This window comes from Cryptomeria japonica, chromosome 4 (genome assembly GCF_030272615.1).
Source record: "Cryptomeria japonica chromosome 4, Sugi_1.0, whole genome shotgun sequence".
Taxonomy (NCBI): Eukaryota; Viridiplantae; Streptophyta; class Pinopsida; order Cupressales; family Cupressaceae; genus Cryptomeria; species Cryptomeria japonica.
This window is the reverse complement of record NC_081408.1, coordinates 669,725,047-669,797,135: the sequence shown is the minus strand read 5'-3', so window position 1 is coordinate 669,797,135 and position 72,089 is coordinate 669,725,047. Positions and strand designations below refer to the sequence as shown.

The following is a 72,089-nucleotide window of genomic DNA, read 5'->3' as shown; positions in this document are numbered from 1 at the left end:
TTGTGTACTGATTTTGCTTATGATCAACGATTGCTTGCAAAATTGTTTACAAGAACACTAAGAGATAAGGCCTTACAATGGTATTTCTCTTTGCCTTCTTATTCTATTACTTCTTTTCAACAACTAGCAAATGCTTTCATCCAACAATTTCAAAACAACATTGGTCCTAAAATCACTTTGACTGATTTAATGCATTGTAAACAAGGTGTTAAATAAAAAGTGATTGATTTCATTGGTAGATATAAGCATTTGTGTGCTCAAATTTCTTTTCATGTACCTGATAATGATATTCAAATAATTTTCATTTCTAATTTGCAAAAAGATATCAGGGAAAAGCTTCTTCTATTTGAGTTTACTTCCTTTCTGTAGTTGTGCGCAACACTCCACAGTTATCAACTGGTTGTGAGTCAAATGGAGCAATCCACTCCTATGGCTCCGAGTGATAAGGGGGAGAGTGTTCAAAAACTGTTTGTGAAGTTCAAACCAACAAAAATCTTCATAAAATTTAATGATCCAATCAATAACAACCTGTTGTGACGTTTTCACACATCGCCCCATTGCAAATGGGGACCCATGTTTTTTGCTCGTTTTGTTCGTTTTCGCTTTGCTTTTTTTTAGGGTTTTGTTAGTTTGTTAGTTGTCTGGATTTAGGGTCAAGCCTTAGGGTTTTAATTACCGTCTTTTCGGACCAGAATCCAGTCGCTTTTGAGAGCTTTTGAGTTTCCTTTTCTAGAATGCAAATTTTGAATGAAATGAATTCGCCAGAATGGTCTAATTTTCAATTGGAATGTTGACGCAGAGTCTAAATTCGTCTAAGTGTTGATGATGAAACATGAATTTTGTCCAATTGAGTAATTTTGACCAAATTTTGACTTTTTTGATTTTTGATCCTAGGCATTTCAAATGATTTGTTTTCGCCTTGTGAAGTGATAAAATGTGTAAAATCATGATATTTTGGCCTGTAGGAGCAAAATCGCTCCTGTCCCTCAGTGAAGGACGGGAGCTCGTTTTCAAATATCTCATCATTCTTGCAGAGTCCAGACAAATTTTACGTTTGAAGTGATGGAGAACGGCGAGATCTTTCCATTGAATATAAATTGAAGATTTTCATGAGCACAGAAATGCCTCCAGGGGGAAGATCGCTCCTGTCCCTCAGTGAAGGACCGGAGCTACAAATTCAATTTCGCCTTGTCCTTGCAAGATTTTGAAAGTTTAATGATTTGAGGACGTCCGAAGGAAGATACTTTGCCAAATGAATATAATTTGATATGCAAAAACGAAGGAGAATGACCTATATTGACCATATCGCTCCTGTCCCTCTCCAAGGGACCAGGGCGAGGTACCTTGTAGCTCTCGTCCCTCTCCCAGGGACCAGAGCGATTTCCTTCATTATGCAAAATCCAGACAAAGGTCAAGGCAAGTTTACGTTCAAAAACAAGGAAAAACATGAGATAAATGCGTTGAATATAAATTGAAGATTTTTGGGACGTCCATAACAGTGCTAATTGCCTAAATCGCTCCTGTCCCTCAGTGAAGGACCGGAGCTACAAATCCAATTTTGCTTTGTCCTTGCAAGATTTTAACGTCTTGACGATGTGAGAAGGTCCAAAGAGGTACATTTTATCAAATGAATATAACTTGAAGTGCTGTCGGGGAGATCAACAGGGTAGCAAGTCCGGCTTGAGTGAGGTCCTGATCCTGAAATTTGGCTAAGTCTGGAATGCCCTGATCCTGAATTTGACTAAGTCTGGAAACTGAAAAAACCTCCAAAAACTAGATTTTGCAATATAACTCCTGGAGGTCTGAAACCACTCTCAAACATCCTGAAAGTATATATGGAATATAACTTAAAGTATAAGAAAGAAGAAACATAGAAGGAAATGTCACTTATACTTAAATGTTATATTCCATTAAAATTGTCCTGATCGAGAGTGCGACAAGTCAAATTTCGCTCGTGTCCCTCACCAAGGGACCAGAGCGAAAATGCTTAGTTGAGCCATTCCTGACCTTGTTTGGACGAATCGAGACATCAAAGGCATGGTGAAGGACGAAATGAGCATGATAGAGCATCCAGACTTGATCAAAAACAATGAGATGATGAAGTTTTGCCTAGAGGGTCAAATTCGCTCCTGTCCCTCACTGAAGGACCAGAGCGAAATTCTTCATAAGGTACGATCTAGGCAAAGATCAAGCAAATTTTATGTTCGAAGGCAAGAAAGGAGGTCAATCGAACCCGTTGAAGACAAATTGAAGATTATCAAACGTCAACAAAGGACCAAAATGCTTAAGTTCGCTCCTGTCCCTCAGGAAGGGACCAGAGCGATTTTTGTTGTGGATGACTTTCTTGCACAGTTTGAACCGATCTCAAGGCATGGATGAATAGAAGAGCACATTACGAACCCGTTGAATATAAGTTTTGAAGGTGACAAAGTGAAATAAGGCCCATAGAGCTAAAATCGCTCCTGTCCCTCTCCAAGGGACCAGAGCGAAATTCTTATGAAGGCTTAAAATTTGAAAGTTTATCAAGCATCAAGTGATCACGAAGGATCAAGGAACTTTATTTTGCACGATGATGGTGATTGCAAGTTGGAGAACGCAAGCATGAACCCAAAGACTTGAAGTTCGCTCCTGTCCCTCAGGAAGGGACCAGAGCGATATTGATTATAGTTGCTAATTCCTTCAAAAATCACGTTAAGTCAAGGTTTTGCAAAGGGGTAAAAGGTACAAGGTGTCTTTTGAAGATGATATGCAAGAGTTTTGAACGTAAAAGTGTTATCAATTAAGTTAAAGGACTCATATCGCTCCTGTCCTTTGGACAAGGACCAAGGCGATTTTTACTAAAACACTCATGTTCCGACAAAATCAAGACAATGCAAGGATAGCTAAGGTCAAGGACGTCCTTTAAGAGGCAATGAACGAGGAACCAAGGATGAAAGATGACACGTTTTGGCTAGAGCTTCAGGATCGCTCCTGTCCCTCTTCAAGGGACCAGGGCGATATCACATCTAAGGGACATTTATTTGCAAGACAAGTCACTCAAGTTTGAAAATCCTAGCGAAAATGCCAATTCCAACGTGAGGTTAAAGGCTTTGAACGTCAAAAGTGCAAAAAATCAAGACCAAGTGATGGATCGCTCCTGTCCCTTAGTCAGGGACCAGGGCGATGAGGTACATATTTTCCATGTTTTTTAAAAATTTTGGCGCTCAAACGCATTTTTGAATTTATTTAAATGCTAGGAAAATCGATATTTAATTAATGGCATTTAAATTTAGCGCTTGGTATTAATTGATTATTTTTGCCTTGTAAGAAAATCGAATTTATTAATTAAAAATGAAGGCATTTAATAATTGATTATTAATTCATTAAAAAATTAAATGGAGCGCTTGGTATTTATTTGTTTTATGGAGGTCGGCCCTTGTTATTCATTTAAAAATCATTTAAATTGCTTTATTTTTACAAAGTCGGCCTAAATGGTGGTGAGAGGTGTGAGCGCTATAAAGGGAGGGGTAGTTTATTTCATTTTCACATCATCATTTATCATCTCTCATATGCGACTTGGAGAAGGCAAAGGAGGAACGAATTTCATTTCAAGCTAGAAGGCACTAGTAACTATCCAAAGGAGAGGCGAACTTGAAGTTTCTATTTGAGCGAAGTTGCCTAGGACGTCAAAGACATATCAAAGATGGCGAAATTGCTAACTTGAAGAAAAGATCACGTCCAAGGCTTGAAGGGTGGCGAAGTTGATAAGAGGAACGTTCTTTTGAAGATCACATCAAGACTATCGAATTTCAAATTTTGCCTAGGCGAATTCCTTTATTTTGCATTTTAGAGTTAAGCTCTCAAGTAAGGTATGGCAAGATCTCTTGTTTTAATTTCAAATTTTGATCGTCATTGCCTTAATTTTGAATTTTGAAATTTTGTTTTGCCTTAGCTCAGTTGTTTTTAGGAAATGATTAATAAAGGACTTATCATTAAGTTTCCTAAAATTTGCTCTCTAATTTATGTTATGTATTGCAAAATCATGTTACTAATTTTGAAATGTTGTGTAGGCGTCAAATGGAGGTCTCTTCAAGGAAAATCAAGCCGGATCAAGGACGGTCTTCGCCAGGACGATCAAGCCAAGACATGGGCGACCTCTTCCAATCCAGCGTTCCAAGGCGAGGTACATCATCCTGCACATCAAGGACAAAAGGAGTTAGAACAAGAGTTAATCAAAGATAGCCTCTCAACGACATCAAATTAAATATCTAGCAAGCTTCAAGTGTCAGATGAGGTGGCGTCCTAGTCATCATTTCTCCAATCAGAGAAGTCCATCTCAGCATGTCCAGATTCAATGTACTTAACTCATGGAAGGTGGCACAAACTCCGATGTACCTACCCCGGCTATCCATTGGTCGATTTTTCTAGAAGGGACATGTGTCCAAGCAATACAATTTTATCATTGGTCAAGCATTAAATGTTATGTAATGGTTGTAACAAACCCTAATTAGGGTTTTCATTGTAAAATCTTGGCCATTGATCTTGAATTGATCTAAGCCATCAAATTGTATTGTGGGCACTATATAAGCCCAAACATTTCATTTGTAAAAGGAGAATTAGAGTGAAAGAGATTTTTAGATAGAATTAGAGAGATTTGTAAATAGTTGAAAGTAGTTAGAGAGTAGAATAGGAGGACAAGGCAAGAAATTGTTGCCATTGATTGTAAACAAACTCCATTTTCATTGAAGTAATGGTGAAATATGTCGTTTTTCTTGCAATTTGCATGGTTTCTTGTTGAGTCTTCAATCTTAGATGGTAGATAATTAGATGAATGGAGGAAATGTGATTGATTGATGGTGGAATTCGTACATCCATACTACTAGCAGTTTGTTGATTGCAGACTTGCCTTGCGTAGTCAACTGGAATCATTCAGCCTAAGCTCAATTTCAATTTGTTGCCTCTTCATTGATATGCATCAACTTGGATGGTATCTATGCCTGCGGTGATAACTTGAACATCATAAAGCTCCCCTTAGAAGATTGCACTAGTCTTGTGTAGATGTTCCATTGATGTCAAAACAAGACCTAGTTAGAGTTTCATCAAAAGGTCAAGTCATTGCTCCTACATTCTTAGTATTAGGATTAGATCCTCTCTTCGCCCTTATCCTTTTTCTATTTTTTTTAATCTAAGTTAGTAAGAGCCTGTGTCCAGCAAAGCAGATCGGAAGTTCAATGTAAGTCCCCTTGTGATTCCAGCAAATCACATCATACCACTGGAGCTTGTCCACACGTGGAGACCCCACTAAAAGAACCTTGGAGTCTACCTAACTGATCCTTTACGCGAATCTTCAGCAGTTAGAGACTATTTTCTCAAGAGAGGATAAGATGCCTTTAGGTATTTTATTCTGTGTATGATTGTGTACAAAATACACGTCAACAGAATTGGCGCTAGAAGGAGGGCTGAGCATTTGAAAGATCGATCTTGTCAAGTCACATTTGAAGAAATTTTCAAGACAGAATTGAATTAGGAGCGCTTGACAGTGAACACGAACTCTTGAATCCAAGGAAGATCAGTGGAAAGTTTTTTCTCAAACAAAGAAGGAAGGTGACTGCTGGATCGTTAGTTGGACTTACGCAAGAAGGAATCAAGCTGGAACTAGTTGAACGTTCAAGTTGAATCCGAGATATTCAAGATCTCTCTTATTCCAAAAAATCCAAAAAAAAGTGAAAAATAGAAAATCCAAAAAAAAGTGAAAAATTGAAAATCCAAAAAAAATCAAAAAATCAAAAATCAAAAAGGAAAAGAATTCTCAATGGAGCAACAACAGTTTCACGAGGAGCAACAAGTTGATTTTCCTGAACTTTGGTGGAGGTTAGATACACAACTTTATCCACGCAGATTGTCCGAGTTTGCAAGACAAGGGCAGTGTCGAGTTCATGAGACAGAGGAACATGATGAGATGCATTGCTTGAAGTACTTATCAAGGATGGAATCGGCAGCACAGGGAAAAATCTTCTTTTGGGATGTCCCAAGGCCAGAAACGGAAGAAGGCAACTTCAGTGTCCCAGAGACTAAAGATCCTCTTCTAAGCTTCATGTGGATGATCGAGAGTCAACTCGTTTTGGATGGTGAAATGCGTCTGGAAAACATATTGCTACCATTGTGGTGTAGAATTCACAACTCACCTCACTCGGAATTTACTTGCTTAGTATGTGAAATGGCTATCAATCAAGTCATAAACCAGTTTGGAATGCCAACTTTGTCCGAGGAAGAATGTATCATGAATGGATCTTGGGGTGCACATCTCGCAGCCGAATTTAGGAGAACCTATGAACAGGACATTGCTCCAACATCTGAATGTGAGAAGGATCAAGTGTACGTTGACAATACCAATGCACCTGATGATCAATGTATTACAATGGATAGCCTGCCATGCCTTGCACCTGAAAAGGAATACTATGAAACAAAAGTTGAAGAATCAGTTGAGAATATTCAAGCAATAATAAAGGAAGATCCAGGAGTTGAACAAGCAACTAAAGGAAAGGACGACTCATTCCTTGAAGAATTCTCACTTATGCTACAAAAGGAGATCCTTGAAATTGAATTGCAAGAGTTTTCGAATGGCCTCATTGAAGAAGACAATCAAGTTGAGATATTGAGTGAAGAGCTACAAATTATCATAAGTGAGCCCAGATATGAAGAACAATTCAAAGGGGCGCTTGAAGATTTCATCACTCTTATGCTATTTGAGGAAACATTGAAGGATCTTGTAGAGGAAACACAAATGGAATTACTGCCAAATTTTTTTCTAGATAAGCAAGTTACTGGGAGTGATATGATCCACCATCAGCTCCGACCTCCCGAGACTATACTTGAAGAAGAAAGGCCACTTGAGATTATCTTTGATCCACTAGAGGAGATGTTTGAAGATCAGTCCATCAAGGAGACTCTCATTTTTGAAGATATGCTAACAAAATTTCATGAAGATGCCTGGTTTATGCAAGATATCTCAGTAAAAACAAAGAATCTTGAGCTATTCGAGGGGGCGCTGAGCTTGTTTCAAGAGGAACTTCCTAATCAAGATCAACATGTTGTGGACGCCCGTGGAATGATTCATCATCAATGGCGACCTCCTGAAGCAGCTGGTGACCTCGCTTTCGACAATACAATTCCGTCTGAGCTTGAAACATGCCAGGTTGTCTCTTTCCTTAATCCTAGCTTTGAAAGTTATTATGATTTTGATTATGGGGATTTTGGGAAAACAACTTGCATCTGGATTGATCATGGTCCTAATGAATTACCTCAATTGATCATTTTGAGTGAAAATTTGCTTGAGTATGAGATGTGCATGGTGAGAGTTTGCCTTTCTGTGTTTAAGGATGAATTTGCCCGACTGAGAACCATCACGTTCACCATGCTCCTGTTGCACAACCTGAGAAATCATGTAAAGTTATGTATATATTTTGCTTCTTTGAGTCGTGTCGAGTCTAGGACTCTTGTATATAGGTTTAGAGTAGGTTTTCTTTTTTTAGGTTAGAGGTCTTTGAGCCTTGTTCTTAATTTGCCTTGAGTCATTTGACTCATGATCTAGTGTGGCTCAGGTAGTTTAGTTGTTTGCTTTTGGTGTGCGTTTTAGTTTAGTTTGCTTTGAGTCGGTTTGTCGGTCGGTTTGCTTTAGTTTAGGTGTCCTGAGTGGGAGTCTCCATCTTGTGAGAGGGGTGTTTGTGTTGTTGCCCGCACACTGGCAATATCTTGGATCTTATGTTAGACTCATTTCTTAGATATCTATTCATGAAGTGTTTGGAATCCGAGGTTGTTCCTCTCCAGCTTTATCATCTGATCAGGACCTGTATTTGACTTGGAAGGGAATCATTTTCTGTGTCTTGATGCCGACATCTGTTGATTACTATATCTTCACACATTAATAGACTCCGAGTCATTATGGTTTTCAGGCAAAGCTGTGATTGGTGAAAAATCTAAAATCTAGCTTCAGCGCCATCGCAATCCTCAAACCCTAGTAAGCTTCACTGCTTACGAGCCAAAAGGAATTGACGAAGAGAAAAGCAATATCAAAAGGAAAAAATGAGAAAAAAGAGAAAATGAAAAAGAAAAATTAGGAGAAAAATGAAATGAAATGAAATATCAAAATTGGCTAAAGGGAATATGCGAGTAACTCCATCGGGGCTATAGACGCCTGGCTGGCAATGGAGCAATGTTCGTGAGCTTGCGGCGATAACCTCGTCGGGACTATGGACGTCTGGCTGGCAGCGAGGCTCTATCCAGGATGCTTTTGAAGTTCAGATAAACTACGTAGCTAATCACAGGGGAACCTGAAAGTTATAGTTGTCTTGTCGAGAGGAATAAATACACTTGCACACACCTGGGTAATCAAAGACTAAGTGTCTAGATATGGTTAAGGATTCTCCTTCTACTTTGAGTACATTTTCTAATCTCTTGATGAGCTAGGTTGAATTTTCCAGAGGTTCTAGGTGTCGATTGAGTCTTTATCTCTGAAATGTTTTTCAACATTTATTCAAGGTGGCGCTAGATGTTGTGACGTTTTCACACATCGCCCCATTGCAAATGGGGACCCATGTTTTTTGCTCGTTTTGTTCGTTTTCGCTTTGCTTTTTTTTAGGGTTTTGTTAGTTTGTTAGTTGTCTGGATTTAGGGTCAAGCCTTAGGGTTTTAATTACCGTCTTTTCGGACCAGAATCCAGTCGCTTTTGAGAGCTTTTGAGTTTCCTTTTCTAGAATGCAAATTTTGAATGAAATGAATTCGCCAGAATGGTCTAATTTTCAATTGGAATGTTGACGCAGAGTCTAAATTCGTCTAAGTGTTGATGATGAAACATGAATTTTGTCCAATTGAGTAATTTTGACCAAATTTTGACTTTTTTGATTTTTGATCCTAGGCATTTCAAATGATTTGTTTTCGCCTTGTGAAGTGATAAAATGTGTAAAATCATGATATTTTGGCCTGTAGGAGCAAAATCGCTCCTGTCCCTCAGTGAAGGACGGGAGCTCGTTTTCAAATATCTCATCATTCTTGCAGAGTCCAGACAAATTTTACGTTTGAAGTGATGGAGAACGGCGAGATCTTTCCATTGAATATAAATTGAAGATTTTCATGAGCACAGAAATGCCTCCAGGGGGAAGATCGCTCCTGTCCCTCAGTGAAGGACCGGAGCTACAAATTCAATTTCGCCTTGTCCTTGCAAGATTTTGAAAGTTTAATGATTTGAGGACGTCCGAAGGAAGATACTTTGCCAAATGAATATAATTTGATATGCAAAAACGAAGGAGAATGACCTATATTGACCATATCGCTCCTGTCCCTCTCCAAGGGACCAGGGCGAGGTACCTTGTAGCTCTCGTCCCTCTCCCAGGGACCAGAGCGATTTCCTTCATTATGCAAAATCCAGACAAAGGTCAAGGCAAGTTTACGTTCAAAAACAAGGAAAAACATGAGATAAATGCGTTGAATATAAATTGAAGATTTTTGGGACGTCCATAACAGTGCTAATTGCCTAAATCGCTCCTGTCCCTCAGTGAAGGACCGGAGCTACAAATCCAATTTTGCTTTGTCCTTGCAAGATTTTAACGTCTTGACGATGTGAGAAGGTCCAAAGAGGTACATTTTATCAAATGAATATAACTTGAAGTGCTGTCGGGGAGATCAACAGGGTAGCAAGTCCGGCTTGAGTGAGGTCCTGATCCTGAAATTTGGCTAAGTCTGGAATGCCCTGATCCTGAATTTGACTAAGTCTGGAAACTGAAAAAACCTCCAAAAACTAGATTTTGCAATATAACTCCTGGAGGTCTGAAACCACTCTCAAACATCCTGAAAGTATATATGGAATATAACTTAAAGTATAAGAAAGAAGAAACATAGAAGGAAATGTCACTTATACTTAAATGTTATATTCCATTAAAATTGTCCTGATCGAGAGTGCGACAAGTCAAATTTCGCTCGTGTCCCTCACCAAGGGACCAGAGCGAAAATGCTTAGTTGAGCCATTCCTGACCTTGTTTGGACGAATCGAGACATCAAAGGCATGGTGAAGGACGAAATGAGCATGATAGAGCATCCAGACTTGATCAAAAACAATGAGATGATGAAGTTTTGCCTAGAGGGTCAAATTCGCTCCTGTCCCTCACTGAAGGACCAGAGCGAAATTCTTCATAAGGTACGATCTAGGCAAAGATCAAGCAAATTTTATGTTCGAAGGCAAGAAAGGAGGTCAATCGAACCCGTTGAAGACAAATTGAAGATTATCAAACGTCAACAAAGGACCAAAATGCTTAAGTTCGCTCCTGTCCCTCAGGAAGGGACCAGAGCGATTTTTGTTGTGGATGACTTTCTTGCACAGTTTGAACCGATCTCAAGGCATGGATGAATAGAAGAGCACATTACGAACCCGTTGAATATAAGTTTTGAAGGTGACAAAGTGAAATAAGGCCCATAGAGCTAAAATCGCTCCTGTCCCTCTCCAAGGGACCAGAGCGAAATTCTTATGAAGGCTTAAAATTTGAAAGTTTATCAAGCATCAAGTGATCACGAAGGATCAAGGAACTTTATTTTGCACGATGATGGTGATTGCAAGTTGGAGAACGCAAGCATGAACCCAAAGACTTGAAGTTCGCTCCTGTCCCTCAGGAAGGGACCAGAGCGATATTGATTATAGTTGCTAATTCCTTCAAAAATCACGTTAAGTCAAGGTTTTGCAAAGGGGTAAAAGGTACAAGGTGTCTTTTGAAGATGATATGCAAGAGTTTTGAACGTAAAAGTGTTATCAATTAAGTTAAAGGACTCATATCGCTCCTGTCCTTTGGACAAGGACCAAGGCGATTTTTACTAAAACACTCATGTTCCGACAAAATCAAGACAATGCAAGGATAGCTAAGGTCAAGGACGTCCTTTAAGAGGCAATGAACGAGGAACCAAGGATGAAAGATGACACGTTTTGGCTAGAGCTTCAGGATCGCTCCTGTCCCTCTTCAAGGGACCAGGGCGATATCACATCTAAGGGACATTTATTTGCAAGACAAGTCACTCAAGTTTGAAAATCCTAGCGAAAATGCCAATTCCAACGTGAGGTTAAAGGCTTTGAACGTCAAAAGTGCAAAAAATCAAGACCAAGTGATGGATCGCTCCTGTCCCTTAGTCAGGGACCAGGGCGATGAGGTACATATTTTCCATGTTTTTTAAAAATTTTGGCGCTCAAACGCATTTTTGAATTTATTTAAATGCTAGGAAAATCGATATTTAATTAATGGCATTTAAATTTAGCGCTTGGTATTAATTGATTATTTTTGCCTTGTAAGAAAATCGAATTTATTAATTAAAAATGAAGGCATTTAATAATTGATTATTAATTCATTAAAAAATTAAATGGAGCGCTTGGTATTTATTTGTTTTATGGAGGTCGGCCCTTGTTATTCATTTAAAAATCATTTAAATTGCTTTATTTTTACAAAGTCGGCCTAAATGGTGGTGAGAGGTGTGAGCGCTATAAAGGGAGGGGTAGTTTATTTCATTTTCACATCATCATTTATCATCTCTCATATGCGACTTGGAGAAGGCAAAGGAGGAACGAATTTCATTTCAAGCTAGAAGGCACTAGTAACTATCCAAAGGAGAGGCGAACTTGAAGTTTCTATTTGAGCGAAGTTGCCTAGGACGTCAAAGACATATCAAAGATGGCGAAATTGCTAACTTGAAGAAAAGATCACGTCCAAGGCTTGAAGGGTGGCGAAGTTGATAAGAGGAACGTTCTTTTGAAGATCACATCAAGACTATCGAATTTCAAATTTTGCCTAGGCGAATTCCTTTATTTTGCATTTTAGAGTTAAGCTCTCAAGTAAGGTATGGCAAGATCTCTTGTTTTAATTTCAAATTTTGATCGTCATTGCCTTAATTTTGAATTTTGAAATTTTGTTTTGCCTTAGCTCAGTTGTTTTTAGGAAATGATTAATAAAGGACTTATCATTAAGTTTCCTAAAATTTGCTCTCTAATTTATGTTATGTATTGCAAAATCATGTTACTAATTTTGAAATGTTGTGTAGGCGTCAAATGGAGGTCTCTTCAAGGAAAATCAAGCCGGATCAAGGACGGTCTTCGCCAGGACGATCAAGCCAAGACATGGGCGACCTCTTCCAATCCAGCGTTCCAAGGCGAGGTACATCATCCTGCACATCAAGGACAAAAGGAGTTAGAACAAGAGTTAATCAAAGATAGCCTCTCAACGACATCAAATTAAATATCTAGCAAGCTTCAAGTGTCAGATGAGGTGGCGTCCTAGTCATCATTTCTCCAATCAGAGAAGTCCATCTCAGCATGTCCAGATTCAATGTACTTAACTCATGGAAGGTGGCACAAACTCCGATGTACCTACCCCGGCTATCCATTGGTCGATTTTTCTAGAAGGGACATGTGTCCAAGCAATACAATTTTATCATTGGTCAAGCATTAAATGTTATGTAATGGTTGTAACAAACCCTAATTAGGGTTTTCATTGTAAAATCTTGGCCATTGATCTTGAATTGATCTAAGCCATCAAATTGTATTGTGGGCACTATATAAGCCCAAACATTTCATTTGTAAAAGGAGAATTAGAGTGAAAGAGATTTTTAGATAGAATTAGAGAGATTTGTAAATAGTTGAAAGTAGTTAGAGAGTAGAATAGGAGGACAAGGCAAGAAATTGTTGCCATTGATTGTAAACAAACTCCATTTTCATTGAAGTAATGGTGAAATATGTCGTTTTTCTTGCAATTTGCATGGTTTCTTGTTGAGTCTTCAATCTTAGATGGTAGATAATTAGATGAATGGAGGAAATGTGATTGATTGATGGTGGAATTCGTACATCCATACTACTAGCAGTTTGTTGATTGCAGACTTGCCTTGCGTAGTCAACTGGAATCATTCAGCCTAAGCTCAATTTCAATTTGTTGCCTCTTCATTGATATGCATCAACTTGGATGGTATCTATGCCTGCGGTGATAACTTGAACATCATAAAGCTCCCCTTAGAAGATTGCACTAGTCTTGTGTAGATGTTCCATTGATGTCAAAACAAGACCTAGTTAGAGTTTCATCAAAAGGTCAAGTCATTGCTCCTACATTCTTAGTATTAGGATTAGATCCTCTCTTCGCCCTTATCCTTTTTCTATTTTTTTTAATCTAAGTTAGTAAGAGCCTGTGTCCAGCAAAGCAGATCGGAAGTTCAATGTAAGTCCCCTTGTGATTCCAGCAAATCACATCATACCACTGGAGCTTGTCCACACGTGGAGACCCCACTAAAAGAACCTTGGAGTCTACCTAACTGATCCTTTACGCGAATCTTCAGCAGTTAGAGACTATTTTCTCAAGAGAGGATAAGATGCCTTTAGGTATTTTATTCTGTGTATGATTGTGTACAAAATACACGTCAACACAACCATGTGAATTCTACAACAAGTGTGCCTTCTATTTCTAAATTTTTCCACAGAGAAAGACAATTTACTCCTTTGAATGAATCTTTACATAGTATTGTGTCTCAGTTGTTGCATAGAAATGTTATCAAACTTCCTCCTATAAACAAATCGATCCTTCCAAACTTGCATCTCCTTATTTTGATAACAATTCTTTTTGCCAATTTCATCGTCAGTCTGGTCATGATACTGAGAAATGTTTTGCATTGAAAAATAAGGTTCAGGACTTGATTGATAATAATACTATATCTGTGGCAGGTGTGAATGATAAAGGGAATAAATCAGTTTCTCCTCCTAATCAAAATCTTAAGATTTTCATTGATACCTTGTTGTCTCATACCTCTAACGTTATTGAGATTGTGCCTAATTCTCACACTTCTGAAGAATTCACCTCTATGGCTCCAAACTTGGTTAATATGGTAGAAACATAAGATACACCTAAGGATCCTTATATTACATTTGACCCTAGCAAGGCCATTAGAGCACCCGATGGCCCTTTATACATAGTTGCGAAGGTTAAGGATATCCCTTGTCGTGGTGCCCTAATTGATCCCTCTTGGATGGTTAATATCATAAATGAAGAGTATCTTTTCACACTACGATTGCATAAGCCAATCTATGATGCTTCTAATGTGGCTGTGAAGTTATTTGATGCCTTCTCTTGTCCTACCATTAACTCTATCACCCTTCTTGTTGAAGTTCATACTAAATCCATAGATGTTGACTTTGTTATCATACCTTCTTCTGAGCAATTCCGTGTGAAGTTGGGATATCCTTGGCTATCTTCCATGAAGGCTATTGCTTCTCCAATCCACAAGTGTCTTAAATTTCCTCACAATGGAGAAATCATAACCGTGAACCATAGTTTATTTCGTCCATCCAAAAGAAGCCTTGGTGTTCCTATTGATCTCTTTTGGCCGAAACAATTTCAATCCCTTCCATCAAGAAGCGATGCTCTTTTTTAGTCTTATCAAAAATGGAAGAGCTATATGATTTTAACCTTAAGTCAACCTAGATCGCCAACACTTGACATTCCTATTATTCTTCAAGATGAGGTTCTTCCCCTCTCGGATAGAACTAATCTCCCTCCTAAGGAAAGCTGTCCACCTACTCCTATGGATGTGACTTTACCTTCTCTTAAGGAGAACAACAATATTCTTCCTAAGGTTAGACCTATACCTCCTCCTCATGATGGACCTGGTCTGCTTCCTAAACCTATTATTCCTCCTTTCTATGGCGCAGTTCCACCTCCTCCCTTTTATCAAGAGAAGAGGCCTACTTCTCCTATTATTCAACCAAAAAGACCTCAACCTAAACCTTCCACTACCAAGGAGAGTAACATTCCTACTTTTTCAAATATTCCTTCTCCTTCTCAACCTTCCACTAAGACTCAACAAAATTGTTGTGCGAGAGAACCCCGATGAAGACATCGTGTTTGAGCTCGTGAAGCTATCCCTCAAAATACTCAATCTCCTCAGACTCCAACAGTTGTCATGATTCCCTTTTGTCCTAAGCAAGATGTTCAGCCAACATCTCCAAATCATAAGTTGCATAAAACATGTGATGGTTTTACTTCTATTCGCGTTCTTGCTCCTCTTTCTCTAAAATTTGATGAAGAAATGGGTAAAAATGTTATTCATAATGGTAATACAACTCCTAATGCTTCTACCAGTGAGTATGAGTATGTTGATGTGGATAAACATTTATCAGATGAGTGTTCACAAACCCTAATCCTAGCTCCTAGAATCAAACAAAGTGACTTACAACATGAGCATAGTCCTTGTTTGGATCTTGTGATAGCTCCGTCTGCTGTGCTTGATATCGCTCCTCTAGCATGTTGCTCGCCTTCCCAAAATAGTGATCAACAAGATCGGGAGGCAGATGTCGCACTCGATTAGCAATATTAGCACTGCAGATCTTTCTCCCTGTCCTTTCTTTCTCTTTTGTGACCATTCTTCTGTGTATCTCTGTTCTTCTATTTCCCTTCATGTCTATTTGGGGACGATGCAAAGCATTGAGATCTTCTCTTGGTCTCTTTCACGTTGACTCAAAAGACATCATCTCTTCCCTTTCTTCTAAGGTATTCTCCTTCTTTGGGGAATGAAGATTATTATATGAATATACATACATGATATACATGAGTTATCATACATCATACTGACCCCGAGGAAAGCGACACTCCCTCGTGTTTTGTGTTCATTATCATTGAGTTTATACCTTGATTGGCGGCTAAATCTGTGCGATAATGTGCTCCCTCCTCCTCTTTCTTTTGGGTGTATCCTACCTTAAAGAAATCGCTCTCAATAAGGGGCGTGCGATCACTTTAACGTGGGGGCATACACTTCGCTCATACTTTCCTTTTGGTGATACTTTGAATTACTTAGTGAACTTTGTTTTGCTTTGTAATCTTTAGTATCCTTCCTTTCATGACTCATAGTGAAGGGAACTTTGCTACTTGCAGCCATGGTTCTCCCCTTCTCGATCTTCCCTTTTAATTTGTCAATCGAAGTCGTAAGATCCTAGGTCCACTGGGGGCTTGGCGCATCTTGCCTCCTTGATGTGGTAAACGTCTTTCAATCTTGTTTCCTTGTACTTTATCGATAGTATTGGCGTACGCTTATACTCTTGCTAAATTGGAGGCTAAATGTAGTGTCATAAAATTGCGACCCTAGCAATTTTTGATTGCATTAGGGTCCTCACGTATGCGAACTTGAATCCTCTAGCTTGATCGGAGACCAGAGATCGCTCGGCTTGCGGAAACAACTTCTTCCTTGGCCTTTGCATCACCCCGTCCGCACTCTGCCCTAGAGAAAGGGGTAGGACAGGGGTGTGGTACCACTGTCTCCCCTTGGATAGGGGCATGGCACCCGTGTCCTCCCAGGATAGGGGCGTGGCACCTCAGCCCTGCCCTATTTTGGGGTAGGACCCTTCCTAGGGTTGCATTGTTGGTTGTGCCTCGGGCGGGAAACTCCCCTGATGTCGGCCCGTGAGGAAATTCAAATCCACTATCATGTATTTAAGGAGAATTTGTCCTCTCATTTGCATAAGGTTGGATGAGAGGGAAATTCACAAGTGATCAAGCATTCAAGCATTCTTTTCCAACATTGAGCATTCTCAAGTTTCCCTTCAAGACTAGGTGTTGCATTCAAGTCAAGGATTCAACTGTTGAAGAGGAGACTGATTTCAACATTCAATTGCACACAAGCATTTCTATCAACATTTCTACTACAACCTCCCTTGAGGTGATTTACAATTCAGTCTTTCATTTACATCTACTTGCAAGTAATTTCTTTCATTACTTGGTTAATTCCAAAACTGGGGTTTGACCTAAAGGCAAACCCCCAATCCCAACCCATTTTCCTCTCTTTTCTGAGTGTAGGTTGCAGGTGCACAACTGTACTTTCAAATTCGGGCTTCATTTGTAGAGGCGGAAAAACCCTTTTCGTTTTGCGGATTTTTCGGAAGATCGTGTACATTCCCGCCATGGCCCGGGCAACTTTTCCTCAAATTCGCAGGGTGATTTCGTCTCAACATTTTATTTCCAGATGTAGGTGCACAACTTCATCCCATATTCCGATCTTAAGTTATAATCGATTCTTTGTCACTTTTGCACTACATAATTCAATCAACTTCCTTTCCAAATCAAACAAGGAAGAGGGGATCAACTTAGCATTCACAATTCATTCACAATTCAATCTACCATCTTTGTGTGGAGAGACCGAATCTAGTGAATTATCATCTCCTTCTTCCTAATGTAATGATGAAAAGTGCTTGAAGGATAATCAATAGTGAAACTCTCATCTCTCTTTGAGGGAAAGGGTAGTTTTCCTCTTGATCTATCATTCACCATTTTCCCACCATTACAAACAATAGTGACAATCTCTTGTGTTTAGAAGAGAGACATATTGTGCAACTTTTATTCCTAAATAGGAAAAGCAAACAAACCATTTTTTTTGTTTTTATCTTTTCTAGGAGGCTAAATTAAGGATTGAAATGATTTCCTTGAATATTCAACCCAAGGAAAAGGATTGGTTTATTTGGATATGTAGGATGAAGTTAGAGCCATTGATGGTGTGTTTTATTCAACTCTTTTTGCTTTGTTGAACATGGAGTTGTTTTCTTTAGCACCTAGCTTATAAAGCATTATATGATTGAGTTGTATTTCATTATTGAAGGACATGGTGATTACTATAGAGTTGTTATATTGTCTATGTTTCTCTAGAGAAGAGAAAGATGTAGTCTCCATATTAAGACTATGAGCCTGTAAGTGTATTGTACATAACTTATTTGTTGTAGATTAATACATTGGTTTGATGCTTTGGAGTGTGGGTTTTTTTACCTAAAAAGGTTTTCCCCATGTATATATATTGGTGTTTCTTCTCCTTTGTCTAATTCTTCTTTCTTTCATGTTCTTAAAGTATTAATTTACACATCGTTATGCTACTAAAATTTACATAGATTTGTGAGTTGAATTTTTATTTTCTCAAAGGATTAATGCAATGAGAAATTAATTATTTGTTTCCACTTTAAAGGCATGGTAGTATGTTCTTGTATCATGATAATAAAAATCTAATTAACAAAAACAAACGATAATGAAGGTTCATACTAATTCTTGGAGGTCTTTCTCGGATGTCATTTTCCTTTCAAATCACTACCATTTTGACAAAATCCTTCTTCAATCCATTTACAAATGCATTTTCTAAATAACCTCCTTATCATATTCCTGTCATGAAGCATTCATGGAAAACATGGGCAATTTAATCACAAAACTATGAAACTATAATGATGAAAAATTGTCTTTGAAATGATTATTTTACTTTTAGTTTACACTATGATGATTCCATATTTTTCTTGGGTTCAAAATACCAATGCCAAATTACCAAAACAACTTTTCAATCATTATACTACAATATATTAATTATAAGTAACTTGCAGGATAAAAATATAATGACATTAAATTGTAAAGGTTGATAATATAAATTTTGAGTAATAAGAGACCATTTATAAGTTATGGTAGTTATAAGAGATTGATACTTAACAAATTGTATATATAATTATTATAATGGTGAAAATAGTGAAGGAACACAGTAGGTCACTAAGAGGGGGGTGAATAAGTGAATCTTAAAAAACTTTTAATCTAAGTGTGCAGATACTAAGGATTCAAATCAAATAAGAACACACACACACAAATCAAATCACAAGACACAAGATTTATGAGGAAAACCCAATGTGAGAAAAACCTCGGTGAGAATAGCTATTGGAGTCTACTGCTCCAATCCAACCTCACAATAAAATCAACAATTATAATATGTTTAGGGCACCAACCCAAGGAGCACCAACCCCTAATAATTTTCTGCACCAACTCCCTAACAATTTAGAGCACCTACTCAAGGAACACCTACCCCTTCTCTGAGCACCCATTCAGAGAAATACAATAATATCAATTTTTTTACAATACAACAAAAAACCCTATTACAAATGTGTTTTGTAACACTTACAAATTCTGCCTTTCTGAAAATAGTTCTCTATACCTTCTGATCTTCTCCCTCTGATTTGTTTTCTCCCTTCACCTTGCATGACTAACCCGTTGTGTTATCTGTCTTGACTCTCCACTATCTGGTCTTTGATCTTTGTTGCTCACTTATGATCTTTTCTTGTTTTTCTTTGTCTCAGTCTCTGCTTCTAGAATCTCTCCTTTCTCTACTCTTTTTCATCTCTCACACTCTTCTACTGTCAAATCTCACAAATCTTGGTAATCTAATTTTTTTCTTTGCACACAACCTCCATTTTGAATATTATATCTTTAGTTACCGCTCTTCTTAGCATTAACTTCTCTTCCAGTTTGCTGCTCTGACTAAAAGATCTTCTTTGACATGCATTGCCTTCTTCAGTTACAAAGATCTTGTCAAAAAAGATTTGGTAATCTGCATCTAACCAAAGAGATTTGGTATCCTTCCTCAAGCCACACAAACAACCTACAACATGGTCGCCATTAATGCCTTCTCCATTCTCTTTCAACTTTCCTCGAAAAGATTGACAACTATCTCCATCATCACCAACTTCTGTGTATTTGATTTCCTCTTTGACCATTAGGAAGCCACATGTCATCACATTTGACATCCAAATCACTTAGTCAAACTTGGTCAACCTCGACTTGGATCATCTTCCCTATTGACATGTGAATGTACTGTCAAAATCTTTTCATTAGACGTCCAAATCGCTAAGTCAGCTTAAGTTAACTATTTGTGTGAGCAGTTTATCTATCAGGCTACATATGTGGCATCAAAAACTTCTTTCAAGGTCATATGGTCAATTGCAGTCAACCTGCCACATGGACCTTTGTGTCTGTTGGGCTACCAAGGTGTCAACTGAATTACCTCTAACCATCACAATGATCTTAAATCCTTTCATGTTCTCTACATCCTATGTATGCATGTGGGATGGTGGGAGTCACTCTCTTCTTTCCCCTCATTGCCCCACATTGTCATTCACACACCCATTTTACCCATCCGGGTTGGCGAGGTACTTCATCTTTTGCTTCATCTCATTACCCCACCTGAACATTTTTCTTTGGTCATCCTTGTTGCAGGATGGCGGGATGCATCAAACATATTTCTTCTTGATGCCCCGCAAGATCAATTTTCATACGCCTTCATTGTTGTGGGTTGGCGGGGAGTACCTCTTTCCTTTGTTCTTCGTTTCCCTACATAGTTATCTCCCTTAAGTTTCCCTAGCATGGGATAGCAGGGGAACCAAATAGCTTCATTGGTATGTTTCCCCGCAAGACCATTTCTCTACGATCTGACATGTTGCGGGATAGCGAGGTGCCTCGATCCTCTTTAGTATTCTTACCCCACACGACCATCACTTCTTCCTTTTTCAACGCTGTGGGGTAGTGGGAGATGTCATTTACTTCTCATTTTTGTTACCCCGTAGGGTCATATTTCTTTGACCATTCCTACCATGAGACATCGGGGCAACATAACCTATTGTGCTATGTTCATCCCCCGTCACACAACTGACATGACTAGCCCGTTGTGTTATTGACATCTTTTGTCACATAACCATTGTGTTATGTGCATCTCCAACCTATTAGTTATGTGCAAAATGTGTGTTATGCACATCACCTTTCTCCTATCATAGTAGCCTCTGGTCAATGTAAAGAGTTGACCATGAAATAGCGATAGTGATAACACGATGTGTTATGCGCAAATCAATGCAGAAAAGTGCGACTAACACAACATGTTAGTCAAACTACAACCATACTTTTTATTCAGACCAGCTCACCCAATGCATTTCCAACTCAATTTCCTGGGTCTTCCTTGTCCATTTTCACGTCCCAATGACACACTTCATGCTTTCCTCTTGTATCTCCTTGTGTGACTAACACAATGTGTTATACAATTCTGCAACAACACTTGCTTTAGGTGTTGCTCTCTGTGATACATATCATCTCTACATATTTGTCCTTCGACTATTGATATCAATGACAATCTAATGCCAACAAATAGTATATTTATTTTTTAGGTTTTAGGTTTATGGTAGTTAGGTGATCTGGGATGTATTAATTAGTATATAAGATAGGGTATTTTGTATGGAAGTTGGAAAATAACATTATTTAATCTCAATCTCATCATCACTATCTCTAGGAATTAATTATAATCCCCACATCTATCATTTCTTCCTTTGATCAAGTTGGCAAGTGCAGTTCATTGATCCAAATAATTTTTGCACTTGTAGATCTAAACCCTAACTTTTAAATTCATTTTTAAAAATTAGGCCCCATTCCTTCCATGTGAACTAGCCACTATGGGTTGACTATGTCAGGAAAGATTCAAATTGCACATGTTACATGTCTTAAGAAATGACCCTAATTCAAATAAATCATATATAGGAACTAATAAGGAAAACAAAAAGAGCATCAAAGAATATAAAAAATCTTGCAAAATTGTTATTACTATAAAAGTACATCATTATCCTAAGAGTTTACTAAATGTTTATTGGTTGTCCTTGATCTTGATTCATTATCATTAAATTGACCCATCTAGGGGTTTGACTAAGTGATATAGGAGTATCTTTAGCGTCAAACAATCTTACAATACCCAATAATATTTTTTTGTTTTTCTTTTGCATGCTATATTTTCTATTGTTGGTATAAAATGGATATTTCCTATCCATTTTCTCCGATTGTAGTGTGAGCAAGGCACATTATTTAAGTAATTCCTAGTTAGAAATTTTTCACACATGTTCACATGTTAAGTTCACTTAGTGAGTTAGGAATATTTCCAGAAGTCTCTTGTAGACATGTGATATTGTCCCCATCCCCTAGTTGTCACATGAAATAGGATTAAGACACTTTTCATCATCCTAGTTAATCATATCTCTCAACCTTGTCTATATAAACAAGGTCTCATATGCGCATTTCATTGTATTGCATAGATTGCATATGCACATCATTGATCATATTGATCTAATACATTTTGCATGGACATAATTGCAAATTTATGCTCTTTCTTTTTTATCTTGTACAAGGTTATTTTGGTTTTCCAGGCACTAATCTTGGGAGCTTGCCTTGAGTGACTCTAACAGTTACTAATTTAAGTGTTTTCATTCTTATCAAAGCTTTGTTTTTTAACTATGTGTTCATAGTTATAGGCACTTTTGTAGTTTGTGATATAGCATATTAATTGTAGTTTCATCGAATTATAATCATAGCATTGTATTGAGACGTTAAACATGTCCAAATGTAATTCTTGTATTTTGTTTCCTTACTGTAAGTTTTGTTCTATTCTTTTTCCGAAGAGATTCTATTTTAGATTATACACCAAGAGAAGGTTAGGTTGAAGATCTCTAAATGGGATATGATGTTGGTTTTCTACTTGCCAACTATAATTTAGAGTTCTTTGTGAAATTCCCAAACTTGTCGTAGAGGGAACTATTTATGAAAGATGATACCAAGGATTGTTATTGCCTTAACACCCATGCAAGTCATGTTGAAGTTTTTTGTGGAGAATGTATCTCAATATGTGAATGGTTTATGTATTGCAATCCAAGGATAAGATATATTTGTTATTGATTCTTTCCATTGAGGATGCTTATCAATGTGCACGAAAGGTGGAAGAGAACTTGTCTTGCAAGTAGCAAATAGTGCAAGGTATTGGCACCTCACTTTTGAGTGTTAATTTTTTCCTTGTTCTTCTCCATTCGTTGTGTTTTGACTCTTCCCATCATTTGTTAATAAATGATATAAGAAAATCCACATGGGTTTATCATGTTTAGGATGGGCCTTTTGTCAGTTGTGTTCTTTCTCTCTATAGGCCTAGGTACCAATAAAAACCTCCCCCCAAAAAAGTCTCAATATGAGAGCTACAAAATTTCCCACATAGTAGAAATGGGTATCTCCTTATCAATTTTAAAGGAAATTGGTTTAAAATTAAAGAATTTATGTCAAGTCAAAGCTTTCAACTCTTTCTGCAATATATCATAGGTTTCAATAGTTCTAGAAACCTAAAGAGCCTCCTATATATCTCATTCTCAGTGAAAATTTTGATAAAGGAATAAAAAATAAGTTAAGAAAAAATGCAACGAAGGCATCAAAACTTTATGAAGGTTCTTGAACCTTTGTCTCTCCTTGACAAGGTTCTTCGAACTACCCTTGGTATATCATATTCAAAGAAGTATCTACATCAAAAGTTGAAATAAGACACAAGTGTTACAAAACTGATAATGTAATGATGAAGAAAATGAAAATAACTATGAAATGGCCTTGAATCAAGATGGTTTAAGCAATCGAGCTACAAGTCATATATACATTAGAAAGTGGTGATTCTCCAATGCTTCATAAAGATAAGGATCTTTTTTATAAATTCCCTTCACCTCATGGAGTGTTTCTAAGTTTATTTCATCTCACAAGTTCAAGTTTGTCGGCAATTCAATTCATGGTTGTAAGAGGGATTCTTGTTTAGCTCTCTATAATGAAAAGTATTTTCTCCTTAGATTTTAGTAGACATTTAAGTGTTTTTGTACAATAAGACCATAATGCTTCTTTACTCTATTTACATTTGCATTGATTGTTACTAAAAAAAATGTTCAATTTTGTTAAGGAAAAGTGTAGGTAGTATGTTCATAGAATTTGGACTTTTTATCTCGAACTACTTATTCTATAGATGGTTTTTTGTATTGATCATATTTGTATAAATGAAAGATATAACATCATTGTCTAATCCTTCTATCTCCAATGCAATTGATGGGCTAGTTAAGGTAGCTATCTTAGCAAGAATAGAAGGTCTTTAGAGTACCTCTGTGTGCCTCTAAATTCTAAGGTAATTATACGCGAAACAAATTCTAATCCAAACTAACTAATAAACAAACAAGTTGCCTAATTAGGGAGGCAAATAATGAAATAAGAATGCTTAGAATAGGCATAGGAGAGATTCTAGGGTACTCCAAAACTAACATAAATAAAGATAATATATATCAACAATACAAAGCCATTAATACAATTCTTAAAATTATGTAGAATATAATATAATACAAGCAACTAGAATGGTGAAGGAAATCCAAAAGGAATGAAAATTGGGAGACAAAGAATGTTTGTGAGAAATAAGAAAATGCAAGAATCAATATGCAATAACAAAATAAGGTAGGAGTGAGTCATGCAATTGTCAATAAATTTAAGAGCACTATGGTATGAGCTTACATTCAGAGGTCTTAAATTAATCAAGTTTCATGGTATGAGCTTACATTCAGAGGTCTTAAATTAATCAAGTTTCAATTCACATGTTTATTGGAAATTGTGGATTCTTCAATACTTATATCTTTTTGGACGCGTCTATTCTGGCTCCAAAACAATAGTACGGATTGACTAACATGCGTGTTAGTTGCACGTTTTACACCGTTGATTTCACAATTAATGGTTGCGATTGACTACCCTGTTGCTAACACGTTGTACGAAAGGTCCGTTTTGGAACCAGAATAGACACAGCCTACCTTTTTAACCTCAAGAATGTTGTTAGGTTCAATTTTCATCTTCTAGTGTTTGGCCAATTCAATTTCTCGTTGTAAGAGATAACCTTATTTAGCTCTATACAAAAAGAATTCTCTCTTTGTGTCTCATTAGATCTTAGTACTAGTATATTGAAATCATAATTCATATAATTTTTTCCTTTTTATTTTTATTGAACTTGTCCTCTTCCATCACTTAACCTGAGGTGTGTATTTTTACTAAACATTTTTTCAGACAACAGATACATCGTCCAATCTTTCATCTTCCAGTGCTGAAATTGAGATGCATCCTTCTGTTGAAATATATGCTGGTAGAAAACTATATATAAAAACCTGTTATTCTAAATTCTAGTAAATATTGCAATTATTAGCATTATCTTATTAACTTGTAACATGGAATCTGTATCCTTAAGAAAAACTGCGACAGTTGGGGTTTATTACCATCTCTTTTTCTGTTCATTTTCCAGTCACAAATAAAAATAATCTGTCACTCCAAATTATCACGTTAACATTGCCCAAGCGAACGGATGTTTGAAGTTGTTTAGGGCCCACCCGGGTTCGAACCAGGGACCGCCTGATCTGCAGTCGGATGCTCTACCACTGAGCTATAGGCCCATGTTAGCATAAATTTCAAAGATATAGATTTCAAGAATAATTACTTGATTATTTTACCCCACAATCTCTATATATATCTAAAAATTAAAAAAAAATAGAAAGTAATTTTAAATAAATAAAATACTTTTCGAATAAATTTTTTATTAAATATATAAAAATATTTTTTCAAATAAAATAAATGATGTAAATAAATTAGAATAAGTTTTATGAAAAAAAATTCAGATTGATATTCTTGATATTTTTAAATAAATGTATTGAATAAATCTATATTAATTTATAAGTATAATTAGTACAATACAAATCTTAAATTTGAATTGTAAAGATCGATAATGAAAATGTTAAGGTGATTATGAAGTTATATGATGCAGATTAGACCTATGTCCTCTACATGCTAGCCTCCAAAAGTGACACAACTCAGTTTCTGAATAAAATCCTCAAATGCACTATTTCTCTCATGCCTCACTGTCTAGACAATAGAAGATCAAGTTGCAGCCAATTTTGATCTCATTCTTATCAATCTAATCAATATTGTCAAACCCGCGCATGCCATCAACTATCCACTCTTCTATCTTTCAAATAACTTTCTTCTTCTTTCGAGAGATCATTCATGCCTTTAGTGCATGAATGATCTCCCGAGGGGGCATTATCATATCGAATCTCCATACCAATTTCATATCAGTTTCATATCGACACCAGCTTCATATCAACTTTTCATATCAAATCAATTCTTCATATCTGGGGCATCATATCGAATCTCGACATCAATTTCATATCAGTCTCATATCGACACCAGCTTCATATCGACTTTTCATATCGAATCAATTCTTCATATCTGGGGCATCATATCGAATATCGACATCAATTTCATATTAGTCTCATATCGACATCAGTCTCATATCAACTTTTCATATTGAATCAATTCTTCATATCTGGGGCATCATATCGACAATTTTGATGACAACATTATCATATTGAATCTCCATATTAGTCTCATATCAACTTCATATCGATAGAATCACATCAGCGTATCATATCGAAATCAATTTTTCCTATCTAGGGCATCCTATCGACAATTTTGGCGACAACATCATATCGAGTTTTTCTTTGAATCAACATGTGGTCACATGTTAATTCAAAGAGGGGCAAAATGTAGACACCTAAAAGTTGAACAACAAATTAAGTGAATTTTATTCATTTAATTATCCCTATTTCTTCCAATTAATTAAATTAAGATTTAATTAATATCCCTATTCTTCTAAATTAGCATATTAATCAAATTAAAAAATTTGATTAATATTTCCCTTCTTCTATCCTAGCCATTTAATTAAATTTACATTTAATTAAAATCTCCCTCATAGCCATTTAATTAAATTTACATTTAATTAAAATTCTCCCTCTATCCATTTTAATTAAATCTACATTTAATTAAAACCCCTTTTGCATTTAAATAAATCTAAATTTGTTTAAAAATCCCCCCACTTGCAAAATCCTACAAATGCAAGTTGCATCCCCTATTTGGCTAAAATAAATCTTTTATTTACCAAAATTGTCTATTTTCCCTCACCCACTTGCATTTTCCTACATTTCTCACTTGCCTCCTAATCATTCTCCTAGAACCCATCTAATCTTAATCAATTAGCCTTAATCTCTCTAATCATGTCATTTCCCTAAGTTTGAGGAGGTCACTTCTCAAATTTGGAAGAAAGTCTTCTAAATACATTAAAGACTTTATTTTTTCAACAAGATAACTTGTTGAGTTCCCCCAAATTTGGAAGGACTCTTACAAATTTGTCCCCAAAGTCTTCCAAACCATTAATGGTTAATTCAACCTCCCTTCATGGTTAGAGACTTTCTCTCTAACTTAACCCTTATCTAACTCAAGGGTCTCATCAAACACTCATGGCTTTGACCCTAGTTATCCTATTAACCCTTGCACAAGAGTTTACCCCTTGGGTTAAAGCTTTATCCAAAGAATGACCCTAACCTAACCATAACCCAACCTCTAAGGTAACCTTCATGTCTTCTCAGGCATTTAATGCCTCTTGCATATCCTCTCAAGCCCTCTCAAGGTGACATTTGTCAGCTAGAGATTGGATTGAATCCATCACATGGATTGATAACTTTCAATCCTAGCCCTTGTTGAGATTACTCAATCTCGAATAACCATCCATTTCTTTATTTTCCCTATAAATAGAGCCCATTCCTTCTTCAAAATCATCCATCTTCATCTGCCTCCAATCTATAGCTAAATTGTTTTGTGTAGGTTACTAAGGAGCTCCATTGTCTTCTCTTAGCATTTTTAGATAATCTTAGTGGCATTATATCATAGATTTCATCATGTTTTAGTATATCATGCTAGTTTCTTTTCCATGCTAGATCAATCTCATCTTCATAACATTCTCATGCTAGCTTAATATCACACTAATCTTCTCATTTTGGTAACATATCTAGTTTCATATCCATTTATCATATCACTAAGATCTTAGTTGCATTCCATTTAGATCTTAGAATCATACATATCTCTTGTTCTTTAGGTAGTCATCCTAGAGATCAAGTGCTCTTCCAAGCTGAGAGCCACCTTGATTTGAAGGATCCTTGGAGATAGAGAACAATGAGACACTTTTAGAGTTTTTGGTTGATTAATATGTTTTGCTCATTTGAATCCTCTAACATAATGTTTCATTGGTGTGTTTGTGTCTCTTTTGCAGGTACCACAATCTGAGCATACAATATCTATATTGATCGATTGTGCTCATTAAAATATATGATCTAAATAAACCCTTTTTTTCTTTCTTTCAAGGATAATCTCAATAATTTTGTTATGGACATTCATAGGTAGTGTGTCCATAGAATTTCAACTTTTCCTCTTCAATAACTTATTCTACATAAGTTTTTTACACTACTCATTTTTTAACAAATAAAAGGTAACATCAATGTTTAATTGTAATGGATGGGTTGAAAAAAGTATCTAACTTAGAAATAGGTTGTATCGAGGTGTCTCACATAATCAAATTTCAACACATTTGTATATTGGAAATTAATGATTCGTCAATGCTTCATACCTCCATTACCTTAAGAGTGTGTTTAGGTTCATTTATCTTCGTAGACTTAAGTTTGTGGGCTATTCAAATTCTAGATGTAAGAGACATACTTATTAAGCTTGCTACTTCACAAAGACAATTTTCTCTTTGATTCTTATTAGGCGTTGAGGTACTAGTATGTACTAAGACCATTTTTGTTTTATTAGTTACATTATAAAAGTGAAATTTGAATTGCAAATATATATGCTTGCAATAGAATTTATGGGCTTCGTTTGATTATGTTGGGTTTAAGGTGCTTCAACCTTTGAGTCCTAATATTGATAATTAATTATTTTGGTGCATATTTATTTATCCTAAGTTGATTATCTCCTAAGTTTGCCATTCACTTTGTGGGTTGTCTTAGAGAGGTGGCATCCTACAGGGTAGATGAAGTCAATAACATGTTTCCTATTATGTAGGAAAGAAGATATGGTGTAATCCCAATCTTTTTGGAAATGGGTGCCCACTTTGGAGTTCCTATTTTAAGGGGATTGAAGTCAGATTTCATGTTAAAGATAAAACAATATTTACAATCTCCTATGTTTAGAAGAGAGACATGTTGTGAAATTTTTATTCTGAATAAGAAAAGAAAACAAACCATTTTTTTGTTTTTATCTTTTCTTGGAGGCTAAGTTAAGGATTTAAATGCTTTCCTTGACTATTGACACCCAAGGAAAAGGATTGGTTTGTTAGAAGATGTAGGATGAAGCTAGAGCCATTGATGGTGTGCTTTATTCAACTCTTTTTGCTTCGTTGAAGATGGAGTCGTTTTCTTTAGCACCTCTAGCTTATAAAGCATTATATGATTGATTTGTATTTCATTATTGAAGGACAAGGCGATTACTACATGGCTACTATATTGTCTATGTTTCTCCAAAGAAAAGTAAGATGTGGTCTCCATATTAAGACTATGAGCCTTTAAGTGTATTTTAACGTATTTGTTGCAAACTAATACATTGGTTTGATGCTTTGGAGTGTGGGGTTTTTACGTGAAAAGGTTTTCCCCATGTATATATTGGTGTTTCTTCTCTTTTGTCTAATTCTTCTTTCTTTCATGTTCTTAAATTATTAATTTACATGTCGTTATGGTACTAAAACTTACATAGATCTGTGAGTTGAATTTTTATTTCCTCAAAGGATTAATGCAATGAGACATTAATTATTTGTTTCCACTTTAAAGGCATAGTAGTATGTTCTTGTATCATGATAATAAAAATATAATTAAAAGAAACATAGGATAATGAAGGGTCATACTAATTCTTAGAGGTCCTTCTAGGATGTCATTTTCCTTTCAAATCACTACCATTTTGAAAAAATACTTCTTCAGTCCATTCACAAATGCATTTTCTAAATAACCTCCTTATCATATTCATGTCATGAAGCATTCATGGAAAACATGGGCAATTTAGTCACGAAACTATGAAACTATATTGATGAAAAATTGCCTTTGAAATGATTATTTTACTTTTAGTTTGCACTACGATTATTACATTTTTTTTTTGGATTCAAAATACCGATGCCAAATTACCAAAACCACTTTTTAATCATTATACTACAATATATTAATTATAAGTAACTTGTAGTATAAAAATATTATGACATTGAATTGTAAAGGTTGATAATAGAAATCTTGAGTAATAAGAGACGATTTCTAAGTTATGGTAGTTATAAGAGATTGAAACTTAACAAATTGTATATATACTTATTATAATGGTGAAAATTGTATATTTATTTTTTATGTTTTAGGTTTATCGTAGTTAGGCGATCTTGGAAGTCTTAATTAGTATATAAGATAGTGCATTTTGTATGGAAGTTGGAAATAACAAATTTATTTAATCTCAATCTCATCATCACTTATCTCTAGGAATTAATTATAATCTCTGCATCTATCATTTCTTCCTTTGATCAAGTTGGCAAGTGCGGTTCATTGATCCAAATAATTTTTGCACTTGTAGATCTAAACCCTAACTTTTAAGTTCAATTTTTTAAATTAGGTCTCATTCCTTCTGTGTGAACTAGCCACTATGGGTTGACTATATCATGAAAGATTGAAATTGCACATGTTAAATGTGTCTTAAGAAATGACCCTAATTCAAATAAATCATATATAGGAACTAATAAGGAAAACAAAAAGAGCATCAAAGAATATAAAAAAGCTTGCAAAACTGGTATTACAATAAGATTACATCATTATCCCAAGAGTTTACTAAATGCTTATTGGTTGTCCTTGACCTTGATTCATTGTCTTTAAATGGATCCATCTAGGGGTTTGACTAAGTGATATAGGAGTATCTTTAGCGTCAAACAATCTTACATTACCCAATAATATTTTTTTGTTTTTCTTTTGCATGCTTTATTTTCTATTGTTGGTATAAAATGGGGTATTTCCTATGCATTTTTTCCCATTGTAGTGCGAACAAGGTATATTATTTAAGTAATTCCTAGTTAGAACTTTTTCACACATGTTCACATATTAAGTTTACTTAGAGAGCTAGGAATATTTTTAGAAGTCTCTTGTAGACATGTGATATTAACCCCATCCCCTAGTTGTCACATGAAATAGGATTAAGACACTTTTCATCATCCTAGTTAATCATATCTAGATCAACCCTGTCTATATAAACAAGGTCTCATATGTACATTTCATTGTATTGCATAGATCTCATATGCACATCAATTGATCTAATATATTTTGCATGGACATAATTGCAAATTTATGCTCTTTTTTTCCCTCTTGTATATTAGAAAGTTATGTTGGTTTTGCAAGTGATCTTGGGAGCTTGCCTTGAGTGACTCTAATATTTACTAAAAGTGTTTTCATTCTTATCAAAATTTTAGTTTTTAACTATGCATTCATACTTATGGGTACTTTTATATTGTGCGATATAGCATATTAATTGTAGTTTCATCAAATTATAATCATAGCATTGTATTGAGAGTTTAAACATGTCCAAATGTAATTCTTGTTTTTGGTTTCCTTGTTTCAAGTTTTGTTCTAAATTATTTTTCCAAAAAGGATCTATTTTAGATTATACACCAAGAGAAGGTTAGGTTGAAGATCTCTAAATGGTATATGATAGTTGTAAAGTTGAAAAGTGGTTTTCTACTTGCCAACTATTATTTAGAGTTCTTCATGAAATTCCAAAACTTGTTGTAGAGGGAACTATTTATGAAAGATGATACCAAGGATTGTTGTTGCCTTGACACCCATGCAAGTCATGTTGAAGTTGTTTGTGGAGAATGTATCTCAATATGTGAATGGTTTATGTATTGCAATCCAAAGATAATATCTATTTGTCATTGATTCTTTCCATTGAGGATGCCTATCAATGTGCACGAAGGGTGGAAGAGAACTTGTCTTGCAAGTAGCAAATAGTGCAAGGTATTGGCACCTCACTTTTGAGTGTCACTTTTTTCCTTGTTCTTCTCCATCGATTGTGTTTTGACTCTTCCCATCATTTTGTAAAAACCAATATAAGGAAATCCACATGGGTTTATCATGTTTAGGATGGGCCTTTCGTCATTGTGTTCTTTCCTTCGATAGGCCTAGGTAGCAAATGTTAAACCCCCCTCCCCCCCCGCCAAAAAAAAAAAAGCCTCAATTTGAGGGCTACCAAATTTCCCACATAATAGAATGCCCAAATGGGTATCTCCTTGTCAAGTTTAAAGAAAATTGGTTTAAAATTAAAGAATTTATGCCAAGTTAGAGCTTTCAACTTGTTCTGCAATATATCAGAGGTTTCAACAGTTCTAGGAACCTCAAGAGCCTCCTATATATCTCATTCTTAGTGAAAATTTTGATAAAGGAATAAAAAATAAGTTAAAAAAAAATGAAATGAAGGCATCAAAACTTTATGAAGGTTCTTGAACCTTTGTCTCCCCTTGACAAGGTTCTTCGAACTACCCTTGGTATATCATATTCAAAGAATTTTCTTCATCAAAAGACGAAATAAGACACAAGTGTTACAAAAGCGATAATGTAATGATGAAGAAATTGAAAATAACTATGAAATAACCTTGTATCAAGATGGTTTAAGTAATCAAGCTTCAAAGGCATATATACATTAGAAAGTATTGATTCTCCAATGCTTCATAAAGATAGGGTTCTTTTTAATAAATTCTCTTCACCTCATAGAGTGTTTCTAAGTTTATTTCATCTCACAAGTTCAAGTTTGTGAGCAATTCAATTCATGGTTGTAAGAGGGATTCTTGTTTAGCTCTCTATTATGAAAAGTATTTTCTCCCTATATTTTTGTAGACATTTAAGTGTTACTACAATAAGACCATAATGCTTCTTTACTCAATTTACACTTGCATTAATTGATTTTTCCCATTAAAATATATTCTCTTGATAAATCCTTGTCTTCTTCACTAGAAAGAATGTTCAATTTTGTTAAGGAAAAAGTGTAGGTAGTAAGTTCATATTGGCCATTTTTGCATAAATTAAAGGTATAACGACAATGTCAAATCCTTCTATCTCCAATGCAATTGATGGGCTTGTTAAGATAGCTATCTTAGTGGGAATAGAAGGTCTTTAGAGTAGCTCGTGTGCCTCTAAATTCTAAGGTAATTATACGCAAAACAAATTTTAATCCAAACTAACTAATAAACAAACAAGTTGTCCAATTAGGGAGGCAAATAATGAAATAAGAATGCTTAGAATAGACATAGGAAAGATTCTAAGATACTCCAAAACTAACATAAATAAAGATAATATATATCAACAATACAAAGCCATTAATACAATTCTTAAAATTATGTAGAATATAATATAATAAGAGCAACTAACGAAAATTGGGAGACAAAGAATGTCTATGAGAAATAAGAAAATGTAAGAATCAATATGCAATGACAAAATAAGGTAGGATGAGTCATGCAATTGTCAATAAATTTAAGAGCACTATGGTATGAGCTTACATCGAATCTGTATTCCTAAAAAATGATCACTTCAGGGGACTTCATTAACCGAATGAATACAAGAAAAACTGCTACAGTTGGGGTTTATTACCATCTCTTTTTCTGTTCATTTCCAAGTCGTAAATAAACATAAAAAGCTCACTCCAAATTTTCGCCTTAACCTTGCTAAGTTGAACGGGTGTTTAAAATAGTTTAGGGCCCACCCGGATTCGAACCAGGGACCGCCTGATCTGCAGTCAGATGCTCTACCACTGAGCTATAGGCCCATGTTGACCTAATTTTCAAAGATATTTATATAAAGAATAATTAGTTGTTTAGTTTGCCCCACAATCTCTATATATCTAAGAATTGAAAAAAAAATTAGAAAGTAATTTAAAATAAATAAAATAGTTTTTCGAATAAATTTTTTATTAAATATATAAAAAATATATTTTCAAATAAAAATAAATGATGTAAATAAATTAGAATAAGTTTTATGAAAAAAAATGCAGATTGATATTCTTGATATTTTCAAATAAATGTATTGAAGAAATTTATATTAATTTATAAGTATAATTAGTACAATACAAATCTTAAATTTGAATTGTAAAGATTGATAATGAAAATGTTAAGGTGATTATGAAGTCATATGATGCAGATTAGACCTGTCCTCTAAATGTAATCTCCAAAAGTGACACAACTTAGTTTCTGAATAAAATCCTCAAATGCACTATTTCTCTCATGCCTCACTGTCTAGACAATAGAAGATCAAGTTGCAGCCAATTTTGGTCAAGAATGGTTCATATGAATGGGTATCAAGACTACTTAGATGTAAAACTTCTTGTTTGTGGGGTATCTTGCCCCTATATTTGTAGCAAAGGATATCTAGATCATGGGATATTGCTTGTAGGGAATGGTGCAGTAGGTTATGTCCCAAAAGGAAATGAAGACACAACGTTATGACTACCTTTGTGAAGCCTAATGATAGAGGGCAGTGTATGTATGAAAGACAACCATTACCAACCTCCAAACACAATATATGATGTCAACCTAATATCATTATGGTTGTTCATTCTAAGATCTTGTAAGGATCAAAGAAAATAGCCACAATAGTGAATGTCAAGGTGCCAAATTTGTCTCATAGTCCAATTGAGTGAGAGGACAATCCATAATATTAATCATGGAAGTTATTGGGACTGCTATAGATCCATAAAATTAATCATGGAAGTTATTGGGACTGCTATAGATGGATGAACAACAAATATGAAAAACAGTGATATAGGACAGAGAATGGCTTGTCAGCAAGCCAAGAGCAATTTGACAAAAGCATATGATTGAACAACATTAAGTCATATGTGACAATCCTTATTGTATGATAGGCAATATCATCTAGAATCGCAGCACCAATTTCACATGCAATAGACAAAATGTACACCTTGATACAGTTAGTATTGTCAAGAAAATAGATTTTTGAGGTTGGTAACAAGGGCTAGCAGTTTATGTGTCTCATTCTCTAGTGAAAGGAGTCTCATTCAAAAGCAGATAAAATGGAAAAATCAAATACTGAAGTTGATCCAATGAGTGCACCCATTTCCCACCATGTGCAAAGAGTTTGAAATGGTTCAGTTGTGTTGCTTCAGAGGCATGTTCCAAAGGTTGTAAGTTATTATTGGACAATAAATTGCACTGTGACATTCTCCATGGTTTTCATTGTCACAACATGTATTTCAGGTTTGGTTGATTCTATTGCTGTTGTGTACATTCCTAATGATATGGGGCATTTTCCAAAAGTTCTCAACCTATAATTCCAAATTGTGCCAATCATCCAATAGCTTTAGACTTGTTCCCACAAATTGATAAAATAGGAGACAGTCACAAGCAAAACGTTGACAATACATGGTTCACAGTCAAGAAGAGGAGAGAAAGACTGTGGAGTGGAGTCATATGTGACAGCGTCTCAAGGGTGATCATGGAATTAACAAAGACAGTCATCTTGGTGAGCTAAAAATATAGAAGATGAAATGAGATGAAACAATAGATGAAGTGGGCAGATGTTTATCGTAGCGAATGTTAATTGGTCAATCAGCTCATTCCTCTTTCTGCCTGCTGGAAAGTTTTGTTGAGTTTTCAAAGGATTGAAATTAGGGAAGTCAGATGCCTTTACCTCAAGAATGTTGTTATGTTCCTTTTTCATCATTACAGATTTAGGTTTATGGCTAATTTAAATTTTAGTTGTGAGAAATAGTTTTATTTAGATTTAAGTTTATGATCAATTCAACTTCTAGTTGTAAGAGAGTCTTATTTAGCTCTATACAAAGAGAATTCATTTCATTTACAGGTTTTCCGTGCTAGTATATTGAAGTCATAATTTTTCTTCTTTTTTTATTTTTCTTAATTATATATATTTTTATATTGAATCAAAGCAGAATTACAAAGAATAGAAGCTATTAGTGTTTTAGCTGAAAGAGCAAAACATTAAACTATATCACACAAGTAGCACACAGAACCTACAGATTAAGAACAAATACAACAAACCAGCAATTGGCCTTGTTTGAAGAGACATGACAAAACACTCACAAATTATGAACAATTACAACTGACCAACAGACATTAAAAACGAGAAACATGATCACTACCTAAATTCATATTACAACTATTCTAAAGTTGATTCGCCTGATTTTGAATTTGTTGAAGTTATCCTCTTCCATCACTCAAACTAAGGTGTGTATTTTTATTAAACATTATTTCAGACAATAGATACATCATCCAATCTTTCTTCTTGCAGAAATTGAGTTACTGATAAAGATCTACATATAGAAATCTTTTATCTTAAATTCTAGTAAATAGTACAATTAAAAGCACATTTTTATTAACTTGTAACATCGATTCAAAAAAAATCATTTGAACAGATTTCATAACTGAATGAATACAAGAAAAACTGCTACAGTTGGATTTATTACTAACTCTTTTCTCTTTTTTGTTCATTTGGCAGAATAATTTTTGTTCAATTTCCCATCTAATAAATAAAAGAAAAATCTTATCGCTCCAAATTAGCTAACCAAACTTTTCAATTCACCGTTTAATTTTGAGGTAACTTAGGGCCCACCCGGGTTCGAACCAGAGACCGCCTGATCTGCAGTCAGATGCTCTACCACTGAGCTATAGGCCCATTTTGGTTTTGTTTTTAACGATAATTATCTGACTAATGATCACTTATTTAGTTTGGACCACAATAAATATGTATTTAGAATTTTTTTTTTAAATTAGAAAGTAATTTTAAATAAATAAAATAGTTTTTGGAATAGAAAATTTGGTGAACACATAAAAATGTTTTTTCAAATAAAAATAAATAATGCAAATAAATGAATATAATTTTTTATGAAAAAAATTTCAGAATATATTTTCTAGATAAATGTATTCAAAAAATCTATATTAATTTATAAGTATATACAAATCTTCTATTTGAATTGTAAAGGTTGATAATGAAAAAATTATAGTGATTATGAAGTCAAATGATGCAGATTAGATCTATGTCCTCTACACACTAATCTCCAAAAGTAACACAACTCAATTAATAAAATCCTCAAATGCACTATTTCTCTCAGGCCTCACTGCTTAAACAATAGAAGATCAAGTTGCAGCCGATTTTGGTCAAGAGTGGTTCATATAAATGGGTGGCATTAGTACTTACATGCAAAATTTCTTCTCCGTGGGTATCTTGCCCCTATATTTGTAGCAAAAAGAAATCTAGATCATGGGATATTGCTTGTAGGAGATGGTGCAGCAGGTTATGTCCCAAAAGGGAATGAAGACACAAAGTTATGACTATCTTGGTGAAGCCTAATGATAAAGGGCAGTGTATGTATTGAAGACAACCATTACCAACCTCCAAACACAATGTATGATTGACTATATCCATTTTCCACAATCTATTATGCTTCTTGCTATTCTTTCTGAATATGAGGATTCTAAGTGTGATCTGAAACGTTGATGCAAAAATACAAACACAATCGAATCTAGAAATAACAAGAAGAAACATTCTAATCCTTGAGCTCTCTAACATCCTATGATAGATCACAAAATATGAGAAATAAGGTAAGAATGAGTCCTGCAATAGTCAATAAATTTAAGAGCACTATGATATAAGCTTACATTTAGAGATCTTAAAATAATCAAGCTTCAATTCTAGTGCTTACATTCAGAGGTCTTAAAAAGGTTCAATTCTAGTGCTGAAATTGAGATACATCCTTCTGTTGAAATATATGCTGGTAGAAAACTATATATAAAAACCTGTTATTCTAAATTCTAGTAAATGGTGCAATTATTAGCATTATTTTATTAACTTGTAACATCGAATCTGTATCCCTAAAAAATGATCACTTCAAGGGACTTCATTAACCTAATGAATACAAGAAAAACTGCTACAGTTGGGATTTATTACCATCTCTTTTTCTGTTCATTTCCCAGTCGTAAATAAAAATAATCTGACTCCAAATTATCACATTAACCTTGCCAAGCGAACGGATGTTTGAAATTGATTAGGGCCCACCCGGGTTCGAACCAGGGACCGCCTGATCTGCAGTCAGATGCTCTACCACTGAGCTATAGGCCCATGTTAGCATAATTTTCAAAGATATTGATCTCCAGAAAGATTACTTTTTTAGTTTGCCCCACAATCTCTATTTATATCTAAGAATTTAAAAAAATTAGAAAGTAATTTTAAATAAATTAAATAGTTTTTCGAATAAAAAATTTATTAAATATATAAAAATATTTTTTCAAATAAAAATAAATGATATAAATAAATTAGAATAAGTTTTATGAAAAAATAATCAGATTGATATTTTTGATATTTTAAAATAAATGTATTGAAGAAATTTATATTAATTTATAAGTATAATTAGTACAATACAAATCTTAAATTTGAATTGTAAAGATTGATAATGAAAATGTTAAGGTGATTATGAAGTCATATGATGCAGATTAGACCTATGTCCTCTACATGCTAGTCTCCAAAAGTGACACAACTCAGTTTCTGAATAAAATCCTCAAATGCACTATTTCTCTCATGGCTCACTGTCTAGACGATAGAAGATCAAGTTGCAGCCAATTTTGGTCAAAAATGGTTCATATAAATGGGTATCAAGACTACTTGCAGAACTTCTTGTTTGTGGGGTATCTTGCCCCTATATTTGTAGCAAAAGATATCTAGACCATGGGATATTGCTTGTAGGGAATGGTGCAGTAGGTTATGTCCCAAAAGGAAATGAAGACACAACATTATGACTACCTTTGTGAAGCCTAATGATAAAGGGCAATGTATGTATGAAAGACAACCATTACCAACCTCCAAACACAATATATGATGTCAACCTAATATCATTATGGTTGTTCATTCTAATATCTTGTAAGGATAAAAGAAAATAGCCACAATAGTGAATGTCAAGGTGCCAAATTTGTCTCATAGTCCAATTGGGTGAGAGGACAATCCATAATATTAATCATGTAAGTTATTGGGACTGCTATAGATCCATAAAATTAGTCATGGAAGTTATTGGGACTGCTATAGATGGATGAACAACAAATATGAAAAACAGTGATATAGGACAGAGAATGGCTTGTCAGCAAGCCAAAATTGAAAGCCAAGAGCAATTTGACAAAAGCATATAATTGAACAACATTAAGTCATATGTGACAATCCTTATTGTATGATAGGCAATATCATCTAGAATCGCAGCACCAATTTCACATGCAGTAGACAAAATGTACACCGTGATTCAGTTAGTATTGTCAAGAAAATAGATTATGAGGTTGGTAAGAAGGGCTAGCAGTTTATGTGTCTCATCCTCTAGTGAAAGGAGTCACATTCAAAAGCAGATAAAATGGGAAAATCAAATACTGAAGTTGATCCAATGAGTGTGCACCCATTTCCCACCATGTGCAAAGAGTTTGAAATGGTTCAGTTGTGCTGCTTCAGAGGCATGTTCCAAAGGTTGTAAGTTATTATTGGACAATAAATTGCACTGTGACATTGTCCATGGTTTTCATTGTCACAACATGTATTTCAGGTTTGGTTGATTCTATTGCTGTTGTGTACATTGCTAATGATATGGGACATTTTCCAAAAGTTCTCAACCTATAATTCCAAATTGTGCCAACCATCCAATAGCTTTAGACTTGTTCCCACAAATTGATAAAATAGGAGACAGTCACAAGCAAAACCTTGGCAATACATAGTTCATAGTCAAGAATAGGAGAGCAAGACTGTGGAGTGCAGTCATATGTGACAGTGTCTCAAGGGTGATCATGGAGTTAACAAAGACAGTCATCTTGGTGAGCTAAAAATATAGAAGATGAAATAATGATGAAACAATAGATGAAGTGGGCAGATGTTTATCATAGCGAATGTTAATTGGTCAATCAGCGCATTCCTCTATCTGCTTGCTGCAAAGTTTTGTTGAGTTTTCAAAGGATTGAAATTAGGGAATTCAGATGCCTTTACCTCAAGAATGTTGTTATGTTCCTTTTTCATCATTACAGATTTAAGTTTAAGGACTTGTGAGAAATAGTTTTATTTAGATTTAAGTTTATGATCAATTCAACTTCTAGTTGTAAGAGAGTCTTATTTAGCTCTATACAAAGAGAATTCATTTTATTTAAAGGTTTTCCGTGCTAGTAAATTGAGGTCATAATTCTTCTTCTTTTTTCTTTTTTTATTAATTATATATTTTTTTTTATTGAATCAAAACAGAATTACAAATAATAGCAGCTACTAGCGTTTTAGCTGAAAGAGCAAAACATTAAACTATATCACACAAGTAGCAAACATAACCTACAAATCACGAACAAATACAACAGACCAACAATTGGCCTTGTTTGAAGAGACATGACAAAACACTCGCAAATTATGAACAATTACAACAGGCCAACAGACATTACAAAAGAGAAACATGACGAAACGGTACATAAATTCATATTGCAACTATTCTAAAGTTGATTCACCTGATTTTGGATTTGTTGAAGTTATCCTCTTCCATCACTTAAACTAAGGTGTGTATTTTTATTAAACATTTTTTCTGACAATAGATACATTGTCCAATTTTTCTTCTTCCAGTGCTGAAATTGAGATACATCCTTTTGTTGAAATATATACTGATAAAGATCTATATATAGAAATATTTTATCCTAAATTCTAATAAATAGTACAATTAAAAGCTTTTTTTTGGTTAACTTGTAACATCGATTTTGTATCCTTTAAAAGAAAATCATTTGATGAGATTTCATAACCCAATGAATACAAGAAAAACTGCTACAGTTGGATTTATTACCAACTCTTTCCTCTTTTCTGCTCATTTGGCAACATATTTTTTGTTCATTTTCCCATCTAATAAATAAAAAAAAATCTCATCACTCCAAATTAGCTCACCAAACTTGCCAATTTAAAGCATAGGGTTCACCTGGGTTCGAACCAGGGACCACCTGATCTGCAGTCAGATGTTCTACCACTGAGCTATAGGCCCAAATTGGTGTAAATTAAACCATAATATCTTACTGAATGATAAATTTTCTTAGTTTGCACCACAACAATTCCAAAAGCTCCTTTCTATATATATTTATTAAAAAATTAAAAATTAAAAAAATTATTTAAAATAAATAAATAAGTAATTGAATTAAAAAATTATTAAATATATATAACAAAAATTTCAAACAAAAGTAAATGAATTAAATATATTAATATAATTCTTATTTAATTTTTTTTTCGATTGATATTTTTAGATAAATGTATTCAAGACATTTATATTAATTTATAAGTATAATTAGTACAATACAAATATTATATTTGAATTGTAAAGGTTGACAATGGAAATGCTACCATGATTATGAAGTCATATGATGTAGATTAGACATTTGTCCTTTGCATGCCAGTCTCCAAAAGTAACACAACTTAGTTCTTGATTGAAATCCCCATATCACACTTACTGCCAAAGAGAGAACAAATAGCTAAACTAGCTACTCAAACTAAAATATAAAATAGATTTCATAATCATCATCATCTGAACATGTAAGAGAAAACCATGAAAGAACACAGATAACAAAACTTGAGAAATATTTTATATTTTAAAATCCAAAAATTTGGTAACTTCCAAAGTCTACAACTTCTGCACATTCCAAAAAAAAAGTACTCCTCACAACCTATGTATCTGCTCAAAAACAAAAAAAACCTAAAATTTCCCTCAAAAAGGAGAAAGAAAACCAAAATTAGCAAATGTCCAAATTGATAGTTGTGACCCCAAAAAGGAGCACACCAACAGTTAAGAAAAGCAAGTAATTGATGGATAATGGGAGCCCATCCATTACTAAACCATGACATCTTCTAAATGCCTTGGAAATATTTGGTAGTTACATTATCTCCCCTATGTTTTGAGAAATTCTAAACTTCCTAGTTCAAAAGAAATGGACTAAGTTGTCGTCCATATGAGAGTGAAAACCAACCTTTCAATAGGCTTGTCATTAGGGGTTTCTCTTGGGATTCTTCAACACAAATTTGAATCATTACCAAAATTTCCAACGCTAGTTTTCTTGTGGAGAGGAGTCCAATGTTGATTCCACCATTCAGTCTGATCAATCAAACTATGCAAATTCCCTAAAGTAGGATGCATAGAAGAATCGCTAATAGACTTGGAATCCCTTCCTTTTTTCCAATCACACTTCCCATCCCTGCTATCATATTGAGTTAAACAATCACTTTTTACCAAAATTTTTATCACACTCAAGGAATATTTTTTATGATCGTGTTCGTATCCCCACAATTCACAGTTCCCTTCAACCATATTACAATCAATTAAAATTTCAATATCTACCTTTTAAGGTTCACCGATCATTGTGGTGGTTGAATTTCATTGCAGCTTAAGCCTCAAATTTTGGTTGAACCTCACTCTTCAAATAATTTGTTTCTTTCACTCCAACTTTTTCCTTCAATTCACTTCTAGGCTAATTTTCAACTTTTTATCCAAGCTCAAATCTAGCATCTGTTAGAAGAGACAAAGCTACCACTTCAAATGCTCAGGTTCCTCTTTCTATGATTTTAAGATATTTTTCTTTCCTTCATGTTGAACCTCATTAGTATTTTATCTACCTCATTGGATTACATTTTGGGCATATTGTCATGGCCAACCTAACAAAAAATTACATGCTCCATCATCATCACATCACAAAGTACTTCATCCTCATATGGACCAATTTTGAAAGCAACAAGACAAGACTTATCCATAAGCACACTATGACTCTTCTTTAACTAAGAATATTGTAGGGGTTAGCTTTCATAACACAAGCAAGTTGTAATTTGTCAACCATTTCTATACTCACCAAATTATTAGTAGATCCACCATTTATGATCACCTTACATACTTTGTCCTTACATTTGCATTTCATTCAAAAGAGACTTTTGCTTTTCTAATCAATTTTAGGAGTTTTCTTGTCCTCAAATATTAAGGTTCTTCTTAGCATTAGGTCCTCTCCTAATTTAGCGTCAGCTCTTTTGACCAAGGTTTTCTTCTTCATGGGTTACTACCATCACCCTTTTGAGGTTTTGAGGGCAATCTATAGCCTCGTGTGCTTTATCTCAAATAAAACAATTCAAGGGCTTTTGCTCCCGGTGGCGGTTGTCCAAATCCTCTACCTCTAAAGCTTCCCCTTCCTCTAAAGTCAACCTTCACATTCTTTCCTTCTCCCAGCTATTCACTCATGGTAAGTTCTAAGGAACATATTTCCCTTTGCTTTGATAGCTTTAACCTTTTTAACTCATTATTTTATTTGTTTGATTTAGTTTATCCTTAGCCTTCAAGGCATATTCATATGCCTTATCTACACTAGGAACTTTCACCAGTGCAAGCTCATCTTGAAGTTGAAATTTGAGCCCATTCACATACTGGGTTGTCACTATTCCTTCACTTTCTTGGATATTCGTTCAAATTTGAAGCCTTATAAAATGTTCAGTAAAATATGCACTAATTGATCCATTTATTTTAAATTATAAAATTATTTAAACAATTTTTGTTGGTGATCTGAGGACAAATATTGGGCTTTCAGATGTTTCAACATCTTAGGCCAAAGCCAATTTTTTTCTTTTCTTTGTCTTCTTCTTGAACTCTACACATTTTCCCACCATAGGGTTTGTATGCAATTTCAACTTAATAGTAGGATTTTTTACTCTTTTTGGATCATCTTCATCTGTCCTCCATCTCAAATTACTTCTCCAATTGTTGGACCCAATCTAGAATTTGAGTTGGAGGAACAATGGTGGATATTAATACATACTATGAGGCATAAAATAATAAGAAAGAAAAGAAAACTAAAACTATATTAAAGTAATTTTGAGTGTTTGTGAGAAGGAAAAAGAGAATTATTTATCATAAAAAATCAACTTGTCAACGAGTGTTGTTTTAAATGAGGAAAGCTACATAGTTTAGGATTATCTAAGGAATAGAATTCTCTAGAACAAGGAAAGATTAATCCCCTTCATGAGTTAGCATAAACATTAGGAGATACAAAACCTCTAAATGTGATTTATAAAGAGTTTGAGAGGGGGGGTATGTGATTGAGATGAAAATGAAAAGGATATTGGGATGATGATGAAGAGATGACTACAATGAAGAAGTTGAGTTGTGTCACCCTTAAGAAGGGGAAAATATTAAGGATTACAATGGGAGAGGAAAAGGATTGAATATTAAAATGAAGAGGAATGCTTCCTCATGCAAGAGGTGGCCCAGGATATTGTAGTATAGGAATACTAAAATGAAAAGGAATGCTCAATCTTTCATGGGATTAGAGAAATAGATATTACATACATGCTATTTTTAGAGTCGTGAGTAAGTTTAGGAATCTTTTACTTAGTGGACCTTCGGGATTGTAAATAGGAGGAATGATTATAAAATAAGGGGGTTAAATAGTTTGGAGAGCTTCCTTCTCATACAAAGAGAAGATTACAAATGTTGTGGGTGATTATTTTTTAAGTAAATATTTTAATATTTTTTGTCAATTCACTAAAGGATATACACATATTTTGTGTCATGAATCTTATTTTTTTCTTGCTACAATTATTTTGACTATCTATTGTTCTTGTTTTCATATGTAGTGTAGAGTATTAAATTATAAGAACATGGAATGAGTCAAAAGGATCATTATATTTTCCCTTGGCACAAGATTGATGTAAAACACTTTTTATCTTTTATTGATTTTATATTGTTCAATTGTCTTAAAAAATAAAATTAAAAAATTCCCTAAAATATAGTATTACTTTTAAAGATTAACATGTGAGCTTAGAGAATTGTCTAATCAAATGACAAAATAATGTAAAGAGTGTTGCACAAATGAAAATAGTTATTACCTACATGCTATTTAGATTTATGAGTAAATCTAGGAGTCTTTCACTTAGTGAGAAGGAATTAGAGAAATAACTATTGCCTACATGCTATTTTAGAGTTATTAGTTTGTCTAAGAGTCTTTTACTTATTGAGGCTTTTGGGGCTATATATATGAGGCATGATTATAAAATGAGGGAGAGTTAGACAATGTGGAGAGATTGCTTCCCTTCATACAGAGATGACATTGTTGATGTTGCATGTGATTATTTTTTGCAGTAGATATTTGTATTTCATTTAAGGATATACATTTATTTTGTGTTGTCTATCTTAATTTTTTCTTGCTATAGTTCGTCACCATCTCTTTTTCTTATTTTTGTGTATAGTGTTGAATGTTAAATTATAAGAATAAGAAATGAGTTAAAAGAATCACTGTATTTCCTTTTAGAATGAAATTGATGTAATACTTCTTGTCTATATTTTGTTGTTTTAATATTATTCATTTATCTTCAGAAATAATTCCTTGGTATATAGTACTTTTTTATATTTCAACATGCATATTCAAACAAATTTCTACATAAAATGATGAAATAAGACATAAGTGTTACAAAAATGATAATGTAATGATGAAACAATTAAAAATAACTATATAAAATGAACTTGTATCGAGAAGGTTTAAGAAATCAAGCTTCAACTCATATATAAATTAGAAACTAAAGATTCTCCAATGCTTCATACAAATCTAGGGTTCTTTTTAATAAATTCCCTTCATCTTAAAGAATGTTTTTTAAGTTTATTATTAATATAAGATAAGTAATAGACACGTTTCCTAATGAGGGAGGCAAATAATGAAATAAGAATGCTTAGAATAGGTCTAGGAATCTTTAGGTATTTCAGAACTAACATAAATTAAGAAAATGTATATCAACAATACAAAGCCACTGATACAGTTCTTAGAATTATGTAAAGTATAATATAATACATGCAACTAGAATGATGAAGGAAATTCAAAAGGTATGAAAGTTGGGAGGCAAAGAATGTGCATGAGAAATAAGAAAATGCAGGAATCAATATGCAATGACAATAAGGTAAGACCGAGTCATGTAATGATCAAACAAATTTTTAAAAGCACTATGGAATGAACTTACATTCAAAGGCCTTCAAATAATCGAGCTTCAATTCACATGTATACTGGAAACCGATGATTCTTCAATAGTTATACCTTCTTTATCTCAAGAATGTTGTTAGGTTCATATTTCATCTTCACAAATTTAAGTTTATAGCCAATTCAATTTCCACTTGTAAGAGACAACATTGTTTAGCTCTATACAAAGAGAATTCTCTCTTTGCATCTCATTAGGTCTTGCATTGCTAGTATATTGAGATCATAATTCTTCTTCTTTCCTTTTAATTAATTATATTGGAGAAATAGAATTCGAAATCAATACACATATGCCTCGACAAAATTCATGACTTGTATTTAATTATTACATGAAATACTTTTTTCACATAATTTTTCCAAATAACGTGTTTATCTTCTTCTTAAAAAAGTATATTCAACAATTTCACTCAAAATATATATTTAACTTAACCTAAGGTGGATAGTTTTATTAAACATTCTTTTAGACAATAGATACAACATTGTCTAATCTTTTTACTTCCAATGCTGAAATTGAGATACATCCTTGGATATACTGACAACGATCTATATACTAGCGCTTGCACCAAAAAAAGGTTCAAGGGTTACGCCGATAGTAAAATATAATTTGTACTATATATTGGAGGGTACAATCTACTTTTATTAATTAGAACAAGTTATACAAAAGACCCATATCTTCATTGAACTGTTTATGTGTGTGTGTGTGTCTATATCTATATCTATATCTATATATACACACTATGCAACACATGGAAACACCAAAAAATGTAAAGAGATAGAACTTGCAACAACATCAAACAACAATAATAACTACACAACGATACTAAAAATATTTCGATAAAGAATTGACTCATTAGCAAGCTTAGAAACATGCAATACATGTAGGGAACGCTATCTCGACATGTCTCTACACTCGTCAAATGATATTGCTATTTGCAAAATATGTTTCAACGAAAGAGACATACATCGGTTCTGATCACTCAACTTACTGTTTAAATTTTGTCTAATTTTCCTCTTACATAATTATGCGCTTTAGCTATTTACTAAAGGTACAACCTTTCTTCTTAAATTTGACCCCTAATCTACACATCTCACCATTTGATTGCTTTTGTTGTATAGGTCTTGAAGATAAATGACATATATCATAGGACCTCGTCATCGAAAAGGAAACAAGATTTTGGAGATCAAGACTTACATGTTCATAAAATTGAACACACAAAATTTGTATCTTTTTTCAAATTGTGCCAATTGTATATAAGATACCCTAACGACCAACAACAAATGTATTGATATAACGAATCTCTTAAGTTAATAATTTTCATGTGTCATAAAATAGTTTTGTATTACAAAAACATTTTACCACATGCAGTTTAAATTAAGGTACATCTGGTTACAAAAATCAATCTGAAAAAAAAAAAAGTAATTTATATTTCGTGCACTTTCTTCTCCAGCCCTTCAATATATTACTTGAGTATATTGCTATCTATCGACGTAACCATTGCACTTTAACATCGCCCTAACCATTGCACTTTAACATCGCCCTAACCATTGCACTTGTGGTAGTTTTAATTTCTTGTATTTTTAAATCACACACAACACTATCGCACATACATAATTATTATTGATATATATCATTTTTATTTTTATTTTTCATTATTTATAAACAGTTATTATCTACACGCATAAAACCCAGCTTGTGTATCTGAGGCGAGCAGGCAGTAAAGACGCATTGAGCAATCGATATATATAAATTTGAGCAATTAAGGCAAGGCCACAGTTTCTGTGCAATATACTCCCATTCACTTAAGATAAAAAGGCATACAAAATTCTTGAATTAAAGAAGAAAATCATAATTTTATTAAACTTGTAAACATCAATTCTGTATCCCTAAAAACATCATCATTTGAAGAGGATTTCATTAAGCGAATGAATTCAAGTAAAACTGCTACACTTGGGTTTATTACCAACTCTTTTTTGTTAATTTCCGAGTCTAATAAATAAAAATTAAAACAATCTCATTCGAAATTAACTTATTAAGTTTACCACTTGAAAGTTAGGGCCCACCCGGATTCGAACCAGGGACCGCCTGATCTGCAGTCAGATGCTCTACCACTGAGCTATAGGCCCATGTTGGTGTTCCATTCAACGATAAATGGATCCGAAATAACCACTTTTCTTAGTTTGCACCACAATAATTTCAAAAGCTCCTTTCTATATTTAAAAAAATTCACAAATATATCAAAATAAATTAGTATAAGTTTTATGAAAAAAAAATCAGATTAATATTTTTTTTATTTTTTTAGATTAGCAATTGAATTTTGGTGTGGAATGGGTATGTCGAAGAGGTGTGGAAGGTGAGTCAAGATTTTTTGGGGGTTTGTTAAGTAAAAACATTTGCCTAGTACATGAGGTTAAGTGGTTGTATATTTAACAAACAGAGAGAGAGAGAGAGAGAGAGAGAGAGAGAGAGGGGGGAGTGACATAGAGGTAGATATAGAGAGATAGGGAAATGTTAGAAGAGAGATATAGATAAAAGGAGATAGAGGTAGAGAGATAAGGATAGAAAGAGATAGAGAGAGATAGAGATAGAGATAGAGACAAGGAGATGTAGAGTAGGAAATATGGAGTGAATAAGATAAGAAGTAGAGATAATGTGATATAGAGAGTGGGGAGAGAGACAAGGCTATAGCGATAGAGAAGAAAAGAGTGAGAGAGAAAGAAGGTGACATAGACAAGTAATAGTGAGAGGTATAGAGGGGGAAGATAGATAGATATATATATATATATATATATAGAGAGAGAGAGAGAGAGAGAGAGAGAGAGAGAGAGAGAGAGAGAGAGAGAGAGAGAGAGAGAGTTGAAGTAGATAGATTAAAAAAAGGTGATAGGAAGAGGAGAGATGAGAATATCTTTGCTCCACAAGTAGACTCCAAATCAACTAGGCATCAACTTACAAGCATCTAAACATGATTTAGAAAAAACCTTAGAATCAAATAACCAAGCTCTATTACTAATAGGGAGAAATGAAGATAAAAGGAAGGAGATCGTGTGTGTGTGTGTGTGAGTGTGAGTGAGAATGAGAGAGAGAGAGAAGGATATAGTTAATGAGTTAGAGTGAATTATATATATAGAAAGAGAGAGAGAGAGAAATATTTAATAACTATACATTTTTATTTAATTATATATCTATTATATAGATTAAATCCATACTATTATATTAATTATTATATGATTAATCCCTCTCTAATTATTTTTTCTAACTTTAAATATAGATTAATCTAACATAATATCATGATTTAATATATATTAGATTCCCCATGTTGATGGAGCTGGGAAGGTTAATCTTCCCAACAATCTGAGAGATAATGTCAAATGGACTGAGCCAGAGATCATGAGGGTAAAATTTTGAATGAGAAGTCTGAACATTTGTGAATGATGACCAATAATGAAGTCGAATTCTGAGCTACTCTATTGGGACTTAAGTGTGAATTAGAATTTGGGGCTAGCATAATTCATCTTGAAAGAGACTCCCTCATTACAATCAATGCAATCAGGCAAAGCACGATTCCAAATTAGAAAATGGAGAGATGGTTGAGGCCAATTAAGGAAATTGCTAATAGGTTTGAGGAGTTTAGAGTGTTGCACATTTTTAGGGAAGGAAATGAAGAAGGGGGAAAGAAGTGAAGAAATTCCTGATTCTGGTCTCGATGGATGAAGAAAAGGAGGCGCAAAGACAAGTGATTGTGGCAAGAAATGCATTTTTTTCTAAAAAAGAGTGGATTTAACAAAGGAAGGTAGACCTGGGTGGCTACAAAAGTATATGGTGTCTGAAGAGCGATGTTGAGGATGTGAGCTCGACTGCGGACATGGGCAGTGAAAAGGGTGCTCTTGGTTCAACCTTCCCTTCTGCGGAGATGTTGGAGGCTCATAGCACGTGTGTGCCACACTGTCTAGTGAAGGCCTTTGGATAGGCCTAGGCTCTGCGGGGTTTTTTGGATAAGATATGAATGTAAACAATGATTTTGAATTAATACCAAGGTTGAGCTCCATGAAGTTGTAGTTTATTGATAAAAAATAAAATTAATATATATTAGATTAAATTAAATAATATATATTATATAATAGAGAATAATAAATATAATTATTATATTATGTATAAAATAAATATTTAAATAGTTTGGATAGGTAGCAGAGTTGGCTTGCTCCCCATTGGTCGCGGGTTCGACTCTCAGTCCTGGAATTAACTGATGGACCTAGCTTACAGGTGGCTTGGTACATCTACAGGAATTAGTCTCGCCTCAGCTCGCCCCATAATGAGAAACCTGTGTTGCTGGGCTGATTCGCAGGGATTACCTGGACTATATATATATATAATTAAATGATAAATAATAAAATATAATGTTAAGTTATATCCATGAATACTATTGCACTCACAATATAATAAATAAAATAAATTATAATATTATTTAAAAATAAACCTATATAATAAAATATAATTAATTATTAATTATAGACAATATATTATATATTCAATATTATGTATAAAAAAAACACTTCAAATATTTAGATAATTCCTAAATAAACCTATAAATAAAAGATATGTTACATAAGTCCAAGGGGTTGAGCTTAACTAGTTAAAACACTGGGTTCTCACTGTGGAGACCCAAGTTCAATTCCCAATGGGGACATTTGAAGTGAAATTCTAAGTTGTGACTCTTGGCCTTCCATAGGATGGGGAAGGTCTTGGGTCAATCTAATCAAACATAATAATAATAATAATTCAAAGATATGTAATGGGGATGGGGCCCCCTATTGTGTCCCCACTAGTTCATAGCTCCAGTCAACAGTAGAAACTATAGTATGCGTAAATTATAATAATAGAGTTCACATTGTCATTTTCAATAGCCTATTGTGTCTTTATTTATTTAAGAAAATTTTGAAATAAAACTCTAAAAATAAGACACATTGCACAATTTTTTTAGAAATCGTAGGATGCGTAAATTATAATAGAGTTCGCATTGTCATTTTCAGCAGGCTATGGTGTGTTTATCTATTTATTATTTATTAATATAACTTTTTCCCAAGCATGGATATGAATAAAAGTCATAAAACGAATGGCCTGTGACTTTTTATATTCAATGAAATACTTTTGGGCTTTGCGTGTAGAGTGAAGCGCATGAAGAACAAAGCAACCGTTTACTATTTACGAAGAAGTCAACTTACGATGAGAGAGAAGTGCACGTGAAACAAAACAGAGGGCAAGTTAACATACAACGAGAGCTGAATGAACGAAATTGATTGTTTCAATTGTATTGCACCCAATTTATATAGTTTCCACTATTGAAATTGTCAAAATTAGGTTGTTCACCCCAAAGAAGTAATGCCTTCTACGTAACAAATGTATTCAAGACATCTATATTAATTCATAAGTATAATTATTACAATACATTTATCTTATATTTGAATTGTAAAGGTTGACAAAGGAAATGCTATCATGATTATGAAGTCAAATGATGTAGATTAGACCTATGTCTTATGCATGTTAGTCTCCAAAAGTAACACAACTCAGTTCTTGAATAAAATCCCCATAGCACACCTTAGTTGCCAAAGGGAGAACAAATAACTAAACTGACTACTCCAACAAAAATATAAAATAGATTCCATAATCATTATCATCTAAACACATAAGAGAAAACCATGAAAGAACACCTAGATAACAAAACTTGAGAAATCTTTTATATTTTAAACTTAAAAAATCCTATAACTTCCAAAGTCTACACCTTCTACACATTCCAAGAAAAACTAGTTCTTACAACCTACCATTGTATTTGCTTCAAAAAAAAAAGACCAAAAATTTACCTCAAAAGGAGAAAGAAAACGAAAAAATAGCAACTATCCAGATTGACAGTTGCCACCCCAAAAAGAGGAGTGTACCAACAACTAAGAAAAGCAAGTAAATGATGGATAGTGGGAGCTCAACCATTAGTTAACTATTACATCTTCTCTGCCTTGAAAAGTTTTGGTAGTTACATTATCTTTTTGTCTTTTGAAAAATTCTAAACCTCCTAGTTCAAAGGAAATGGACTAAATTGCCATCCATATGAGAGTGAGAAGCTTTTGGAAGGCCTATCATCAAGGGTTTTTCTTGGGACTATTTGATGCAAATTTGGATTATTACCAAAATTCCCAACTCTAATCTTCTTGTGGAGATGAGTCCAATGTTGATTCTACCATTCAGTCAAATCAACAAAACTATACAAATTCCCTAAAGTAGGATGCATAGAAGAATCACTAATAGATTTGATTTATATCTTCCTTCATTCAAATAACACTTCCCATCATTGTTGTCATATTGAGTTAAATAGTCACTTTTTACCAAAATTTTTATTACACTCATGGAATTTTTTTTATTATCATGCTCATATCCCCACAATTCACAATTCTCTTCAACCATATTATAATGAATTGAAATTTTATAAGGTTCACCAATCATTGTGGTGGTTGAATTTCACTATAGCTCTACCTCAATTTTTGGTTCAACTTCACTCTTCAAATAATTGATCTCTTTCGCTTTAACTTTTTCCTTCAATTCCTTTCTAGGTTGATTATAACCTTTTTGTTTAAGCTCAAATGTAGCTTTTGTTAGAAGAGACAAATCTACCACTTCAAATGTTGCTTCCTCTTTTTGTTATTTTAAGATATTTTTCTTTCCTTCATGTTGAATCTCATAAGGATTTTCTCTACCTTGATGGATTACATTCCAGTCATATTGTCTTGGCCTACCCAACAATAATTGGCATGCATCCATCTACACCACAACACAATGTACTTCATCCTCATATGGACCAATTTCAAAAGCAATAAGACAAGACTTATCCACAAGCACTCTATGACTCTTCTTTAACCAATAAATCTTGTAGGGGTTACCTTTTAGAACAAAACCAAGTTGTAATTTGTCAACCATTTCTATACTCACCAAATTATCAGTAGATCTACCATCTATGATCACCTTGTATACCTTGTCCTTACATCCAATAATGCAAGCTCATCTTGAACTTGAAATTCGAGCCCATTCACATAGTAGGTTGTCACTTTCCCTTCACTTTCTTGGATATTTGTTTGAAGTTGAAGCATCATTAAACTATTCAATATAAGTCTACACTAATTGATTTATTTGTTTTAATTCCTAAAAAATTTCATATAATTTTTGTTAGTCATTTGAGGGTGAAAATCGGGCTTCTAGATGTTTTATCATCTTAGGCCAAAGCCAAATATTATATTTTCCTTGTCTTCTTCTTGAAATTTGCACATTTTCCCACCATAGGGCTATATGTAATTTCAACTTGGAAGCAACAATTTTTACTCTTTTTAGATCATCTTTGTCTATGTCTTCCATCTCAAAGTACTTCTCCAATTCTCGAACCCAATCTAAAAAAGCATCTATGTTGAGCTCACTTTTAAAATAAAAATATCAACCTTTTATCTTAAAGCTCAGTTTTGTAAATGCCTCAATAAGCCTATCCATAGGATTTGATATCTTAGGAGCATTCATCAAGTTCTTTGGTTCCTCTTTAGACTCATCCAGTTTTAATCTTGGCTCAAAGGTTTCTACTCTTCAAAGAAATTGATCAATGTTCCTTCATGGTCTTGTATTCCTCCTGCCCCATTGTAGACACTTAAAAATAATTATTTTAATTATTTTTAATTCCTCGCATAATTAATTAATTAATTATGTTAATTCAAATTCCTCTCAATATTAATTAAATATAATTAATATTGTCACTATAACATATGATTGATTTATTTAATAAATCAATCCCTTTCTTTATTCTTCTAAAAAAATCAAATCCTCTCAAATCTTCCTCTGAGCTAATTAATTTCAATTAATTAGTTAACCCACATGATGATAGTTTTGATACTTAATATAAGTACAAATCCAATAGCCAACAAGATGAAAGGGGGGGGGGGGGGTGAATCATACAAACTTAATCATCCATAAAAACATCAGATTCAACCTCGGTAACATATATCAGTAATATAACCAAAACTGTTAAACATGCAAACTCAAAAGCATATGAACAATATAAACCTCATAACACTAGATTTAATGTGGAAACTGAAATAGGGAAAAACCACTGTGGGATTTCAGACCCACTAAAAAAAAAAAATACTCTTCTAGAGTATGCTTGGTTAAAAGCAAATCCTGTTAAAGATTACAAACACATTGCTAGATGTGACCCAGTTAAGGGATTTCACTCAAATCTGTTAGGATCTTCACTTTGTTAGAAGTGACCTTGTTAAAGGATTTCAAACATTCAATCAGAATGTCACCTTGCTAGAGGATTTACATATAAGACTATTAAGTCCACTCAGTTAAGAGATTTTTTGTCACTTTCACAAAATAACAGTAATAAAAATCTATCTGTAACTTCACATCTAAAATGCTAAAGCAGATTCCTATTTGTTCAATACAATCTAGACATAGAACTAATCTTGTCTATCTGCTGGGCTTCTATACACTATTATTCTAATAGGTCTTCAAGCTTCTGTGCTCGGTAATCACTATGTAGCATCCTTGTGCATACACTTGCCCACATACATTGTTTATCAACAATTTCCTATTTATAAACAATTAGGTAACCGCTTAATCTCCTTGATCACATTTCCCATGATCAATCATAGCCATCTGATCTTCGATCTTGTCCAGGTTGAATGCATCTTTCGATCTGAAAATGTTTTACCCCGCCTTGGAACTTGCATAATAGTCTTGGAACTTGTGCCAGGGTATTGCGGTTCAATCTGAGTTGTAGATCTTTATGCCAACTTTCCATTGCCTTAGATTCATTAACAAACTTCTTCCACGGCTTACCAATCATTTAATCTGCTCCAGCTCATCAGCTTCCTTTATTAAATACCGTATGTAAACATTTAATGCATTATGTTATAGCTCGGTTACAACTCGGTAACAACTCGGTGAATACTAAACTCCACTCAGTAGACATTCCGCCTTCATTAACCGATAGCGATAACCTTAGGGTTTACCAACTAGGTTCCTTAGGGTTTACCGACTAGGTTCTTTGCTTGATAACATAATATAGTATTAACCTTTACAATTTACAACATATGTATGATGTTAAAACAATCTAAAACATCATGATCTCATCATTGTCTGACTCGGTAGTAGTTGCCCATTGAATACCTTATTCATCATATTCTTTCCTGTGTCTTTTACCGACATCTTTATAATCTTCAGATCATTCTTCTCAAGATATGGCAACATCATACTGAATTAGAAAATCAATTTCTTGACATCAATGACAAAATAATAATATCAAGACAGTAAAACATCTTTAATCAGTTATATCCATAATCATCAACAACCTTCTGAATATCCTTAAGAAATGCCAACAGTCTTTCATTGTCTGTTATAATGCAATATTGCCAACAATCTCCCCCTTTGGCATGATGGCAAAACCAATTGATTTGACCTTAATAGATTCAGATTGCTGTGATTCTGAAATGCTGAAATGCTCTCCCCCATACATTAGACTTCTTCTCATTTCTTCAGTCTTCTTCCCAATCTGTAGTCTGCTCAGTTTTCTCTTAGTCTTCTCTCCTTTATAGTATTCTTCTCCCCCTTTGTAGGTCTTCTCCCCTTTTGACAACAATGCCAAAAAGAACTTAAAACATAATTTCTTTCTGTAAGAAGTGATTTCTTGTTGTTGTGTATCAACTGAGTCTCAGACAAAGCATTTGTCTTCAATTCCTGTTCCCTGTAATATTTCCTGTATTAATTCTAGTACACTTTTAGAAAACATCCTAAAGTGTATAACTCAACATCAACTCCCAAAAGATATTCATTAGAGTCATTGGATTGATGCTTTCACCGAACTCGATCAGTGAGTAGAAGATAAAGGTAGGACCCCTAACTTGCTTCTGAGATATTCAAAAGTGTCCTTTGGTAGTGGCTTGGTGAAGATATTTGCTATTTGCTCCTTTGTGCTAACATATTCCAACACCACTTTCTTCTCTTGAGATTCTTCTCTAAGATAATGATATTTGATAGATATGTGCTTTGTCTTAGAGTGCATAACAATATTTTTTGAAATATTAATGGCACTAGTATTGTCACAGAATATAGTTACTGGCTCGGTAACTTTCTCATTTATACCTTCCAACATTTGTTTGATCCATGCAATGTTGGTGCAATTCAATGCTGCAGCAATGTATTCAACTTTTGTTGTTGACTATGAAACACATCCTTGTTTCTTGCTAAGCCAACTCACTAGTCTTTCTCCTAAAAAGAAAGCTCCTCCACTTGTGCTTTTTCTGTCATCAATGTTGCTTGCCCAATCAGCATCAGTATAAACTTTTAAATCAAAATTATTTCCTTTCTGATATACTAAGCCATAATCCTCAGTGCCTTTCAAGTATCTAAAAATTCTTTTGATTGTTGTCATGTGTGTTTCCTTAGGAGCTGCAGAGAATCTTGCAACTATACCTACTGCATGTGCTATGTCTGGTTTGCTGTAAACAACATATTATAGTTTTCCAATCATGGATCGGTAGAGTGTCCCATCAATAGATGCAGATTCATCATTCTTAGATAATTTACAGTTGGTAATCATAGGAGTACTTACTGGTTTTGAATCATCCATTCCAAATTTCTTCAAGATTTCCTTTATGTACTTGGATTGAGTAATGAAAATCTCATATTTCATTTGAAGTATCTGTAAACCTATAAAATGCTTTATCTCACCGATTAATGACATCTCAAATTCTTTGCTCATTTCATTTCCAAAGTTCTTGCATAAAGAGTCATTTCCACAAAATATAATATCATCAACAAATATGGCTGAGATCAGTATTCCATTTTCATCATTCTTCATGTACATGTTGATGTTCTCACGTGTCCTTATAAAACCAATCTTAATCAAATAAGAATGCAATCTTTCATACCATGCTCTTGGTGCTTGTTTCAAACCATATAAAGCTTTGTTCAATTTACATACCTGATCTTTATTATTGTTTTCAACAAATCCTTCAGGTTGTTCAATGAAAACTTCTTCTTCTAATATTCCATTCAGAAATGCAGATTTGACATCCATTTGATATACCTTGAAGTTCTTGAAAGTAGCATAGGCCAACAGTGTTCTTACTCCTTCAATTCTAGCAACAGGTGCAAAAGTTTCACCATAATCAATTCCTTCTTTTTGAGCATAACATTTGCAAACTAATCTTGCTTTGTTTCGAATGACTTCTCCTTTTTCATTTAGCTTGTTTCTAAAAATCCACTTTGTACCAATTATATTTTTGTCCTTCGGTCTTGGGATTAGTGTCCATGTGTCATTCTTCTTGATTTGATGAATCTCTTCTGTCATAGCATTTACCCAATCTTCACTGTTAAATGCCTCTTTCACTATTCTCGGTTCAAATTCAGATATCAAACATGTGTTATGTCTCAGTTTGTTCCTTGGCATCACTGGATTATCCTTATCTCCTATAATCTGACTTGGTGCATGATGTCTTGTGACATACTTGGCTAATACAGGCTCGGTAGGCTCTGTATGATCTTCTTCATCACTCGGTAGCTGGATATTCTCTTCATTTTCTTCAACAGTCTTCTCGGTAAGACTTCTCGGTTGAACATAGACAAATTCATCATAGTCTTCTGGTTCCTTGGAATTTCCTTCATCATTTCTTTCTACAAATTCATCAATTTTCACATTTGCACTTTCTACTATTTTGTTAGATGATTTGATCAGACATTTAAATGCTTTGCTTCTGGAAGAATAACCTAGAAATGTTCCTTCTTCACTTTTCTGATCAAACTTGCCATTTCTATCATCTTTATGAACATATCATCTACTTCCAAAGATTTTAAAATAACTAACATTAGGTTTCTTATCATACCAAATTTCATATGGTGTCTTCAAAGTACCTTTCTTTAATTGAACTCAGTTCAAGGTGTAAACAGCTGTGCTTACTGCTTCTCTCCAAAATGTTTGTGGCACCTTCTTTTCAATCATCAGTGTTCTAACACAATCCACACTAGATCTGTTTCTTCTTTTAGCTATTCCATTATGATGTGGAGTTCTCGGTGCAGAGACTTGTCTTTTAATACCATGATCATTGCAAAATAAGTTGAATTCATCATATGTGAACTCTCCTCCTCTATCTGATCTAAGACATTTCAGTTGTCTTCCTGTTTCATTTTCAACTCTTGCCTTGTACCATTTAAACATTTGAAAAGCTTCTGATTTTTCCTTTAAAAAACATTACTGACATCATCCTTGAATAGTCATCCACAAATAATATGAAATACTTATCACCATAATAACTTTGAACTTTCATAGGACCACAACAATCAGTGTGCACTAGATCTAAAATTCCCTTAGAAGTGTAAGACTTACTTGTAAAGCTTGATCTTGTCATCTTACCCATCTGGCATCCTTGGCACATAGCATTCTCAAGTTTTTCAAGACTCGGTAGACCTCTTACTTTGTGCTTCTTACTTATTTTGATCAGATTATCAAAATTTACATGACAAAACCTTTTATGCCATAACCAAGTATCATCAATCTTTGCATGCAAACACTTATTCTGAGTTGAGTCAAGGTGAAATGTATTACCTTTTGTTTGTGTCCCGGTAGCAGCTAACTTTCCATTCTTGTCATGAACTTTGACAATTCCTTTCTGAAATTCTATTTGGTAACCTGTGTTGTTTAGCTGTGCTACACTCAACAAATTGCATTTCAAACCTTCAACCCAATAAACATCATTGCATCTTGCATTATCAAGAATTGTTATAGATCTTTTACCTCTTACCGGACATGGTGCATCATTACCAAATCTAACATAGCCTCCATCATAATCTTCTAACATAACAAACTTGTGTTTATCTCCTGTCATATGATGTGAGCATCCACTATCTATAATCCAAGAATCATTAGTGTTTATGTGAGATATTAGGGCTTTTTCTTCATACCTTTCTTCATCTGAGCCATCCTTGATAGCCACATAAAAAACTTCCTCTGTATCAGTCTCATCTGATTTATCATTGTTAGATTCCTCATTAGCTATTAAGCATGTCTTTCTATCTCTTCTTCTGAAGTCTTGGTGTCCTCTGTAATGGTTATCTTTATGTCTGTTATCTCACTAATCTCTCTTTTCAGTAAAATCTTTGTCAGGACAGTTAGAAGCCATATGTCCTATCTTATCACAATTGAAACATTTCAAAGGTAGTTTTCCTTTATACTTACCTTTGCCTCTCAGTAACCTTTTGGCTAATAGTGTTTCAAACTCTTCTTGCTTTCTGATTTCTTCATACAGTTTGTGTACTTCTTCCATGTTCTTCCGAAATCTTTCACTTGCTCCACTGTGATCTCCTTCAGAGTACTTATACTTTCTTTCATTGTAATCATTAGATTCATCAAGATGAAAAGAACTAAATGCAGATTCAACTTTATTTACCGAAGATCCACTGTTATTGTAGCGTCCTAAAATTGCGACACTTGCAATTTCGACTACATTTGGGTCTTCACGATGGCGGCACAACACTAAACCTGAATGGAGACCCCGAAACTTGCTTATGACACCAAAAACAACATTTTTCAGCACCCTGGCCTGATCCTCCTTGCACCCTGCTGTCCCGGGAGGTGGGACCATGGCGCCCAGCACCCTGGTCCCCCAGGACCATGGCGCCCAGCGCCCTGGTCCCTGGCCCTATTTTGGGCCCGGTCTCTTTTGGGGCTTCGGGTCTTTAAGTTTGCAAATTGGAAAATATTGTTTCCTGGTCGGCCCAAGGTCAGGAAAATCAGTCTATCAGCCCTAATTGACAAGTATATAAACTACATTTCCTCTCCCATTTGAGGAGGTTGAAAAGAGGAAATGAGCAAGAACAAAAGGCGAAAGCGATATTCAAACATTCAAACATTCAAGCATTCAAGCATTCCTTCAAGCAATTGAGCATTCTAAGTCTCTATTCAAGGCTAAGTGTTTCATTCAAGACAAGGATTCAACCATTGAAGAGGAGATCACATACAACATACAACATACTACATACATTACACCTTCACATGTAAGAATACAAACATTCTTACAACAAGGTATCAGTACTTGTTTACATTACAAACATTTACATTTACAGCATTCTCATTTCTTGGTTAATTCCAAAACCGGGGTTTGACCTAAAGGCAAACCCCTCATCCCTAACCCCCCAATCGTCCTCTCTTTTCTGTGTGTAGGTTGCAGGTACGCGGCTGTAATTGAAGATCTGGAATCCTTGTGCAGAGATGAACAGATCCCCCTTCGTTTCGCGGATTTTTTGGAGGACCGTGTGCACGTCGGGCGCCATCGTCCCGTCAAATTTCGCTCAAATTTGTAGAACAACACCATCTCGACATTTTACTACTAATTCCAGGTTCGTAGCTTCATCCCATATCCCTATCTCTGTTTATAAGCGAATCTTTCCTACTTTACATGCATTCCTAGTTTAATCTTTCTATCTACATTCTTTACAAAAGAGGGTATCCTTGATGTCACAACCCTTGAAACTCATTTAGAATCCAATCTTGCATTGTGTGGGATTGGATCTTGTGGATTTCAACCCCTCTTTTGAATGTAAAGTCTCTCCTAAGTGAAAACCATCAACCCTAGTGACTCTCCCTTCTCTCTCCTTGGAGTTGGGGAGGGGAGAACAACTAGGGTTCGATTTTTCCGCTTTACAGTTATCAAAATTACTTAACTCAAATGCATGTAGCTTACCAATAGTGGCATCCAAAGAAACTGGCATATTAGGTACAGACCTCAATTCATTGATTGCAGAGACTCGGATTGCATAAGCTGGTAGAAGGGTTCTTAACAACTTACTTGTTATATCATTTCCTTTAATAGTTCCACCTACTCCTTTGATTTGATTGACAATCTCCTTTAGTCTTGTACTATACTGAGTTATGTTCTCACCTTCATTCATCCTTATAGATTCAAGTTGTCCTCTCAGACTGTCTACTTTTTCTCTTTGAACATGTTCATCTCCTCCATATACTGATATGAGCTTATCCCACATTGATTTTGTATCATTGCAGCCTTCTAGATCATTAAACTCTGAATCGGTCAATGCAGATGTTATTTCAATCATTGCTTGAATATGTTCTTGCTTCACCTTTATCTCTTCCATAGTCAATGGATAGGTGCTCAGTGTAACAAAATCATTCTCCAGATAGTATACAACATATTCTCCAACTCCTGATAGATGTAGCCTCATCCTTTTCTGCCATGTAGAGAAACTTGACTTGTTCAGCTTCGGTGCATCCCTCTTATACATATTTGGATCTTTAACTCAAGTGCCTTTAAACTTTCCTTCCGGAGTCCAAAGCTTTGATACCAATTGATAGTTCTGATACTTAATATAATTACAGATCCAATAGCCAACAAGATGAGAGGGGGGGGGGGGGGGGGGGGGTGAATCATACAAACTTAATCATCCATAAAAACATCAGATTCAACCTCGGTAACATATATCAGTAATATAACCAAAACTGTTAAACATGCAAACTCAAAAGAATATGAACAATATAAACCTCATAACACTAGATTTAACATGGAAACCCAAATAGGGAAAAACCACTGTGGGATTTCAGACCCACTAAGAAATATACTCTTCTAGAGTATGCTCGGTTAAAAGCAAATCCTGTTAACGATTACAAACACATTGCTAGATGTGACCCGGTTAAGGGATTTCCCTCAGATATGTTAGGATATTCACTTTGTTAGAAGTGATCTTGTTAAAGGATTTCAAACATTCAATCAGAATGTCACCTTGCTAGAGGATTTACATATAAGACTGTTAAGTCCACTTGGTTAAGAGATTTTCTGTCACTTTCACATAATAACAGTAATAAAAATATATCTACAACTTCACATCTAAAATGCTAAAGCAAATTCCTATTTTTTCAATACAATCTAGACATAGAACTAATCTTGTCTATCTGTTGGGCTTCTATACTCTGTTATTCTAACAGGTCTTCAAGCTTTTGTGCTCGATAATCACTATGCAGCATCCTTGTGCATACACTTGCCTGCATACATTGTTTATCAATAGTTTCCTATTTATAAACAATTAGGTAACTACTTAATCTCCTTGATCACATTTCCCATGATCAATCATAGCCATTAGTCTTCGATCTTGTCCAAGTTCAATGCATCTTTCGATCTGAAAATGTTTTACCCCACCTTGGAACTTACATAATAGTCTTGGAACTTGTGCCAGGGTATTGTGGTTCAATCTGAGCTATAGATCTTTATGCCGACTTTCCATTGCCTTAGATTAGTTAACAAACTTCTTCCACGGCTTACCAATCATTTAATCCGCTCCATCTCATCAGCTTCCTTTATTAAATACCGTATGTAAACATTTAATGCATTTTGTTATAGCTCGGTTACAACTCGGTAACAACTCGGTGAATACTAAACTCCACTTGATAGACATTCCGCCTTCATTAACCGATAGCAATAACCTTAGGGTTTACCGACTAGGTTCCTTAGGGTTTACCGACTAGGTTCTTTGCTTGATAACATAGTATAGTATTAACCTTTACAATTTACAACATATGTATGATGTTTAAACAATCTAAAACATCATGATCTCATCATTGTCTGACTCGGTAGTAGTTTCCCATTGAATACCTTATTCATCATATTCTTTCATGTGTCTTTTACCGACATCTTTATAATCTTCATATCATTCTTCTCAAGATATGGCAACATCATACTGAATTAGAAAATCAATTTCTTGACATCAATGACAAAATAATAATATCAAGATAGTAAAGCATCTTTAATCAGTTATATCCATAATCATCAACAACCTTCTCAATATCCTTAAGAAATGCCAACAGTCTTTCATTGTCTGTTATAATGCAATATTGCCAACACATGATTCCTACAAATCATCTTCTTAATTCATTCTTCTAGAAACTTCCTAAACTCACTTAACATTATTCTTCTAATTTTTTATTCCCTCCACTCATTCTCTCTCCTAGTCAAATTCTCCTACAAATATTAATCCCACCTAACATTTCCTCTAATCCCCCTCCTAATGAGTCGTTAATGGTTAATCATCATGATTAGCCACAAAATCAACTCTTTGTCCTTTTCATCCAGCCACTAGCTTTAAATGCTCTTTTCCTAGGTGAATGTAAGATTTTCGAAATCACACGTTCGTCTAGGCATCCCCTCTCCCAAGGAATTTTTAATTCCTTTTTATTCCTTCAATCCCCATAATATCCTTTTTTGGAGAATTTTTAATTCCTCCAATGCATCTTGTGGAGTGTGGAGATACGAAATGCCTTTAAGGCATATTTCTTGGTCTCCACACCCTCTCTTGGACCTTGCGTGAGCTCACAAGTAAATCTTAGCCCTTCATCTCGAATTCATCCTAGCCATCTGTTTTCCTCTCCTCTTCCTATAAAATAGGGTTCCATCCCTTCATTCTAAACATCTTGAAATCCAATAAGTTTATTTCTGCCCTTTTGAGCCCAGGAAATCATCTTTGCAGCTTCATCATTTTCATCCTTATCATCCTCCTGAAATCCCTTTCATGTTGTGCACATCATTGGATAGCCATCCACATCCAGCAATCAAAGGAGCACATCAAGTGGAACATTATCAAGGGGCGCCTTCACTTCATCAAGCTCAATCCGAAGGAGAAGGTAAAATAGCAAGGTGAAATGGTCTTTTAATGATATGTTAGCATTCTGCATGTTTATTTCGTTATGTTTTGATCATTTGACCTTCAAATCTGTTTTCCCCTCTTCACCCATCTTCCCTAATTGATGTGGAATCCCCTTTGGGCCATCGTAGATTGCTCTGATACCAAAAAATGATGCAGATTTGACCTTTGTCCTCTGCATGCTAGTCTCCAAAAGTAACACAACTTGATTCATAAATAAAACCCCCATAGCACACCCACTACTAAAGAGATAACAAACAATTAAATTGACTACTCAAATAAAAATATAAAATAGCTTCCATAACCATTAACATCTGAACTCATAATTAAAAACTATGAAAGAATACCTAGATAACAAAACTTGAGAAATATTTTAAATTTTAAAATCCAAAAGAAAATTTAACTTCTGAAGTGTGAAACTTCTACACATTCGAAGAAAAACTAGTCCTCACAACCTATGTATTTGATCCAAAACAAAAGGACCAACAACTTCCCTCAAAAAGGAGAAAGAAAACCAAAATTTACAATTGTCCAAATTGATAGCTGCCACCCAAAAAGGAGCACACCAACAACTAAGAAATGCACAAGTATCTAATGAATAGTGGAACCTCATCCATTACTAAATTGTTACATCTTCTTTGCCTTGAAAAGATTCAACAGTTACATTATCATAGGTGGCCACTTTCAAGTTATGGTATTTGTAGGTATAGAAACTTGAGATTTAACAAATTTTATAAGTGATTATTATAATGATGAACATTATATATTTATGTCTTTTTTTTAATGTTTTGGGTTAATGTATAACATGGGGCATCTCTTGTGGAGGTTAGCATTCATCAAGTTCTTTGGTTCCTCTTCAGACTCACCCAGTTTTAATCTTGGCTCAAAGGTTTCTACTCTTCAAATAAATTCATTAGTGTTCCTTCATGGACCTGTGTTCCTCCTGCCTTGTCTTCCTTAATTGACATGGATTCTCCTTTGGGCCATCGTAGATTGCTCTGATACCAAAAAATGATGCAGATTTGACCTTTGTCCTTTGCATGCTAGTCTCCAAAAGTAACACAATTTGATTCCTAAATAAAACCCCCATAGCACACCCACTACTAAAGAGATAACAAACAATTAAATTGATTACTCAAATAAAAATATAAAATAACTTCCATAACCATTATCATTTGAACTCATAATAGAAAACCATGAAAAAATACCTAGATAACAAAACTTGAGAAATCTTTTAAATTTCAAAATCCATAAAAAAATAAACTTCCAAAGTGTGCAACTTCTACACATTCGAAGAAAAACTAGTCCTCACAACCTATGTATTTGCTCCAAAACAAAAGGACCAACAACTTACCTCAAAAATGAGAAAGAAAACCAAAATTAACAATTGTCCAAATTGATAGCCATCACCCCAAAAAGGAGCACACCAACAACTAAGAAATGTACAAATATCTGATGAATAGTGAAACCTTGTCCATTACTAAACTATTACATCTTCTTTGCCTTGAAAAGATTCAGAAGTTACATTATCATAGGTGGCCACTTTCAAGTTATGGTATTTGTAGGTATAGAAAAATGAGATTTAACAAATTTTATAAGTGATTATTAAAATGGTGAACTTTATATATTTATGTTTTTTTTAATGTTTTGGGTTAATGTATAACATGGGGCATCTCTTATGGAAGTTAGCAGATAACATCATTTGATCCTAATTTTATTATCAAACATCTCGATGAGTTAATTTTGCTCCTCACATTTATCATTCATTGCTTTGGTTCAAAGTCCATGATAAATAGTTCAAATTACATACTATGCATAGTGTATAGAAGGGCAAACCCTGATCCAAATAATTCTATAGGAACTAGTAAGAAAAGTCGAAAGAGCATCAAGGAAGAGAAAATATAGAAGAACTATTATCACATCAATATTGCATCATTAATAGAGGAGCATGTGCTATGTGCTTACTTTTCCTTAACCTTGGTTCATCATCGTGGAGTCAATCCATCAAGGGTCTAACGATATAATGTACCAGCATCCTACGGATCAAGCAATCTTGCATAACTCAAAAATAGAATCATTTCATTTTGGTCCCATGAATACCATCATATATGTGTAGGGAATTGTGTCGCATTTTGATTCAGATTGCATCACTCTATCAAAAAATCTCTATAAAAAAGTGAAAATAATTTAAAAGGCGGAAATGAAGGGGGAGCAAGACAAAATATATTGAAAATAAATTGTAAATACTACAATAGGTTTCTAAATCAAGTGTAACCTCTACCATTGAAATGAAATATTATTATATTATTTTTCTACATCTTTCGGTATGTGCTGAAACTGAGATACATCCTTCCATATACGGATAGATATCTATATTTAAAAACTTTTTATCCCAGATTCTAGTTACTAGTGCAAAAATTCCTCACTACAAACCAGCCAGTCATCTTTACTAATTGAACGTGTTGATTTGAAGGAATTTCAGGGCCCACCCGGATTCGAACCAGGGACCGCCTGATCTGCAGTCAGACGCTCTACCACTGAGCTATAGGCCCAAGATGAAATAATTTTCGGCGTACGTTTTAGTGTTTATAACTTAAGTGCTCAAGATAAACTCGGGCAGTCCAAACATGAAACGATAAAAGCGTTCGGAATGTTCAGTCTCTTTAAACAATTCCAAAAGCTCCTTTCGTTTTGGTTCAAAATATAGTAAAACTCGTTTATATATAATATTTAAAATAAGAAAATTACAAAAAAAAAATTGAAAATTTAGAGAGTAATTTATAAATAATAAAATAAATTTTGAGTTAGAAAAATTCTTAAATATATAAAAATGATTGTTAAAATATCAATTTTGATTTTTAAAAAATCTTTTTAAAAAAATCTTAATTTATTTAAAAAAATTTAAACAGTAAATTTTAATAAAAAAATAAATTTTGAGTTAGAAAATTTCTTAAATATATAAAAAATAATTGTTAAAATAAAAATAAAGGATGCAAATAAATTAATATGATTTTTTAAAAATCAAAATTGATATTTTAGATAAATGTATCTAATATATTTATATTAATTTATAAATATAATTTGTATAATACAAATTTTGCATTTGAATTGTAAAGGTTGACAATGGAAACATTACCATGATTATGAAGTCATAGGTGACCACTTTCAAGTTATGGCATTTGTAGCTATATAAAATTGAAATATAACAAATTTTATAAGTGATTATTATAATGGTGAGCATTGCATATTATGTCTTTTTTAAAGTTTTAGGTTTATGAGGTTGTGTGTATTAGTTGGTGTATAAGATGGGGTATTTCATGTGGAAGTTAACAAATAACATTATTTGATCCTAATTTTATTATCATTCATCTCAATGAGTCAATTTTCATCCTCACATTTATCATTCATTGGTTTGGTTTGAAGTCCCTCATGAATAGTTCAAATTACACACTATGTAGTGTATTGAAGGGTGCACACTAATTCAAATAAAACATATGGGAATTAGTAAGCAAAGTTGAAAGAGAATCAAGTAAGAGAAAATATAGAAGAGCTATTATTACATTGATATCACATAATTAATAGATGTTCACTACTATGTGCTTACTTGTTCTTAACCTTGGTTTATAATCGTCGAGTCAATCCATCAAGGATCTAATTAAATAATGTAAGAGCATCTTAGGGATCAAACAATCTTGCATAACTCAAAAATAGTTTCTTAATGCTGGTTATTTTTTAAAGGTTTTATTTGTTATCTTAGGTGTTTTATTCTTGCCCCGACTTCATTTTTTTGACTATCTACTAATTATTTATTATGAGTTCTAGAGGAATTATTTCTCTCCTGCAACATAATATATTTATTATAGTTTCCCCAAATTGTAGTCATAGCATAGTGTTGAGATTATGAACATGTCTGCATGTCAAATATTATATTTTTGTTCCTTGCTATAAATTGTGGCTTTTTCTTTTGCCAAAATGGATCTATTTTAGTTTATACACATAAATTTAAATTTCTTACTAGTTATAAGGTCATATAATTAAGTATGTGTCCTAGATAGGTTCATAGTGGAAGCTACACTAAGTTCCAAAGCTTATTTTTTATTTTTTTAGATTTGTGTTTGGAATCACTTTACAAACATCAAGGGAATGCATCCAATCTTGAGGATAATGTATGGAATCATTTCATTTTTGTCCCATGGTCACCATCATATGTGTGTAGCAAATTGTACCACATTTTGGTTTGGATTGCCTCACTATGTGAAGGGATTTCTATGAAAAAGGTGAAAATAATTTGGAAGAAGGAAATGATGAAAGGAAGCAAGGTACATGGAAATGCTTTCTACACCAATCTAATGAGAGGAGATACTACAAAATTTTCTTAAAACTCTTAACAACTACTGAGATGCACATATTATGAATAAAATAACATGCAACAAATCAATAATACTATAACACAAGTTGTACATGGGCAAAACCCTTTTGAGAGAAAAACCCCACACTCCAAAATCCTTCTCAATGTATTAGGATAAACAATGGTTTTACAATCACTTGTACAGTAAGTCTTTTTCACAAGAGTTTACAATGTCATTATCTAGAGCTATTCTGGTAGCATAATATTACCGACAACTTACAACATACAGAATGCTCTCCAAGGCATCCAATATATAGAGAAAACAAGAAAGGAGGAAGCTTCTAAACCAAGCAAAAAGAGATGGGCATCCAAATCTATGTGGCACATTTTTCAACCATTTGTAATAATGCAAGCAACACTTGTACGAGATTATCTAGCCTCTCTTACATGCCTTCAAACTTGGACACCTAATTTTTGTCATAGGTAGGTATGACAATTGCTCTTACACACCTTATAACTGCCATATGATTTGACATAACTTACAACACTTACAACTATAACAAAATCCATCATAACAAACTATTAATAGATGATTCTCTTACTTACTTTCATTACCCAACTTGGACACCCACCTTCTCCACGCAAAGATGTCACATGACACTTGGCCAACCCATCATAGAATCTAGTTCTTATGCGTCATAACTTGTCATAGGAATTTGTTATTCATCATGTTATTATAACCTATTGTGTGTTGCTCAAGATGTTGAAATGTGAAAAAAAATCTCTACCACAAAGTTTGATGTCTACCTCCCCATGTAGCAACAAAAAAATTCTTGTTGAACCTCCCATGACATCTCCTAGCATGATGACAACTCAACATGCCAAGTCACATTAAATAATGAAATAGGACATGCAAGAAAAAAAAATAGGCATAATTAAGTGCAATAATTGAATAAACCAATGCTAGGAAATACTAAGGTTGAGACACATTAATTCCCAACAAATGAAGGGAGGGGGAAGGCAAAAAAGATTGAAAATAAATCATAAATTTTGGTATAGATTATCATTTCTAAATCAAGTCTAACATCTACCATTAAAGTAATATATATAATATATTTTTCTACATATTTCTCTTCTTTCATGTCTAAAGAATTTGGTTCATGCTATGCACTTTTACATTTAATTTTTAGTTTATCCATTTGGGTTACATAATTTTAGTATTTAATTTATCCTTCTACTAGAATAAATTTCCTCTAATTTTAGAGTTACAACTCCCTCATATGATGAAATTTGAGTTTTTAAAGGGGGTATATTTTTAACTAGAAAGTGGGAAAGACAAAACTACAATGGAATGAAATAACTCAAAAGAGGAGATGGAATAAAATAATAACACATAGTTATCTCTTAGAGTGATAAGTACACATGTATGATAGACATAGATTTAACTTTAAAATAATAATTATTGTGTAGAGTCGTAGACTAGTTTACTATCTTAAAATGAATCCATAGATTAAGAAACACATTAATAACTAATATATGAATATCACACATTCAAATATCTATCACTCACAATAGGAAATGAGAATATAGAATAATAGCATCACACAAACTTCCAAGATTCTTTTATTCTAAATGCTTAGTAATTCAAAAGTTAACATACTTATAATTATTCCCAATTCATAAAAGTATCACCCAAAAATTCACTATCTTTTTTTTAGTCTAACTATGATATAAAAAAGATCTTCTTCGTTTTCGTCAATTTTTTTTTTATATATATATATAATTTGCAAATGAAACTTTAAACTATTCAGGAAAACTTAAAGAAATCCCTCAAAATTTAGGGGACTTCTAACATTTCATTAAAGTCCCAAAATAATAATTAAAATAAATTAATTCTCTGCTAAGATGGCACAACATTAGTATCGATGTTATATTTTCCATTTAATGGTGATTGGTGTTTTTGTGTAACATGTTTGTTCCTGTATGCTTCAAATTATTTGATAATAGGTCTTAGCTCACTATGTCTTGGAATGATTATGTTGTTAGTTCTTAATCTCCACAATACCTTAATGTCATCAACATATTCTAACCTATTTTGGTAATCAACAATATGACCTATACTTTGTGTCAATGATGTGTTGATATCACTTACTTTTCCCATATTTTTCATGTAGAATGTTTGTCTCTTGAACGAATCCTTGATCTTTGCTTTAAAGTTGTTTCTACCAACATGGACATCCATTATTTATAGGCTCACTTGATCACATAAGCAGATAGATGATTTATAGGCTGACTTGATCACATAAGTAGATAGATAGGAGGTCAAATTTGACATCTTTCTTAATTTGGCCACACTCTTTTAACAACTTTTAATACTCTTGATTTTTTTTTAGGGCTATTATCTTCCATTGTATGTTATTTTTTTCATATAATGCACCTTTTGTTATTGGAGTGAGCTAGGATCTATTCGATAACTAACTTGTCCATCCCTAGTTTTATTAGTCCCTTTAGTTTATTATCTATCATTAGCCAATTAGCTTATTCTTTTATAGAGGTTTTGATGTCCTCATTAATTTTCCTTCTTTCTAACTTATACACCGTCATGTATTTTCTTGACTTCTTCAAAGAATCTTGATACTTTATTTATGATTCCATTGACCATAAAGCTTATACTTTTGAAAATTTCCTCTCTACGAACTAAAATCACATAAACAAAATCAATCTAGTCTATAGGTTGAGTTGAAGTGTCTATAATAGATTTTAAACAGGATGTTAAAAATTTTACCTGCTACTTGAGTTTGACTTTATAATTTTTATCATTTTCAATTCTCTCTACCAATCTTGTAGATAATAATTAAAAATTATGAACATCTCCATCTTATGGGAGAGGCCTCGAGTTGATTCAATGATGCTAAAGTCCTTTTATGTCACCTTAATAGCACCATTCTGAGTAGAGGGGTGAGTAATCTCCATCTACAAATTCCTAGAGGAAACATTTGACATCCATTTGGAAGTAGTATTTATTTTTTTAGGTTGGAGAGTCCATTGTAATAAGCTTGCAACAACATACTTTTCTAGAAAATTAAATTCTATAACCTTTCTCTTCTTAGATTACATTTGTTGTAACCATGTAATGGGAGTAGTAAGAAGAGTATCAAAAAGATTTCTAGCATGTACAAAGAGAATTTTAGGCATCTATTAATAAGAGTGTCAAAAGTTGACATGTCAAAAGAAGATAAGTGAGATGTATTAGAGGTGACAAGGTGATCTTGGTATGTACAAGAAGGTGATGGATTTTGTGTAAAATGAGGGGGTGAAGATGGGTCACTTACCTTTGAAGAAGATGATGATATGTTCATCATTTCCTCTTCACCTGCACCTTATTTGATTGTCTCCAATGTTTCTTTTTTTTATCCTTCCCTTGTTTATTTTTTTGGAGCATCTTCGAAAGTCCTTTTCTAATCATTTTTAGGTGGTTATTCATCTCCATCTTGAGCTCTAGTATCTTGCGTATTTTCAATAGACAATGTTGTGCAAGGAGGAGTAGGATGCACCTAACTTGTATTTTCTCATTTTGTAGTTCTTTTTGTCCCTAATACATTTGGATCTGTTTTCTCTATTGCTTTCTTTATTATCCATTCTTTTTTAATTTTAAGCACAACTGTTGCTCTCCCTTTTATGTTTTTAATCTCATTATTACTCTAATTAAAAGCTAAATGGGCATCATTTGCACATGATAAGAATATATTTGGTCTACCAAATCAAATTCATCATCTTCCAAGCCGTGGATATGTTGTCATTATGATGCATTTTGTATGACCGGTGAAATGGTTGTCATTGTTGGCAACATCATCTTCTAAGTCTCTACAGTCCATCGGTAAAGGAGCAAAGGGTAACCAGTGAAGAACAATAGTCCTTATTCCTATCGGCAGTAAGTAGACCGATATACGGGGGTTAACCAGCTAAGCAATGAGTAGACCGACATACAGGGGTTAACCGGCTAAGCAGTGAGTAGATTGGTATACAGGGGTTAATCGGCTAAGAAGAAAGTAGATTGGTATACAGGAGGTAACCGGTTAGGCAGAATTGAACCGGTACTGTAGACACCTAAAATTGTCATGTCTAATTAAATAAATATCTTTATTTATTTAATTATCTAAGCTTAATTCTTCTATTAATTAAATAAATCCTTATTTATTTAATTAATTCATTTATCCTCTTCTAGCCTTATTTCTCATTTAAATAAATACATTTATTTATTTAAATTATCCTTTTCCTAAATTAAATAAATATCTTATTTATTTAATTGATCCCACTTCTTCTATTAATTATATAAATCTTTATTTATTTAATTAATTCATTAGTCTTTTCTACCCATGACACATGTCATTCATCTCTTAATTCATATACTACCTACCCCTTTCATTATTTTATTATTTCTTC

At 34.0% G+C, this 72,089-nt stretch overlaps 7 non-coding genes across 7 annotated transcripts; all 7 read right to left on the bottom strand.

Annotated features, from left to right (window-relative positions):
- Positions 1-25,000: 25,000 nt before the first annotated feature.
- On the bottom strand, positions 25,001-25,072 carry TRNAC-GCA (transfer RNA cysteine (anticodon GCA)). The gene has a single exon. It is a non-coding gene; the product is annotated as a tRNA-Cys (tRNA).
- An 8,191-nt stretch (positions 25,073-33,263) lies between these two features.
- On the bottom strand, positions 33,264-33,335 carry TRNAC-GCA (transfer RNA cysteine (anticodon GCA)). The gene has a single exon. It is a non-coding gene; the product is annotated as a tRNA-Cys (tRNA).
- Positions 33,336-36,145: 2,810 nt separating this feature from the next.
- TRNAC-GCA (transfer RNA cysteine (anticodon GCA)) lies at positions 36,146-36,217 on the bottom strand. The gene has a single exon. It is a non-coding gene; the product is annotated as a tRNA-Cys (tRNA).
- Positions 36,218-37,588: 1,371 nt separating this feature from the next.
- On the bottom strand, positions 37,589-37,660 carry TRNAC-GCA (transfer RNA cysteine (anticodon GCA)). The gene has a single exon. It is a non-coding gene; the product is annotated as a tRNA-Cys (tRNA).
- Positions 37,661-40,496: 2,836 nt separating this feature from the next.
- TRNAC-GCA (transfer RNA cysteine (anticodon GCA)) lies at positions 40,497-40,568 on the bottom strand. The gene has a single exon. It is a non-coding gene; the product is annotated as a tRNA-Cys (tRNA).
- A 7,054-nt stretch (positions 40,569-47,622) lies between these two features.
- Positions 47,623-47,694, bottom strand: TRNAC-GCA (transfer RNA cysteine (anticodon GCA)). Its single transcript has one exon. It is a non-coding gene; the product is annotated as a tRNA-Cys (tRNA).
- An 18,084-nt stretch (positions 47,695-65,778) lies between these two features.
- Positions 65,779-65,850, bottom strand: TRNAC-GCA (transfer RNA cysteine (anticodon GCA)). The gene has a single exon. It is a non-coding gene; the product is annotated as a tRNA-Cys (tRNA).
- Positions 65,851-72,089: the final 6,239 nt, after the last annotated feature.